Consider the following 72,089-nt stretch of genomic DNA (forward strand, 5'->3'; position numbering starts at 1 on the left):
TTTAATACTTTGCATGACGAGCTGGCTCCATTGTCAAATTAGCTATTAATGACATCTCTGCCACTGTAAAATTCTGGGCACGGCCAGATGTATGTAACACTACTGAATGATAATTCTCAAAGCTCTGGAGAACATGCTAATCCGCTGCATAATTCATCACCGCACAAAGAATACTTCTTCTGTCAGCTGATCAGTATTCATAAGATTTGGCATTCCATTTTGGCATTTTAGAGCTATTGAACTCCAGCAAAATTCACAATTCTTGTTTCTTTTTACATTCAGATTTAATCTGCCTTTTTGGTGTTAATAAAATGTGTTAGTCGAAGAGAGGTTAAAGGATGATTCTGCAGATTTAGCGTGATGTTAACGCCACTGCTCTCGCCGCTGGTTGTCGTTGCTGCTGACCATCAGTGAAGCATATTACTGGAATCTGTCAAGCCTTTTGTTTCACAAAATCAATGGTCATATATCACGTTCTAACTATGGCATAATTACCCAAACAATCAAGGAAAAGTGTAACATACATAGGCAGCAATGGTAGAAACCAGCATCTGCAGAGCAATAAAATACAGAACACACTTCACGGATCTAAGTACAAGCCTTTTTTTCTCCAAGCAAACTATAAAATGCAAGCCTAATATGCAGTTCCATTTAGCTTCATCTGCCCTTATGATAATGTAAGTGTGTGTTTATTGAAATTGCTATAGCGCAACACCTTGTTCACATCTTTTTTCGCATTGTTGGTTTAACAGAAATTGGATGTCATTTGCAGAAAATGAGCTCCTCCTTGTCACTTTGTGTTTCCGAAAAGCTTATGGACACTTGGGATTTTCGACCAAGAACATGCCGACAACATACTCAGTATTAGCAAAAAGTCACTGCTGTTTCACATAACTTTTACCCCCCCACTCTGCACAATAAAAGACCAAACCGAAACCCAGATTTTAAAGCAACACTATATAACTTTTTTCCCTTCGGTCCCCCTACAGGGCGGAAGCAGAATTGACCATTACATGACATTATGCAAGTTTGCCAGATCGGGTGGCGGATCTGTAGTTCAAATGAACTGGACAATGTAATGTAATGAACAATTCCACTTCCAACCTGTAGGGGGTCCGAAGCGGGAAAAGTTACATAGTGTTGCTTTAACCCTTCACGTTGAGTGTTAGAGATGGGTTTAATTATTTTATGGTTTATGTTTGAGACTCTTTTGTTGAAAGATTCTGAGGGGTTTGCTCCTTAGTGCTTAACCTTCTGAGGTCAATGAATGCATGGCGCGTCCATGGAAATGTTTATTCAATGTCTCATTTAAAATTTAAAGGTCCCATGACATGGTGCTCTTTGGATGCTTTTATATAGGCCTTAGTGGTCCCCTAATACTGTATCTGAAGTCTCTTTTATATAGGCCTTAGTGGTCCCCTAATACTGTATCTGAAGTCTCTTTTATATAGACCTTAGTGGTCCCCTAATACTGTATCTGAAGTCTCTTTTATATAGGCCTTAGTGGTCCCCTAATACTGTATCTGAAGTCTCTTTTATATAGGCCTTAGTGGTCCCCTAATACTGTATTTGAAGTCTCTTTCCCGAAAGTCAGCCGTGGTGCAGAATTACAGCCACTAGAGCCAGTCCCACAATGAGCTTTCCTTAGTATGTGCTATTTCTGTGTCTGTAGCTATTGAGGAGGAGAGAGGGGGGGGCAAGGTAGAGAGTGGGGATGTGGCCTTGACCAACTGCCACTTTGCTCGTTTGAAAGCCATGAAGTCTCTCTCTCATGGGTGGGCCAAATGCTCTGGGCGGGCAAAGCAGAGAAAGGGGAGGTAACCTTGCTCCTTATGACCTCATAAGGAGCAAGGTTACCTTGATTCCAGATCGGCCCATCTGAGCTTTCATTTTCTCAAAGGCAGAGCAGGATACCCAGGGCTCGGTTTACACCTATCACCATTTCTAGCCACTGGGGGACCATAGGCAGGCTGGGGGAACGCATAATAATGTTAAAAAAACTCATAATGTGAAATTTTCATGCCATGGGACCTTTAAGCAATAGTACAGCGCAGAAATGTGATTTACATATTTCCAGAATCAGCAGAACCTTTGCTTTTGTGTCCTTTTATTGGGTATTTAATGGAGGACTTAGGTGTCCGTTGGCTTTAGTAAACTCAATTCAAGCAATAAAACAATTGTTCATTTAAAGAATAAAAAAAAGGGAACTTCAACTTTTCAGCTTTAGGGCCAAATTATCTCTTTATACATTGAACTAGGACACATTAAGGCCTCACTATACAGAAAGCTGAGTTTGTTCTGAACATTTTGATGTGAAACACATGGGAATCAAGTCATATGCAAATACCCTTAAAAAGTGAATTTAAGGAGATATGTCAAAATCGAGAAAATGCCCTTAGACCTCAGAGGGTTAAGACGATGGCATTTAAAGAGAAAAACAACGAACAAAGCTGTGAACAAGGCGTAATGACGATGTCTGATACCTTCTGATAAAAAGATGCATGAAACTGCCTCGTCTGAGGAGGAGGTGCTGAGACACAGTGATGTTCGAGAATGAGCTCTTGCCCATCCGCCTACTTCCTGTCAAAAAGCTGACACTTCCTCCCAGCGATGTTGTTAGACTCAGCGGCACTAATTATAGCGCCAAGTCCAACCGAGGCTGCAGTATTCTGCCTCGACTGCAAAATTGTGCTTAGGAGTTTATGTCCCAGAAGTGTTAAGGCTTTTTAAATCTCAATACCAGACATTTCTAAGTACTATGAGTACTAATGAGCTATAGCAATAAGGTTTAACAACATGAATGATTCGATGTAAGAGCGGTATTAAAGGTTTATATATTCACAAATAAGCACAGTCAAGTCAATTTGAAAATAAGTAAAGAAATGGTAAAAAGAATTGGCCTGGTATTGGTGTTTTTTTTGCCCAACTCATACGATATGTTTTGAGTCAGAGAGAATAGTTTCGCAAAGCACCTAATTATGGTTGATCGAACACACAAGATGTCAATTCATGGACAGTAATTAGTCTGAATGTTAATGAAAGTATTTTTTGAGTTCTGATCTCTTTAAGACAGCTGCAGATATGTTGCTTTTATGCAACAACAAAAAATACAGAATTTAATCTTTCATTCACATTTTTTTGGAATTCTTTCTCTAAAAAAGGTGAATTCCCACTGTCCAACCCAACCATGTACTTTAATGCTCTGCGAACCTAACCTCCTAACAGAGGCTCCTTGTCTTTCCTGTCATTGGGAGCCAGTAAGGATGAGGGGTTAGCATTAGCGGTAGCTGCAGTTAATGGAGCCACAGGGTAGCCATGGCGAGCAGGATCGACGGCCCCAAGGTGGAGGCCAGGGAGGCGGCCAGGAGCCTGCCGTTGTTCACCAGCCTGAAGGAGATGACCTCCACTTTGAATCCGTCCTCGGTGGCTATGCAGCGGAAGACGCCTTCCTTCAGGGGCGTGTCAATAGCCGGCCCCAGGACGCAGAAGTCTCCGGAGAAGAGGCAGGGGTAGTTCTTGACACAGTTGTCTTTCACCCAGCGGTAGGTGGCGTGGAAGGAGCGCACGGGGCAGGGGAGAAAGATGGAGGTGTTGGACTGCACCAGCACTTCTCTGGGGGAAGTGCTACGCTGCTTTAATGCTGAGGGACAAAGAAATAAAGATTTTTTTCATACCAAAATGAATCCTTTCATTATGCAACTGTAAATTTTGACTGCACTTTTGATCGTCTGTTGTGTTATTCAGTGGGAAAAAGCATTAATCAGTATTGTTTTTTATACTTTAAAATAGAATGATAAAGAGTGAAGATGATTAAGCATTTTGTATGAAACTTTGTAGTTTTTGTATAATTCCTTTGCTCCAAGATATCAGTTCAAGATTAAAACACATTGCTTTTTTAAGTATTATTTTCTGGGGGAATAGATAGAACTTGCTTTTCTACTGTACAGCCAAGATATGTGGCATTAGTGACACAACTGGAAATGAATGCAATGTCAAAATCTGATCACTTGAGGAGATTGCCGTCTACAGAGGGGAGTAATTGTCATGATTAGTTGAGGTTATAACTATAATAATAGTTGAGGGTTTTGAGCTTTACAACAGGGCAAGCCATGATGTAATACAACAAATCCCTCCCTGCAGATTTCCAGACTCAATTATATGATAATCATAATTTACTGTAGCTGCCCAGAAAAGATCCTGTTTTGGTTTAATGAAGATACACAGAGAGTGGGAGAGAGCAGATAAGGGCTCACCAGCAGCTTCCCCACAAACCGAGGAGTTTGAACGGTCCAGATTCTGAATGAGTGTTCTGTTGGAAAATAATAGAGAGGACAAATTAGCAGCATTAAATAGTTCCACAAATGGCTTATGAGCCTTCACGTCAACCTACTGTTACTGTTATTAAAAAATGCTGAGACAAATCATTCAACAATGTCAGGGGAGAAATGAGTCAGAGGCTTATTACTGTACAGCACATGATTGATTTTCATATTTTCCCCAAAAAATTGGAAATGCACAAGATCCATTCAAGCCAAAGCAATTTACTAACCAAGAGAAACACATTATTAGCTCACCGTGCATTTTTGGTGATTGTCATGTTTTCCTTTGAACTGTAGTTTCTTGATAGTTAAAGCAAATTGCATGACAACCACGGCCAATGATTGTTAGGTTTTGGCATTAGCTCAGGCAGTAGTAATACAGTGTTTTTGAAATCTCTAATAAGACCCCTCTCCTCTCTTGTCTTCTCATGCAAAAACACAATGAAGTACAACAGTGACCGCTCAGTTTTTCAACGGCTCTAGTTATGGAAGTAATTTTCACCGTTCAATTGCTCCACTGAAATTTCAGAAAACGCTTATATGAAGAGTTTTAAGCCTGGAGCCAAGCCAACCAGCTACGGGATGAATCGTGACCATAAACCATTTGATTTGGCACAAAAGAACATTTTGAAAAAAAAAAAAAAAAGGCTAAGGTACAAGACTGTGTACACAAACAATCAGACTTCAGTGCCGCTCACTAGCAGTTCTGCTGTTACCATTTCCATGGTAACAGCATGCTCCACCAATCAGAGACGTCGGTGTTACACTTAGGATTGTGGGTAACATGGTATTTCTCCAAGACTTCGCAACATGTTTTTTTTTAAAACATGGTTGATTTCAAACAGACTTGTGGCTTCTACAGGAGCATAAACCATTGTTTCATGATCGTGTAGCTCACAGACAGTCTAACCTGGATGGTTTAGACATTATGGCTAATAATCAAAATCCTTATGGAGAAAATGAATGGGAATTTCACTTCTGGAACCACACTGTTAAGCCCTATAGGTCTGCACGATGACATCATATCCAATCATACCCTGTGGTGACGTTGTATCCAGGCGGGATTGGGATACACTTCCTCCTGGCCCTGTCCCAGCCACAGTACGGATCCCGGGAAAGTATGCACTCCCTGCACGTGTCGCCATAGCGACTGCAGTCAGCCAGTGGCAGCCGCTGGACCTCCATCGCTGTACCAACATACAGGTGTCCCTAAGGAGGAAAAGATGCAATAGACTGTCACCAGTATTACAGGAATAAAACAGCCAGTGTTGCCACTGCTAACATGACCTCTTTTCTGACAAAATAATTACTAGCTGTAGCAGAGCCTTTGAAAATAGCTTTCAAACCAACATGGGACACTAAAACCCTCAACTTAAACCCAAAAATGAGGAATTTCTATGCATGGAACATGGCTGGAGGATATTTCATATTTTATAAAGGCTCATATAACCCAACATTGAAGATTAAACAGCCTCATTCATCCAATAATATTAGTAATAAACAGACAATTCATTACACGATTCTTTCCTCTGTCTTTCTGTCAGATCCCTTTTTTTTCTCCCAATCCTTTTTTTATTTTTAAAATATCAATTTTCATGGGTTTACATCTCTGCAAATTGCCTTGAATGAAAATCCACCGTACAAAGTATAAATGATGCATAGTAGATTATGGTGGCCCGGAGCAACTATTTTACCATCTTACCCTTGATGAAAGCAATGAACTCTGAATAAACGTTAAAAATGTACATCACATTTCATTTAATTAATGGTTTAAGCACTGAAATACCACACACAGTGTACCATTATTCCTCATACCTTTTGGGAGTCGATGGCCATATTGAGAACGGGGCCCTCATTGTGAAACAGAGAGTACTGAGATATGATGAAGACCCCCTCGCTACTGTGAAGAACTTTGAGAACTTTGCCTTGGTCTGTAGAAATAAAGAAGAAGACATTGTAAATGGAGTGGAGGGATGGATCACAGGTCTGTAGTCTTCTAAGTCTTCTTTCTATGGTTTTGTTGCATTTGTTGTGATGTCCAAAGTATTTTATGAACACGTGGATTTTACTTGGACAGCTTCCACTCTTAAAGTAGGCTGAAGTGCCAAAGGCAAAATGGCAGACCAGAGTTATCGGGATCTTTTGAAAAAGCATTTGTGAAGTCGGAGCTGCTCTGAAAGGACAAATAGTGTAACTGTAACTGTTTAACCTCGAGCCAAAACCACAGTGCTGGCTACAGTAATATTATAGAGGAAGTCTGTATCTTGGGCGGCTGATGGTAGGGTGAAGTTAAGAAGTTGAGCTCTGTAGAACTCCTTGAAAACATTCAGCACTGGAAGTAAAGTAACTTTTAGACAGTGGGTACATTTTGGATTAATCACATCCAAACATCTATGCCAAGTTTCTTTCCTGACTGAAACGATGGAGTATTCAATGTCCGAGAGCTTTTATTCTTGCCTCCAGCTGGGATGTTTTCCACAGCAGCAGCAGATGAGTGATCTGACATACCAAACTGATTGAAAAAGTGATTTCTCACCGCTGTTGGAATTGTTGGCTTTCTGTGAATTACAGAGTGTGGTCTAGACCTTCTCTATCCATAAAGTATCCTGTTATGATTTGACACTATAATTAAATTTGAAATTAATTTATAAACTAAAGTGAATCATTTGGAACTGCTAATGTAAACTGAAGTCTGGATTGCAAACTAAGCAAAGCAGGCAACTAACCTGGGGCCCCAAAACTCCAGGGGCCTCGAAGGTCTCAGGCTTACTGCATGTCAACTGGTTTGTTCTAGTTTAATAAAAAATGTGCTTGGGAATACAGTATGCACCACTAGAGCGCAATATCAGCTGACATGATGTAGGCCTTAAGGTAGATTGGCCTAAATTGATTTATGTTTAATTAAATTACCACCCAGCAGACCTCAGGCCAGGTAGGTTTAGGGTTAGCACAGAAAAAAACTGTAGAAGCACAGAGTTTGGACAGGAAAGACTGCGACGGTTGTCAGCTGATTAACCTCACTTGTGCCCTAAGGCTATAAAAGCTGCCCATGTGTTCACTCTGTCTCTCTCTTCCTACTATTAATATCCGCCCTGCATCTCTTGCATGGACTCCCTCCTTGTTTGCATTCCCATAGCCAATTTGTAACGTAAAGTAGAAACAGGCCAAAATTTCTCACTAATTGGACATTGTGTGGAAAAACTGCTGTGGGCATGTGATACCTGCATCAATTCTATTCGGAAATCTGTTCTGTTTTTGTGGCTGACATACAGTAAAAGGGCAACCTGTTTCTCAAAGGTGTGTGATCAGAGGGTGGATACTCCATAATTACCAATAGGCGCACAAAACAATACATGCCGTGACGGCAGCCCATGAGCCATCTGGACATGACGAAGAGGAGGCAGCCAAGCCAGTGTTACCTATGGTTGCAATGGTGCTACGCTAAGCTAAACGCTAAAGAGGGAATGTTGCAGATTTTCAACCCTTGTGAAGCGAGTCATACGGCCGAGTTTAAACGCGTACATTCGGGTACTGGTGCCTTTTATCTGTATGTACGGCACTACACAGAAACTCTGCAAACTAAAGCAAGCTAAAGCTAGTTAGCTAGCTCTGGTTGACAAGATGCTAATGAACGCTGAACAAGACATTTTTAGGTGACCAAAATGTGCCAATTAACTTTGATGAAGTGAAAACATAGTGAGAGGGTCAAAGTTTAAGATGAAAACATGGACAGCACACAAAAACAAGTTCACGACTATTTTGATGTCCACAGTGCCTTGGTTAGTATTGCTAAGCCTCTGTCCTGATTGACAGGTTGGCCTGTAACCTCGCCCTAAAGCATCCCCTGCTTTATCGTCTATTTTAAAAGTAATGGGAGAAATTTACAAAATACACATCATGTTGTATTGAAGAAGGCTTGACACTAGTGATTGAGAGCATAAACTCATTATGAAAATGTTTACTGAGGTAATACTGGTAAATCAAGCGAGAAGTAGGGTCCTTTTCTCATAGACCTCTATAGAAACAGACTTCTTTTTGCAGCCAGTGGAGTCGCCCCCTGCTGGAAATTAGATAGAACGCAGGTTTAAGACACTTCCACATTGGCTTCACTTTTCAGACCGGGAAGCTCCATCCATTATCTTTTACATTCTATGCTTGCATGCAGCTCGATTTTGAAAATGGAGGAGTCATTACACGGCAGTGCTTCTGTCTCTCCCTTGTTCTCTGGTTTGTCTATCTCTCACTGTGTGTGTGTGTGTGTGTGTGTTTGTTGTGTGTGAGTCACATTCTGTCCTGCTGTTACTATGGCCCTTACCCTGCCAACCAACACACCTTACACTCAGCTCTCCCGGCTCACCACACACCTGTCTACAGTCAGCTCATCAAGCCACAGTGTATCAACCCCAGCTTTCCTTCCACTCATCGCCAGATTGTTGTTCTAGTCTCAGTGGTAGCTACGCTCATGCATCTACTTGTGAATTTGTTACCTCATTTAAAGCTTGTTTGTTTGCTTTGCTCCAGGAATCCTGTTTGCCAACTCAATCCCTCTGCTGCCATGCCGACCAGCCACTCTCCACTCCCCTCCCCTCCCCTCCCTCCTCTCCTTCCTCCCATTCTCCAGCCTTTCACTCACCTTCGTTATCTCCTGTTTTAGTAACTCCTGCAATGAACCTGTTAGTCTTTATCTGCTTCCTTGTGTGTGTGTTCTTTGTTTGGGTCCACTTGCCAACAACTCCTGACAATTACACTAGACAGAAAAGTGCAGCATCACTCTTGCAGACTGTTTACAGTCTCATGCTCTGAGAGTTTGGGGATATTTCATTAGACTGAAAGCCAGTGAAATTCTTCTACCCTTACGATTTTCATTCTCTAACTCATTGCTTCCAGCAGACTGCAACTTCCTCTCCAAATAATGACTTGACAGATTTAAAAACTCCCTGCAGAAAGACGTTCTAACATGTTTTGGGGTGGCAGTAGCTCAGTCTGTGGGGAGTTGGGTTGGTAACCGGAGGGTCGCTAGTTCGAGTCCCCAATTCGTGAGCATGTGTAATGTGTATTCTGACAACAGAGTGAAAACATGGTATTTTTATATATATTATTATTAATAAAGTGTAAATTGTTATTTTTAGTCTTTTGTCACGTCTAATATTATTCTACCTTCTCCACTGTGAAAATGCGATTACAGTGATACCTTTTTTTTATCTTACATGTTCATTTCTTGAATACTCCCTCCTTCCATGGTTCACTTTTGCATTTGTAATTAGGCAGGCTCTTGCTGTCACTAACACTTCTTTTGGCCTGAAACTGTCTACTGTCTTTTTTATAAACTTCAAATCTTTTTTTTTCTCTGTAGTCAAAGATAAATACTTCTCATGTTATCCATTTTATTGTCATATGATTCTTTAATCCTGCCTACAGCTATTTTCCACTCTTTTATCAAAACAGTGTTTTAGCACAAAGATAGCAGCAAGGCATACTGAGGGGGAAAAGGGTGACTGAGTGAGTGATTGATTGATTGATAGGTTTTATTTAAGGATATAGAAGACAGAAACAAAGAATCCAAGGGATAACATGTAAAGTGTAAACACGTATTTTCAACATGGTTCCTGATGTCATAGACAATGCTGAACCCATGTGGCAACTGCTGAGTTGTTTTTTGGTTTTATTTATCCAGGGAGAGTCTGCTGAGTGCACATTATTGTACAGTTAACACCTTCCCTAGTAAATTTTTCAACCTGAACTCACAGAATTCCGTGAAATGAACACGGCCCCTTAACTCAAAATCTGTGGCAGTTTTACGGAATCGCAAAAAATACCATGATGGGCCAACGGAAGAATTCCGTGAATTGAACACGGATCGCTGAAAATTCCGTGATGGGCCCACAGAAGAATTCCGTGAAATGAACATGGCCCAATCTGTCAGTGAGTTACTGAAGGAAAGCTTTTACTACTGCCTGTTCTTTTGTTCCATTTCCAACAGTCGCCAGTCTCAGTGACTAATTGAGAGCCAGAGAAAAACTGAAGTCTTTCAACCTCTCATACGTCCTTTGCGACTCTTTAGGGTCCTGACGCAACACACTCACAGTCAGCCGTCTTTGGGCTGTTGACGTCAGTGTAGATTTTGTCTTAGAACTGTTGGCCCCAGCTGGCACTTGTCAGCAGAGTCAACTAACTTGCAGCGAATCAGTGATTGCACCCATTTAGGTTTCTCTTGAGCTGTCACTTCTGATTTTTATTTTCTTGTTCTACAAGCCAAACACCACAGGCCGAGTCATCAGACATAATGGACACATTCTAAAATAGCATTTCTAATGTAGCAAACTCAATTCTGGCCAGCTCTGCGTGTTGTGCTGATTGAGGCAGACATACGCTTTGGAGATCTGTGGGGTTTTATTCTTTTGGAAAAGAAAAGCAAAGACTAGTATCCTTGCATTGCCAGACCTATCTCCACATCGCTATGGAGTAAGGTTTGGCAACACCACACAGGATAGAAGAAAAAAACTCTCTGGGTTATTTGAATTTCTTTAAACCAATCACAATCAGCTTGGGGCGGTGCTAAGCTCCGGACGCAGCGACGGTGGCGCTGCAAAATGGTCTCTTGCTGGATACATGGTTAAACGTAATGTCCTCTTACCAGTGTATCGCCAATTGGTACGAAACATCCCAGTTAGATACTAAATGCATTACAATCATTCAGCAACAAAACCAAACAGTCCTGCCTAATTGCACGCTTCACATTTTCGTAAAAACTTCGCAGCCATTTTCAGCGTGGAACAATAGCTTGCTAGTTGGAGGTTGTTCTTGTTTTTCCGTAGCGAAGAGGTTTTGACAAACGGATAGCAGCAGAGGTGGGGAATTTGGCGATGCGCTGGATGTCTGGCCTTTCAGGCTTATCCTGGCATTCTACTTTGATCCAGACTAGTCTTCTAGTGACCAACAACTCAGCAACTATAAAAAATAATTGATTTGTCTCAGCCTTGGACCAGGTCTTTTGATGCCCCAGACTCAACTACAATTGTAAATAAAATGCTGTCTCTACTTAGCTTAACTACTAACTTGTTTTTCCAGCTTTATCTATGGCTGTAAATATCAGCTTCTAACACACTTCTGACTAAGAGGGACTCCAATGAAACTAAGAAGACCCACGAGAAAATACTTAAAATACCAACCATTAACTGAGATATCAAACCCCAGAATGACTGGAGGAGGGCATTTATCAGAGAAAGGACATATCACCACAACTAATATGCTACAAAAAAAATCAATGTTGTTTATAGAAATCAGGTCATAATCATTTAAATAATCAAAGAACTACGTTTTTTTCAGTTTGACTTAAAATGAACAAAACCACTGCACCACGTTGAGCTATGCATGAAAGTGGTTTTGAATATCGTTTTTTGTTTTCAAGCTGACAGATAATAATTGGTAACTGGCTATTATACGCATACATTTTGCTGAATTGGTTACACTATGGCGATCAAAAGACAGAGAAAATAACTGTGTCACATCCTGCAGCGTTTTGTCAGCCTGCATTTTACAGGGGAAGTCCCACAAGACTAGTTAGAAAGGTTTCAAAACACAGAGTATACGGTATGCTATTTAGTTCATTAGGACTCAGCATGGCATGTTTCAGGCCAACATTTTAAAGTGAATTCCTCTAGCCTCCGAATATCATCATTCCTTTTGCCAGACAAAGCTGACTAGAATAAATAAGATCTGTGGGGAAATTAGATGAGTAATGTTCTCTACTTTTATAACAACCCCCATCAAGGTGCCCATGAGCATGGCAACCACAGTCTAGTCACTCTACTTGAGCGGCTGAAGAGTGTGTGCTTTGATCAGCTGAATATGTAGCAAAGACGATACAAATCTAGAGAATAATATGCGGAAATACACAGAGATGCATGAAAAACAAGAGGGTGGAGCTAAGTATGTGATTCAGGTCTTTCATGTGGAACTAATGGCTATTGTGTACTGTTGGTTGACCCTCTGGTGTACTTTGCGTTCTCACTACAAACAAACCCAGATTCCAACTCAGGCTGTTTGGTCAGCATCAGAGTTTGAATTACAGCATTCTCACTAGACTAAATGAACCGAACCAACTAAAAACATGCACCAGAGTTCATTTAAAGCGCACTAAATACATGAGGTGTGAATTCAGGATTTAACTGGTCTTCATCAGAGGAAGCCCTATTGAGGTTAGTCTGGATCAACGGAAGTACTTTTCCAGGATAAAGCCCCACAACAGGTGTGTAGCTCACGCGCCAGCCTTTGCTCCTCTGAAACAAGTTTCTTCCCCGAGACTATTTTGCAGAGCCACCGTCGCCGCATCGGAACTTAGCGCATGAAACAACCCAGAGCATTTTCTCCTATCCCAGAATGAATCTGTGGTGTAGTCAGACCTTTCTCCACAGCGCTGTGGAGATACAGTAGGTCTGGCAATGCTAGACTACATTGAAGGTGAATTCATCCCCTTTGAAGATATTTATCGTTTAAACACTATTTTTGCCCCCCAGGCTACCACACTAATATCAGCCATAGCTTTTCTTTGCACAGTGGGGTTTCTGTCTGTGAGCTCATCTTTGTGAAGGATATTGGATTTTCCATCACCAGGGAAGAATAATGTGTTACTCAAAATGATTGTGCTTCGGTTTCACTGTCACTGGTTGAGAGGTGGACCCTGGCTCGCCACTTCTCCTCTTCTGATTGGTTTAAACTGCTCTAATGCAACTATCCATCAAGAAGAGCTGTCTGTCTGCTCCACTCACTAAATATTGGATTATTTCAAGGAGGGAGCTTCTCTCCATCATTCGTAGAGACATGTTTGGAATTAATGACATGTTTGGAATTAATGATGCAGATTGATGAGCTTGACTTGTTAAATATTAAAGGTCCCAAGGCATGAAAACGCCACTTTATGAGGTTTTTTAACATTAATATGAGTTCCCCCAGCATGCCTATGGTCCCCCAGTGGCTAGAAATGGCGATAGGTATAAACCAAACCCTGGGTATCCTGCTCTGTCTTTGAGAAAATGAAAGCTCAGATGGGCCGATCTGGAATCTTCCCTTCATGACGTCATAAGGGGAAAGGTTACTTCCCCTTTCTCTGCTTTGCCCGCCCAGAAAGAGAGAGACATCATGGCTTGCAAACAAGCGAAGCATGACAGTTGGTCAAGGCCACGTCCCCACCCGCCACCTTGCCCCCCCTCTCTCCGCCTCAATAGCTTTTAAAGCTACAGACACAAAAAAGGCACATCCTAAGGAAAGCTCATTATATAAAAGCATCCAAAAAACAGCATGTCATAGGACCTTTAATAGCTGGAGCCCTGTACCTAGTGAAGGTGATGCACTATTTAACAGGTGAAAAAAGGAACGTGATCAAACTGGAATTCAAAAAAGATCAGGGGTGTCTAAGACTTGTATGTTTCTTTTCTTAAATCACAAGAGCAGAATATTCAGGAGTGATGGCCAACAAACAAGTCCTCATACCTAAACAACAGAATAAATAGCCTGCCAAAGACTTGTCACCAGCAACAGACGCACATTGTGAAATGGTCGCTGTTTTAAACCTGTGGTTAACGTTGTAAATGTATTCAAAACTACTTGGTTAAGTTTGGGATGAATTAAGTTTGTTACATTTGTAAGTTAAGTATGTTACGTAAGTTAACTACGTAAATTAGGTCTGTTCATTTTTAACGTTTGAATATTTGAACTCAACACCCAAACAAAAACACCCCTCATGTTTGTTTGATCAATCAATCACTCCAAACGTACTCCTTTGCTCCCGTCATAATTACTATGGCCAGGCGCCTGTGTAGCTCACCTGGTAGATACAGAGGCTCAGTCCTCGACGCAGTGACCTGCGTCCGTTTGCTGCATGTCACTCCCCCTTTCTCTCCCCTTTCATGTCTAAGCTGTCCTATCCAATTAAGGTGTAAAATGCCAAAAAAAATAAAACTTATTATAATTACTACGGCCACCAGAGGTCGCCGCCTAACAACAAACGTAAATATGGGTCGTAATAAGCTGCTTTTACAGACTACCTACACAGCTGTTTTTGGGGAGATATCTATGGCCAACACAGGTTCTTTCAGACGTCTGTTTTTGAAAATTGAAAAAATTAAAACATTCAGTGAGGGTGGAAGAGCAGATCTCCAGTACAACCTGTGGCCTCAGATACCAGTTTCGACTCATGCTGCTCTATTTTCTTTTTAGGCCACCACAGAGACCCGTGGCTGTTCATAGCTCTCCATCCTCTCCTTATTACTGACACAGTTTGTAAAGCCCACAGTGAGAGGCCAGCCTGTCTTCTTTCACACTCTTTCTTTATGTTGATTTTCATCAGCTGTATGTTACTATTAGAACCAACCCAGAACTGCCTGATGAATGACAAGCACATATCCACTGCAAAGAGCGAGAAATTGTGCTCAAAAGATGACACTTCATCATCTTTCGATAAACTAGGTGAGACGTTCATGCACGCATATGCATATGACTTGTGATGGTTGCCATAGTAATCTCCCTGACGCACAAGGCAATTTTTGGAGTAACTGCTATGGGCAACAGCAGCTCCTCAGCATTTCTGCTTTAACCAAATAGAAACAGTTGTGCAAGGGCCAAGTATCCTTTGAATAGATTATGAACACAATATTATATTTTGACCATGTCGATTTTCGACAAGAACTATGATTAGTTAGCTTGGGCTGCTTTTTAATTTCCCCACAAAAGTCTTATGCCAGTAGATATTGTTAAAAAATGAAGGATTAACAAGCAAGTTGAAAAAAGCTCAAGGCCGTGGGGAAGAATTCCTTGATGTGAAAATGGAATCTGACCCGACTGCATACAGATGGCCACCCACCAAGAGCCAGGTTCTGTCCGAGGTTTCTGCCTGCTAAAAAGGATGTTTTTCCTCGCCGCTGTCGCACAAAATGCTTGCTCTTGTAGGAATTGTTGGGTCTCTGTAAATAATAGTATGAATATGAACAGCATCTTATGGCCCTTATTTGACTCCTCGGCCCTCGGCTGAACCGGAAGTTGTTCTATCCCTCCTCGGTGAAGGCCGTCTCAGAGCTCTTGCCTCCTCGGTGGGAGGGACTAAGACATGAGGAAGGGAGGCAAGTGCTTGAGGAGGAAATTTAAGGGCTATGCGATGCACCGCTAGACCTACGCTATCTGTGAAGTTTGGTGAGATAACGTCTGTTATGATTTGATACTATGAATAAAATTGAAAATTAAATTAAAGCACAAAACAGAAAGAGGGCGCCATTTATTCATAACAAACAGCGGAAGCTTAGCGTACAGACATATACATGCACACACATACCTGTTCCGAGGTACAGGACGCTGTAGTGCTCATCATTGACCGCCAGGACGATGTCTGCCACAGCATGTGTGATTTGATCATCTGTGGGCAGGTCCAGTGGAGCCACACCGACAGGCCGGATCACATCCTCAATTTCTGGATGGTATCTGATCACCCCGAGGTTTTTGATGTCGTTGTGACCGCCTGCTGTTGAGTTTTTGCGGACACACTAAGAGGAGAATTGATGTTATCAATTCAGACCAGGCTGGGCTCTTGAATAAACAAAATGCCCCTGGACAAAAAAGTTTGAAATTGCTTTTCTTTTAACTCATGCCTTTCAAAAAGAGCACTTCAATCTTTTCACCTCTGAAATAAAAGGCTGACTCATGCAATTGCAGTTCTATCTCAATGCTGTTTTTCCCAGATTAGTGTGACAAAAAAATGAAAGGAAATAAAAGTCTTGTTCTTACCATCCCAGGGCGACTGCCAATGAATGGACTGCTGTAGCCCTTTAGTTTGGATGTGGAGAAAGCCTGGTCAATATCTTCAATGGAGTAGGCACAGATCACTGTTCTACCCCTGCACAAAGGCACAGAAAGGAGTAATTACATCCATAGTAAAAGCAAGGTGAGTGGTTATGAGGGCCATGCAAGAACACAGATAGAAATTCACAGCTGACACAGGAACCCTAAAACAGTAAATCTATAGTCTATAATCCCTGGCTTATTCTCGGCGAGTGGGCCCCTGAAAGCGAATGAATGTCTATTTGTCTATTTTGTCTATATGCCACCAGTTGAATAAGTCTAACTTTACTGACCAGTCAGATTAAAAAGAATGTATTTGTCTCCTTTTTAAAAGAAGACTCTGAACTGCAAATTAAATTAGTTTTAAGCTAACTCTGATGCAATATTCAAACTGCAACATTCATGTTCAGTTTTGGATATTGTCCCTTTACAAATGGATCAAAAAAAGAATGTGATTTGTCAGGGCAGAGGGCAATTAATGTCAGTCCTTCCTGCATTCCCATGGTTCTCTTTTTGTCTTTTCAGTGAAGCCACATGTAGCACCTTCACTACTCCAAATGTAAGAAAAATACAAAAATAAGAATCTGCCAAAATCAGTTACCATTGTATGAAACAATTACAGACATTTTTTTCAGCAACGTTTTGCAGACAATGATACCACGTGTTCTTGTATTATTAGATGTATGACAGCTGATTTCGCTAAAACAAGACTTACATACTTTGTGAACAATAATTTGGCATATTTTTATTCCCACGGAAAACTGTTCTAACAGTCACATGAAATGGAAACTGACACTGACATGGTACTTTCTCAAAATCCGATATAATGAGAAAGTTGAGTGTGTGTGGGTGTGTGTATTGTGTGTGTGTGTGTGTGTGTGTGTGTGTGTGTGTGTGTGTGTGTGTGTGTGTGTTAGTAGGTGCTGCTGTTATGTGGTGTGTACTGCTGTGTGGGTGGAGTGGAGTGTCAGATACTGTTATTCTTTAGCTTTTTTTGTTGTGTTATCAGTTTGTTATATGGTAAATATTTGCATGCTCTGAAAGACCAAACAGAGTTTCTGAATATAACTAAATGTTAAGTCAGATTACAAATTATGTTTGCAGTCTGCTCTGATTGATCAGCGTTTCCAGGTCTTCCGCATCTGCGCTCACTGCACCGTCATGGCAGCCGGGGAATGACTGTAACGGCACTGTAGCGGCACGTTGTACGTTTATATAGTATTGTTGTGACATCACAACTCTACAGAAATGCTGACGCTCGTTTAAAGGTTTGTTTTTTATATTTTTACAATATATATATAGCACCTCGACCTGCCTTATAATCAAAATTACTGTTTAAAATATGGGACCTTTTAATATATATTGTCCAAAGGCAAATGGTGTTTGTGTGTGACGTTAATGATAATGACAGCATGTGATGCTGGTCTTATTTCAGCATCAGGTTATATCTGCAGTCACATATAAAAGAAATAAAAATTACCCTTTTAGCTACCAAGCTACTTTTGCCACTGAATGTGCTCTAATGTCAACCAATTCTTCCGAATAATTCATATACAAATTAGATGCTTAAATGTTTTGGGGTAAATGTAAGGCTACCTGGACTTAATCAACATATTGACAAATTGTTCATGTACCATGTTCGCTGTACAACCCTTGTCAATAATTAGCCTGGTTTGAACAACCAAACAAACTGAGATAAAAGTATGAAGAACTTTATTACCCATGAATCATGGTAAGTCCCTTTAGGGAAAATGCCTAAGCCTCAAACAGAAACATATGAAACATATCGAGCTGGAATTGTGCTTCTCTGGACTGCACGCAGGCAGCTCGCACCATGGCTGTCCCTTTTAAATATTTCTTTGTTTCGATCTCTATTTCAAACCTGCCTCCAGACAGACTAGCCTCTGCAAACTATGATTATCCGTAACACCCTTCTCTGTGTTGTTTCACAGAGTATTTTAGCACAATTCCAGCTTCATGCAAAACAGCAAAGCTTAATTTTTTTCCCATAAGCCAATTAAACTGTGGAGGTAGTCAAAGTGTTTATATATTCCAGCTAACCATGCGTTGGAAAACAGGCCATACAGGACTCCAGCCCTCTTGTCCTGCGCTGTCAGCACCACTGCCTGCTTCATGTTGTTGTACTGCTGCTGAGTGTTTCCTGCGCCGCACATGACCCGGGCCTTCATGAAGGTGGTCCATGAGTCTGCCAGCAGGGCTTTGATGCCGCCTTCGTCCACCTGGAAATAATATAAAAGGACTGTCACAACAAAGCCATACTAGGGCAGCCAGGTTGCCAAATTGATTTTGAATTTTACTTTGTGTCCCCTGCCAGGATGTGACACTGACCCCTTACCACAGGATACCAGGAGCCCTTTTTCCCTCCCACATAGGAATACATTTTGGAATAGGTTGCTTGTTTTATGTCTGATCATTCAGTACACAGATGTGTGTAACTTAGCTCAATAAAATCCACCTACTTAAAGCTAAAGCTATCTAATTGACATGTCAATGTAGCCTGGAAATCCAGACCTAAATCCGAAAGATTAAGGGTCTGGCATTAAGTAATGAAAATGGCCCAACTCGAGGGGCGGCACCAAGCATGCATTTTGAAAATCTCACTGCATGCAATTGGATAACACTACGACCAATCACAACAATACACATGGTGACGTATCCAGAGCCCCATACGCATAGCTACCAGTGGAGCTAACTGGTAGATTAAACTGTCGTCATCTGTTTAGCTCGCCTCTGGCCCGCCTATATCAGATACACCGATGTGATTGGTGCAGCTCGGCTACAAGGGCATAGTTAATGAGCATCATTACTCAATGCCAGAGTGACTAGCTGAGCTAATTGAAATTGTGCTCTCGCGAGAACTCTGAATTTCCAGGGTAACGTCAATGCACAGAGAGGAAAATGAAGTTCTGGTTAGAGAGCAAAGATGTGTACTCTACATGACAACAACATGTTGGAATAAATCCGTTAATTAGCAGATGAAGAAACTCCAAATATCTAAGATAGATAATCATCACACAAAACTTTACTTTTCTGCTATTATCATTTATGTAATAGCTGATATTCATTTTCAAGCTTAAGTTCAAAAGGTGACTCATGCATCACACAGGGCAGCAGCTGTTTCCCATTTGACGGCTGATTGGGAAACACTTGCTTTGAGATCACTGATTGGAAAGTGTTAAGAAGTGCAACATGCTTTCAAGTTTCTACCCAGAGCAAACGCAACGCAGTTCTAAATTGTACTGAACTTTTCTAATTTACTGTACAGCATGTAAAACAGGAAAGGTGTTTAGAAAATGTAAAACACAAATTAACTCTAAACGACAGCACATCCTCTTGTGCTATCTTGCATTTTCACTGAGCACAGATTTGTTCCAACCTTAAAGCTCCTCAATCCTTTAGTTAATTTTATTAGCAATTCATTTAACACCAGTGTTTTTCTTTCAAAACACCGTATTCATGCAAAATCCCCAGGCCTCTAAATAATTGATCAAATTAAACGATTTGAGAAAAGCACTCTTTGATTGCCTGCATGGCTCACAACTCAGATATATACAATGTGACGAGAGATTGCAAGAGTGGAAAAAAAAGGTTGGGTGTATGGACCTGGATTCATCCTTATTTCCCTTAGTCTATATAGAGGACTACATTTCCCTTAAGCGTCTTCGTTACTCGTTACTTGCAAGAAATAATTTTGTAAAAAGGGACTTGAACTTCTACCAAAGTCGTTTTCTGGTAACATACTTGTACTTTTAAGTATTGCTTCCAAGTACTTTATACGAGACTGCTGTGGAGATAGGTCTGTCAATGCAAGAATACATTTCCCCAAACACAGACATAAAAGTGGTGCGTGGCCAGGTTAGCTCAGTTGGTAGAGCAGGCGCACATATATCAAGGTTTACTCCTCGAAGCAGCGGCTGTGGGTTTGACTCTGACCTGCGGCCCTTTGCAGCATGTCATTCCCCCTCTCTCTCCCCTTTCATGTCTTCATCTGTGCTGTGAAAATAAAAGTGGGATTTTTACCGTACAGATTCGGCCAATGCGTGCCCTGTAAGGCTCCTCGTCCACTCTGGCTGTCTTGTTGAGCTCACTGAAGAAGAAGTAGATCTCCTCCTTGTACTTCAGTGTAGATGGCATTATGGCTGCACCGGCAAACTGCGGATCTGGTGATGAGATTTAAACGTGTCCGTTTAGATATCGTCACTTTGTTTCCAATTTACCTTCAACACGTGTCATGGGTCAACCAATATCATCCCATATTGTCTTATTTCATGATTACATCACCTTTTTATGCTAGTGTAGTGTTGTAAAATAAATAGAACATTGTCAATGTTCTCAGAATTGATTCTGCTACACCCTGCTACACCCTGTAACACCCTGCAGTGCCCTGCTACGCCATGAACTACTACAACTACTATTTCTAGTCATAGTTCCATTATCTTTATTGTGACTATTATTGCCACTGTTCATCACACCCCCAACCGGCACCGTCAGACAACCGCCTACCAAGAGCCTGGGTCTGTCCGAAGTTTTTCCTCGCCACTGTCGCACTAAATGCTTGCTCTTGGGGGAATTATTGGAATTGTTGGGTCTTTGTAAATTATAGAGTGTGGTCTAGACCTGCTCTATCTGTAAAGTGTCTTGAGATAACTCTTGTTATGATTTGATACTATAAATAAAATTGAATATAAAATTGAATTGAATGGCTGCTTCCAGTAGATATGTTTCTGGTTCACTTTTTACGGCTGTACATAACGTGACCCAAACCACATACACAGTGACAGGGAATACACCCACATGTTATTTCTCCCATGGGAATGACAGCGGGGTGATTTACAGAGAGTTCCACCCACCATCTCCAAATTCATTAGTCTAAACCTGCACGGTTTCTGCGTGACTCCCCTCCTCCTACTCACTCAGCAGCCAAACGTTCTCCGTCTTCAGGAGTTTCTGGGATCCAAACGTACGGCGGATCGAGCCGGCGTGACCTGCCACCGACGACATAGCAGAATACAGACTCCCATCTGAAACAGAGGATAAACAGTGGGTAAAAAGAGAGGAAAAAAAGGTACAGAAGGAGAGGAAGAGAGACTGGAGTTACACAGAAGGGGGTTGACTGGAGCTGGAGTAGAGGAAGATACAGAGAGAGAACATTAAACACAGAGAGGGAGAGTGAAGACAGAAAAAAAAGGAGGCCCAGGAGTCCGAAGACAGAAAGACAAGGGAGAAGAGAAGGAAAAGGAAAGCAAGAGAAAAGAAGACATCAAGGCAGAATAGCTTAGTGCACTGATGAGCAGCCACCAATCACCATATTCTCTCAGAGCTCTGTCTCCATAGCGATTCAGAGGGAGAGCGTTTGAAACCGTAGGAGTAACATCTTAATTAAGACTGATCGCTATTAGAATGCTGTTCAACTCAAGCAAAGGGGTTCGGCTCGTTGCTTCAACAATCGATCTCTATCTGGAAGAGCGTCCTGCCGCGCACACTAACCTCTCACTAATATCTGAGTGTCTATACAAATTAATCCATCTGCATTATATGGTTTAACAAACAGGCAGTTTGATCATCCCTCATCGTGCTCTGTGATCACTGGAAGATGGTTTTAATTCCAAACATCTCTATTTAGTTAATGTCCATATCACACAATTAGGAGTTCCATTCCCTGTGGAGAGAAGTCCGATGTAGTTACGTTGTGAAACTGATGAATCACGCATCTAACTAATCACTTATCCAGTCCAGTTGAGCTGGATTTAGCTCTAGCTTTAGTACACGAGGTATCAGATTCAGATTACTCTACAACGGGTAAATCCAGACAGCTAGCTAGACTATCTGTCCAATCTGAGTTTTCTGTTGCACGACTAAAACAACTTTTAAACGTACACACGTTCCACCAAAACAAGTTCCTTCCCGAGGCTATTTTTCAGAGGCACCGTGTCTCTGTCCGGCGCTTGGCACCGCCCAAGACAATTGTGATTGGTTTAAAGAAATGCCAATAAACCAGAGCACGTTTTTCTCCCATCCCAGAATGCTGTGTGAACTAGCCAGACCCTCCTCCGCAGCGCTGTGGAGGAAGGTCTGGCAATGCGAAACTACAAGTGCACAGATCAATGGGTTGTGTTTAGTTGCCAGATTTAGATGTAGGAATAAAGGAATTTGCATTGACAAGTCAATTATTAATTATTTAGTTTTCGCCACATTCAGGTCACTTCTTCATGTCATACACCCTTTCCTGCCATGTGTCGAGGCAAACCAACTGTGGCTACTTTGAATGAGAGCTGTAATACCGATATTAATGATATAATAAAAATCTTGAAATGATTTCCATTGGCAACAACGATTAATCTGATGTATCAGACAGTCAGCAGTCTGTGGATGTTAAAATGTGGCCAGATATTGAGTTTGCTGAGATATACATATATATATATATATATATATATATATATATATATATATATATATATATATATATATATATACATATATATATACGTACCTCAACTGGGGAGTAATGGAAGAGTAAACTAAACCTGCAGGGCAAATACATACAGACATACCTACATATATATGGCTGGTCCTTTTTTAAAGAATGTGTCAGTCTGATAAAAATAACTCGGGCTTCACAGGATATTCTGGTTATGAGTATGACATGTTTTTTAGATTTTACACAGCTCTACCATCCTTCTTGTCTCTTTAGCGTCCAGGAGTCTGTCAAACTAGCGTCTGAATTCTATCTGAATCCGCTCCATTTTAGCAGTGTTTTACATGGGTTTTTTTCCCCTCATGAATGCACAACGGCAGATGGCTGACTCTTGTGTGCTTGGCACTCAGGGGGGTGTGATCCCCTGGTGATGTTAACACTCGACAAATTACATACTTGATATACTAAGGCACCGGAATGCAATGATTAAAAATTGTTTTTTGGGGTTGTTGGGGTTGTTGGGGGGGGTGAGGAGTAAGAAGAATAGGGGAGTTTTTCTATATGCGAATCATGGGTCTAAGGATAGATAGACGGTGTTACTTAACTACATATCTTTAAATGTTACAGTTATGGCGAAGAAATAAACACGTTTGCTGATTTCACATATATCACATTATATGAAACTAATGTATTTTCAGTAACGCTTTAAACATGGTTTGTCCAGTTCTCTTGAAAACCGACTTTCCCCATGAGAGATTAATAAAGTTCTTCATTTTCTTCTCTATGCAGCTAAATAGCAAGGCTCGGACACTGATAGATAAGGATCTTGATTCAACTGTGTAGTGAATTGCATCACTCACTCAATAGCCTTAACCTAAGTGAGGGCTCTTTCATTGTAATATTGATAAAAAGCTACTCACAGAGATGAAGGGTTTGTAATTTAGAAATAATTTCTTCTGAGTTTATTCTTTGAAGAATGATGTGATGTACAAAATAACAACACAAATAAAAGCTCCCCCAACATTGCCTCTAAACCCAGGAAAAAGAAACATATTTAATAACATAACATAACGTAATAATTATGTTTCTCATTGCACATATTAACCAGTTAGCATGGACCATTGTTTTAAGTAACAGGCAACACATTAGATCTTGTTACAGGAGAACCAAGACATTTTCTAACGCACCAATCTTGTAATGGATTGGCTCTTTAAAATATTGTGAGTTACTTTCTATACAAGCATCTACTCATTTTCATGTTATGAATATAGACTGATAGTAGGAGACAGATCACTCCTGGGAGCCCGGAAAGTGTCGCTCTGCTGCTCCCAACTCAAATGAGCAAAGTTAATACAAAGTGTTGAAGAAGGCTTTGTTCCAAAATAAGATATTAGAAAAAGTGACACCTTTGGGAAAAAAATAACAACTTCAGACTTCAGACCAGAAATGGTGACACTTATTCTTACAATATTAACTAAACCACTCTATTCTTTAACCAATTTCAATTACCTCATGCATTACTTACTCACTCCTTCTGTTTGGGCCTGGTCATACCAGCATTTTATGATGACAAACTCTGGCACCAAATTCAATTAATTGAAGTTGAATAATCACAATCGGATGCTTTCATTTTGTCAAAACAGAGACCTGAACACAGGGTGAAAAGAGGAGCTGCAGCAATGTGCAGTACAACAAAAATATGGTGTTTTTTGAAAATTGTGAAATGTAAACCTATTCTGGTACAACCTCAAAATACAATTATGAACCTGAAAATGAGCATAATATGGGCACTTTAACACACACTCCCAAAGTGAATGTAGGTGAAGCTCTGGCTGTCTGAGAGATCAAATCAAAAAAAGATTATTTATTTATTAAGTCTCGGTTTACTTAGTCTCGGTTTAGGTGGTCTTGACTACAACACTGCACTAAGTAATTATATCTATATATAAAACTATAGCTATATATGTTTTAGCAAGGTTTTATTCTGTTGTTTCCTAGTGAATCATGAACTCCTGCCAGCAGATATGTAATTTCCTTTTTGCGTTTGTTACCTGCAGGTAAGCTGATGGACTTTTGGGAAGGGTAGGGTGGTGAGATGTCAGAGGCTGATGCTATCTGCCCGTTGCCCTGGACGTCAGTCAGCACAGTCTCATTTACCTGCCAGGAGAGGAAGGAGACCTTTGAGCCTGGAGGAAGTCTGGTATTTAAACGCTGTTCATTACGGGCATGCATCATTATGCATTATACATCTAACAGCCTGCTATCACAAGACCCAATACTCAGAGTTATCTGTTTGTCACCACAGCTTACACCTTATTCTGTGGAGGTACATATTCATTACTGAGAGAAAACATCCTCCATGGCAATAAATAACTCCAGGCCTTCATTTAACCAGCACAAGAAATAAATGAGCAAATACATGAATGCTAATTTCAATCGATCTTGAGACTGATTAGACTAGAGGCTTAGCAGCCACAGCAGCAACTAATACAATGACGTTAGGACGTTTGCAGTGGCTGCAAAATAATATGCAGTATAACAGAATTCAAGGATTTTGTCTGAAGAAACGCTTACCAGCATCCAGCACCTGGGGCTTCCAGCATTAGTTCCACATATTATCATTGTGTCGTTTACTTTCTGAATGACGGTGATGAAATTATCACACTCCAACTGTGAAAGAAAGAGACAGTGAAAGAGAGGGACAAAGGCAGTAAATGAGGCAGAAGTAAGAGGGAAAGGGAGACAAATATGTGGATTGGAAGAGGATTTAAAAAGGCAGTTAACAGTGGAGAATGTGTGAAAAAGTGATTAGAGAGAGAGTGGCAGCACAAAGGGAGAGAGAAAACAAGAATAGACCAATGGATTGAGAAACATACTGTAAACAGATGAAGAGAGGAAGGTGGAATGGAGGGATAAAGAAACAAAGCAAAAGGACATAACACATCACAGATGAAGAGAGAAAAAGCGGATTGTTCAGAGAGAGAGAAATTTAAGAAAAATCGGAGGCGATCCATGCTCTCAACATTTTTGGCAGACAGCACACAAGAGGCTTAGCCCTGCAGTACAGCACTGCTATACTCCATGTTCATCACTTATTCATTAAGTGCAGAAAATGGACTGCTATCTCAAAGGCATTACTGGATGGAGGATAAAAAGGAATACTTAGTACAACCTCAAGGGGTAAATTCAGATTTTAGGTCGCAGCAGTGCTCATGTTGAGTGATGTTTGTTGTAGTCTGTCTTTAACAACTTTTGGATAAGGATAGCAAAAACTGGAAATGGAGGAAGTACACCACTAAGTCCAAAAAGCCGGGCTAGAGCTTGTGTAAGTGTGTGTAGGTGTGTGTAGGTGGATGTGTAGGCGAGTGGGTGGGCTGGGTAATTTGTGTGAGTGCAGACTTTTTACTTATGTTCTTGAAAGAAAAAAATGTAGTTTGGGCTTGTTTCCATGTAAGTGATTTTACGCAGCCCATGCACACTAAAATCTAGGACTGAGGTTGTAACATTGGAATTTATTTTAAATGATCTTAGGGTTAGAATAACAGACGATATTTGTTGTTGTGATGTCAACCTCAAACCAATGTCCTCTTCAGTACATTCATTTTTGATCAAACTAAAGCTGGTTACAGATTTTTGTGATGCGTAAGGTTTTGTTGCTTTACTGCCCTGCTTGCCAAGAAGCTCTGGACACTGCTAACAAACAATGCTCACTGGAGTACTAGCCTGAGCCTAGAAATCTTAGGAATTGCATCCATATTTAATGAATCACAGCTCATGATTAATGTCCACAGCCAACATTCAGTACCAGTGCAGGAAGTAGTGTGCCCTTTACTGTATGTAGCGAGACGGTAAGTAACGGCATTGGGTTGAGGTTGGAGTGGGTGCAGACATGTCATGTAACCTCAATCTTTCCCGAATGCTAACCAAGAGTTTTTGTTGCTTAACTGCAACTATACCCTAACCATGAGTGTGAAAAGCATTTGTTTAAAAGCACCAAAGTTTAAAAAAAGAAAAAAGGTCCAGTGTTTTTGAAGTCAAGTGAACTAAGTTTTGAGTACTTTTACTGAATTGACAAAGGTTTAGGGTCAACCCTAACCCTAGAGCCCTAGAGGACATTATACAACTGTTTTCACAAGCTGAGTAGTACTCCTTGGGACTACCAACACTGTAAGTGTAAGGGACTCGTAGGGTTAAAAAAGTACTTGTAAAGAACTTTCAGGGTTAAAGTAAGGTTGAAGATTAGCTTTAACTTAGGGTAACACTTCGTTCTTGTTATTCTCAACCCAATCTCCGAATCCATCGGCTTTCGGTCTGACGATGATTTAGACTCTGGGGAAGACTTCCTCTTCCGTGGACCGATCGTTGTTTACAGTCAAACATTTTGGCTAATCCCTACAAACAAATGCACATTGATAAATCCATAAAAGTCAGTACTACAGAAACACTATCGATACCAAAATCCTGTCCCGTTGCCTACAGATTCTGCATTTATATGCTGATATCTGTTTAGAGAGATTATGTTCAACCTGCACCAAATTTGCTGTCAGTGTATTTGCTCATTGGGCTCAGCTTTCGAAGACTGTGTGTGCTTTGGACAAACTGAAGCTGAGGCAGACTTGGAGATTCGATCAGTCAAATTATGTGTGCTACCTACTGTTAACTTCATCTGATTCCAGGGGTAATTGTTTTCCACAAACCTTGTGGCTGTCTATTACTGAAGGATGTCGCCTCCTTACCTTCATTCCCCCTGCCCAGCACCATTGGCTTTATTGGGGAAGATTTACTGAGGCACTCGGTACATTCTCATTTTCCACCATCTGCCACTGCCAGGCTCTCGGGAAGCTTAAGCTCTGTGCAGGGAGGACAGTCCCCTGTTTGTTTTGTGCAATAACTCAAGTAACACTTTGAGGTATACTCACAACCGTGATGGGTTTTAGCTCCCATTAGATATGGGAGGAAATTGAAATGGTAGTCTAAGTCTAAGCTGCCTTAAAAGAAAACACAATTTGTCTGTTAAAATTGGGATATCCCTCATTTGATAAACCTGACTGCAGATTACAGACCTGGCAGATATTGCTGGATTGGAAACTGAAGGGCTTCGAGTTGCTCAATGTAGCCTCTGATACAGCTACTCAAAAACAGATACGAAAATAATTGGCAGCTTTCAAAGCACTGATGTTACTAATAGATCAACAGTGCTTTTAAGCAAGGTGTCACTTCTTTTCTGTTTTCTGGCAGCACTCAAACTAAAGCAATCAGTCATTGAAATTCAAACACAAATTTCCCAACATGTCATTGCAAGGTAATAATGCTAACCCTAAGACAACTGTTACTGTATTTTAAGATGGTGTCCCATTCATTTCAAAAAGATTTGCTCACCACATGCATAATGCAGACATTTTGAAGGAGTCCATGTTTTTTAGGGCCACAGAACATGAGCATAACAGACATGCTCCAGCTGTTCTGGCATGAAAATAACTCAAAAAATAACTGATGAATCGTCAAGATTTTTTGAATATTATTTTCCCTAATGGCTAGAGTCATCTTGGCAGTGATTGTGATGTTTAGAAAAATGCATTCATCACTTTATATCCATTCTTTCTGTATCGATTGTATACAGTAAAAATGTCATTTTTGCCAAGTGGGAGGCCAGTGACCTGTAATATTCACTGTGGCCACTATGGCAAAATGTCCTCACAGCTATACCCTGGTCCTGTTTCTGTGGGCTTGCCCCTGATATACATCAAAACAGATGTGGACAGAAACAGCAGCATGGACAATGGAAACATTTAGGCACTTGGTTGTACATATTACTTAGAAGCGATCCCTTGCAGACATGACCCTTGGGGTAATACAGATGTTGAAAGTATAATTTACCCTTAATAACATTATGGCTATATATTATAATTTGGCTTTAAGGATATAGCAAGGTGAAAATAATTTCTTTTTAGCTATTGAGCAAATGCAGAATTTGACCCTAAGAATTAACGGTTGATGTAAAATGGTTGAAAAAAAATGGTCTTGGTCTTTAAAGTGCAACGGATAAATACCAAGTCTTTCGACATTTTCGTCCTTGGCACCTTTTGAAGTTCTTTATTTTCTGACAAGCAGCATAACACACAGCCTTTTATCCTTTCTAAGATTATTCCTGAGCCTCAAAGCATTTTACATTAAGTCGAACTCCCCACGGTCTTAGACTTATTTCAGGTTGAATATTGTATTAATCTCTTGGTATTCGCTAAATCTCATGAAATTATACATTTCAATTATCAACAGCTCACTCATCTGTGTTTGTTTGTTTGTTTTGAAATGAAGCTGTCTCCTGTGTATTTTATCTAATCTGTATAAATTACCATTATTTATGTATTTATTTGTCTTTATTGCATGTCTTTACTGTGTTTATTTGAATTATTTGATCTCTTGCGTCCAAGCAAAAATATTAACATGAACCTAAATAACTTAACTAAACATTGTAGCACTAACCTCACTGTAGTGCAACTGCAAATGATGATGATGCAGATGATGATGAGATACATGATGAGATTGATGATGACACACTGGTGGAGAAGGAGAGTGCTTTGCAGAAATCATGGAGTTGTTTCTACCTCGAGTGGCGCAGCCTTTGCCTTGCAGGTATCAATTGCAGTCTGGTCAGATGCCGCTGGGATCTGTGGGAGGAAGGGCTGTTTAGTTTGTGCAAAGTTCTTTCACACTGCCCTGCTTCAGCAAGAAAAGTGTGACCTTGCTGCAGCAGCTAAAACACAATCCTCACAGAAAACATTTACTTTCTTTGCTGACAGCACTCTGTGATGTTCACTGATTGAAATGTTTCTACTTTCATGCTCCGCTAAACATACATGCACTGGAAATAACTCCTGACAAAATGACACCTAAATGTGTGTGTAAGATAAAGCAAAATAGTCCTTCTATGCCAAATGTATCACCAAACATCTTTTCGTTTCCAACACAACACTCAGCCCACAATCATTCCGAAAAATAGGGCAGAGTCATATTTGGATAAAAACACATCCAGTGTACAGTCTCTTCAATTTGTCAGGGCTGACACTGCAGCCCAGACACTATGTAATCTTGAGCCTATTTTGACATTATTAGCTCAGTGAATGATGTTTTCTTTCCTCACACAGAGATATACAGTGTTGCTTCATTAATGTATGCATGACCCAACTTCCTCTGCCCTCGGCTGCTGATCTGGGTCAGCAGCAGGCCGGCCCTCTTATCTCTCTCTGGCCTCTCTGGCTCAGTGTTGCCCTCACAGCAGGTGGGCAACTCTGTTGTCATCCAGCAGAGTCTGGCAAACAGTATACCCTAAATCTGGATGCAGGGCGAAACAACTAGTCTGGGTCTCATCAAAGTTCCGAAATACACCTATCAACATCTCACTAATAAACGCATTGTCATACCATGTCATCATATCATACAAAAACATATGCACAACAATTTGTGTGTTATCCTACGAAATTACGGCAACCGGCGGCCGGTCACATGACAGTTAAGTTTAGCTGTCTTAACAGTTAAATTTAGCTGGGTAACTGTGAACGTGGTACAGTGCACTGTGAGGTGGTGCCCCTTTCAGCGATTGTTGCAGTTGAGTTTAGCCAGCAAATGGTGACTATGATGCGGCAACCACAGTTAAGTTTAGGCACCAAAATGACTAGTTAATATTAGAAAAAACATTGTGGTTTGGATAAAAACCCCGGTACCCTTAAGTAGTGAACGAGGAAGCACACCCGTTTCCCGACACTAACTCCCGTTTCCTGGGTGAAAGTCTTGTGTTTTCCCCTTAACTTCTCCCAGGACACACTCTGCTCCCCCCGCTTGAAAGCCCTGTGTTTTAGGACCCAACCATCCACCCCAACCTCCTCCCTGCGCAGACCTGATCGGCCTAATACAGCAGCAGTCCATGTGGTTCATACATTGATAAATACGTGGAATTACCAATGTACGAATGACTTTTCGTACAGATATGTACGAATGGTTCATGAGAACAGCCTGCACTGATTTGATTTGATCTGTTGAGCACATGTAAAAATAAAAACCACGACAACAATAATTCAGAGATGTCAATCAAGCGCACAGTCCTAAGAGTTTCAACCTTTAGGTCCCTGCTGCCTATTTTACCAACCAGCTAAAGTTGTATGTAGGAACAACACTTTCAACATTGGTTGGTTGCCAAAGTGGTTTTTGAAGGGGACTGACTTAAGCCTCTTTCCGACCAAGTAGTTACAGGAATGTAGTTATAGGAACAGTCCACTTCTAACCAGTTCTGCTAACTAATCTCCCCCAAAACTGTTTTTTCTAATTGCATTCACACTGGCCAAGTGGCCAAAGGAACTGACCTTTTGTTATTATAATCACAGCCATCTAACCACCACTATGCAGAAAAAGGGAAAAGTGAAGAGACCCTGCCCTGAAGTAGGAGCTGAAAGAGTTACAGGAACTGTGGCCAGAGGAATTTAATAATCCCCAAATTGGTCCAGTCGGAACAGGAGAAAAAAAGGGTTCTAGGAACGTTATGTTCTAGGAACTGCAAAAATCCCTCCGGTTGGAAAGCGGTTTTAAAGACAGTAGATAGCATTTGAACTGGTGGTTGGCAACTGATATTTTATAACTACTCTAGTTGGCAGCAGAGGGATTGGCTATTACAAAAGACTGTCTATAGCTGAGAGATCTATTAGGGTAAGACAGCAAAATTCAGCTAAAGGTAAAGTACCTGCAGGTTGCGGACCCCTCTGTTAGTGAACGTCAACACATAGATCATCGCCTGGCCGCCCACATACAGCATGTCGCTCCCTTCCTGGTGGTACATGCTGATGTAGTTCTCCGGTTTGTTGAAGTGGAACCTGGAGGTCTCTGTGGATCATAACAGAGTGTATTAGAGAGATGAGCTGGCAGACAAGAGCTTTGCTTGAGTACATTGTTGTTTTTATTGTTAAAATGAAAATATGCCAGATGGTGATGAAGTTAAATTCATATAAATGAACTGAACTCAAAAAAACTATAATCAACAAAGACAGAAACCATTTTCGAATTTGAATAACGTAGAATTACTTCTGCTGTTACAAATTAGTATACACCTAAGTAAATAATCAAGAAGGAGGAGAAGGAAGAAGAAGAATATATACTGTATTTTTTCCAATCCCAGTTAAAAAGTTATTTCCAAATGACAGGGAATCAATCAAATCAACAGCTAAAGCAAAGAAACAAGGTACTGTAATAAAAAACAAATTCATAAAGTAGAGATCAAAGACAATAACAGAAGGTCAATGCATGAAAGCAAAATTGAGTTTCAGGAAGTTATTTAAAAAGATGATCCATGATTTGGCCGGCCTAAGCTCCTCAGGCAGTTTCAACAAAAGTCTAGTAGCGCTAATGGCAAAGAGCCAAACCTCTGGATTTTAATCTATATTTAATCTGCCGCCAGCTCGAGGAGTCCTCGATATGAACTGGTTTGATGCACCAAAACACTAAATCCGACAATACCGCCCTTTTTGGTTTTAGATTAAACATGGAGCCTTTACAGAAACCTGGTTTGGGTGTTAGAGGAAAAGGTCATTTGGTGGAATCATAAATATCACTGAAGTAATCATGTGGGCAAATACCATCGCAGATGCTTGGATGAATTACTCTCAGGACACCTCCAGACGTCTCAAAAGGACAATTTGGCATTTCTGATTCACCCATCCAATCAGACTTACACTTACCTACGCTGCAACTGTGCCTGCATTTAAAAATAGATTGCAATCACTGCTACTATTTAAAAGATGTATATGAAGGAGTTACACAAAAAACTGCCACGTCTAATAATTAATGCTATGTAATTTAAAGATTGGTTTATAAAATATCAAAGTTTCTAGCCCTTTAATAAGGCTCTGTGCTCCAGGAGAACATTTCTCTATTTATTTTGTAAAGAGACATTTCAGAATAGTCCAGTCTGAAGAGCGTAAAAGCTAACTAACAAACCAGCCACCTGTTTAAGCTTCTGACAATAATAAACTTTTTTTACAATACTGTACTAAATCTGTCGCAGAAAATAAGCCTTTATTTTCCCTTTCATCTTCAACAAAATAATGGAAAAAAAAAATACATCATGAGTTCAAAACTTATTTCCAAACTAATGATGCATTTTGTCTGAATATATACAGATACACTAATAATGATGATGTACATGATACAGTCATGGTTACATGGCATTTTTATTGATTCACTTCTCATCTTTGAAACCAAAAAGACATCCAGCCCAACAGCAAAGCCAGGGTGAAGTGGTGGTGATCGCTGATACAGGTTGCTAACCAACCAAGTAAGTTACTATGGAAACAGTGGCCTCTCTGATTGTCGGGAATCTAATTGATGATGCTTGTACTTAGGAAGTAAATAATCAACAAGGGAGGCCAATGTGGCTGATGGTAGGTAAGAACAGACATTTCACTGTGACAGTCTTGAGAGGAACTCTGTAGCTGGCAAAGCACACCAACAGATTGTTGAATATATTTGCCTCCGTTGATTCAGTCTGGCTTCAACAACAGAAAAAAAGTCACAATCAAAAGCTGAATAAAAAACAGTGGCTGTTAAAGGGGAACTATACAGATTTTTTAGCTTAATTTACCTTAACTGAACAGCTATGATATGACTTTTTTTTCGGGTTGAATGGTTGTCGTCTCGCTCCCCCCTCCCGCCTGTGAGCGGAAAAACCACCCTTGCAACTGAGCCGGCAAAAAAGAAGCAGAAAGCTAGGAAAGCATTGTCGGAGGAACAGAGAAAGAGGAAACGGCAGACTGACCAAGCGAGGAGTCAGACACGAGTAAACATAGGAGCTGCCAAATATCTATTCTGAAGCTGTAGGGGGAGCTCTACAGAGAAACCTGCGAGCAAGAAGCGAGAAAACGGCGAAGAAATGGCCAAAACTGCATAGCGCCCCTTTAACATGTATACTACCCAACTAGCAGCTTATGTTAAAATTTCATTAGCGAGTTCTATTAAAAAATCTTTCACTGATCTAGAGGTGGCAGTAGGTCAGTTAAAGGCAGCAAAGGAGAAAACTGCGACTAAGTAAACATGGATGTCAATAATGGGGGTTAGGGTTAGGGGTTTCAACATTTTCAAAAAAGCAGCTTTGCACATGTTTTAGGAGGAAAGAATAGCAATTTTTTTTTTTACAAGTTTCAGTTACACCTCAAGGCACAAACAAAATAATCAAAAACACAATGCATTTAGGTGAGCAACATTGAAGGCCCCGACCAGACAGAGCGCAATGGTTTGCAGTTTCCTCTTTTATGTATTTCTTGCTAGGCAACCACCAAATCACCCATTCTCAGCAAACCGTTATTTAGCTGTGAAGTTACTGACGTCGGGGGTTCAGGGCCAGCCCGTCCTCACTCATAAAATGACCATATGGGTCGATTGTGCAAGCAGCTCATAACGACTGACAATTACGTTTCTTATTAAGCGGCGACCTTTTGTGGCTGTAGTAGTTATTGCGAGAGAACTGTCTTTTTGAAATGACCTGACTTTTACCTAGGATTTTCACAGACGTTACGTCCTCATTTCAGTAGTTTTAGGTGACTCATTTTAAGCCAATCCCTAATGTTTTAATAACCCTAAGTATTTTTGTTCCCTAAACTTAACTAGTTCTGTTTAAAACTGCCACGGTTACATTACATAAACGTTCACATGTCTACGGTCACATGATTAAACTGCCACCATGTGGCAGTACGTAAAACGGCCATATGTGTCATTTTGGGAGTCTTTGGATAATAATAATAATAATAATAATAATAATAATAATAATAATAATAATAATTTATACTTTATTAATCCTGCAAGGGAAATTACAATATTTTCACTCTGTTGTTATTATTATACACATTACACACAGGCCTGAATTACACACACATGCTCAGTACCTATACATGCACTAATGGAGAGATGTCAGAGTGAGGGAGCTGCCCATGGAAAGGCACCCCAAGCAGTTTATACCGATCTATAATGTAATTTAGATATGAGGATGTGTTGTCTGGGTGGCATGTTGTCTGGACTGTGAAAAAGCGCCAGGCGCTCAGCATCGCAAAAGCAGTGAGCTAACCCCATCCCCCACCCACCCATCATGATTGGACAAAGTGTTTGAATGCCAGAGATACTGTCCCGGTTCTTTAAACAACCACGAGCACACAGGAGCAACAGAAGGGGAAGTCGTTTCAACAGTAAAGGGTTGCACACATACAACTGAAATGTCACCTTCTGAATGAAGTTTGAGCTGCTGACTTTGTTCTCCCTATCTGTGAGCATGTGTTTCTTTTTTCTTTTAGTCCTCAGACATTTAATCATTGCTGCCGAGTAAAATCCTTGAATTTTTAAAAGGTCAGCGCTTCAGGAAACAAGAAAAACAGCCTTATTTTCAGCTTGTTTTTCAAAAACAAGGCTTCATTAAACTCAAGGGTTGCACAGTTTCCTTCCCCTCAGAGGAGTATGTAATCCTTGAAGTTAAAACATTTTCAAAGTCACGTTTAAAGAAACAAATTAATAAATGCACTAAGAAATGTGTTAATTAAAGAAGAGTTAAGGGCAGAAAAGTTTTCACTTGTACATCAATAATACATTCTGGTTATTGAAAAAAGTGAAATAGGTTTTGTTTAAGTTTTCCTTTTCTGGCATCGTATAACGCTGCTATTTTATTTACAATAGGGCATTGAGGTGCTCAAGCCTCCAACTGAGAGAGAAGATCAACACAAATGATTCCTGAACAAGATGCTCTGTTATTAAGAATGCAGCTGTGGATGTCCAATTAGCTTCAAGAGATTTGCTTTTTTCTCTTTCAGTCCTTCATTCACTTAGACTGGGTAAGCCCAGCCCAATCTGCCGGCGATCTGCAGCTCAGGCTGGAAACCTGTACGTTTATCTATCCTGCTTCCGTTACAATTTTGCGGGGACCAATCACAAACTGGCTTATCCACCTGGCACGCTATTGGCGGGTTTAACACGATGACGATAGAGGAGCGACGAAGCAGCTTCTTGTTTACAGCAGCTTCTTTGTCGCTGCTACGTCACCCGGATCGTTGGTCTGATTGGTTGAAGGACTATCCAATTGCGTACAGAGTCATTTGAACTATGCCTGTTGATCACGCCTCTTGTGCAGTAGAAAATACAGAGCAGACTCCCCAGATTAATGTTCAATCTTAAAAGATTGAGCTTGGTCTGGTGATAGCCAGACTATCATTCACTCTCTCTGGCTCTTTCTTTGCATTTGTCTCAATGTTGTCGTTGTCAATCCTCTTTCTCCCAATAAAATTGCGCTATTTATGAAATGTGCCAACCAAAGGTCAAAGTCACACTCATGCAGCTTTCATAGACGTTACCTTTGGATACAGACAGGCTGAAGTTGTGGCTAGTTGTGTTACATCTACAGTCTGATCCTAACACTTTGGTCCATACACTGCGCTTTGCACACCATTGTGTCTGCAGTGACCCATTTTTAGTGGGATGACTACTGCCAGCCAAAGAGGAGAAAAAACCCTATACCAAAGCACATTTTCCTAAAGCAAAATTCTGTTCCAAGATTGGAGAGCTGCAGACAGAGCGGTGGTAAGCTAATGCTATTAGCTAAAGTTATTGTGTTGCCCTGGCTTTGTTACACATAAAAGCATGGCAAGATAACGGCAACTTCTCCATCTTTCCATAATGTAGTCAAACACTTGTAATAATCTCAGCCTGTCAGTGGCCAAACAGCACTTTAAGTGCATTGATTGCCGCTATTGCCCCAGAGAATTACATTGTAGCTTGTTTTGCGGCTGCTGTTTACAGCATTCTCGCTCAATACTGGACCAATGGCAAAGATTTTTGTTCACATTAGTCACTTAAACACAAATGCATGGGAAAATAGGGTCCAGGTTGAAAAATGCCAAAATTACCCTTTAAGACTGTTAGCACTGTTGCCATTGTTAGCATTGTTAGCACCATTAATGTGGCTAGTCGCTGCCATTTCAGCCCAGCAGCCTCCATGTTTGCTTGTGACGTCAGAGGGTATGTGCAGGCAATCCCAGCCCAGAAATGTTGTATATAGCCTCTTTAATATTAATCAACACTAATTATTAACTGTGTTTCTATGGTATGTGCTTATTTCATATCCAGATTAGTTTTTTTCTTCTTCATATTGGCTACAGTATATCACTCGGTTTCCAGTACAACTGGCTAAAACTAATGCACTGTAATATGACAGACCTGCCATAAATCCTACCTTAATTAATGTTAAAATTTAAGTTTAGGTATTGATTCAACTTAATAGTAATTGTAGATGCTGTTTATGGTGTTGATGAACTGTGATGTGTATAATGAGGTGTCATATTTATAAAATAAATAAATGGATAGACTAATCTCTAAAACAGTTTAAACAAAAAACTGAAAATTGTAACTGTCATGAAGAAAGAATTAATTGTACTAATCTCTTAGTTGTTTGTTTAGGAGGATGCACTTGGGATTTCTAATGACGTCTTGTTCCTACTGAGGTTTATTGCACTTATTGTAATAGCTTTGGGCAGAAGTGTCTGCCAAATGAAAGCAATATAATGCATTCTCTAGCCCATGCAAAAACGTCAGCCCTCACAGCATGTAGGTTACCCTTAAACTAAACCAAATTTCAACCGAAATCTTAAAAGCAGGTTGTATCCCTGAAAAAAGTGCCTTGATATTGTCAGAAGTTTGCTCATATAGCATGTATATGCAAACTGAGGAGCCTGTTCCATCTGAGGACCTCGGAGCTGTCCGCGGTGCTGAAACCGCGCCAGCTCTAAAACAACCCCATCTTCTTGTGACGGTTTAGCACTTCAGGCTCAAACTGCGCCTTTGATGGATTTCCTCTGACAGTTGTCTACCTGTGTGAGCGTGTGCGCGCGTGTATGCCCCAAAGACAGGCATTTATAGCCAAGGTATAGCATACCCTGCAATTGCATTACAACGAGATTGATTGATATGACTTGCACGTCCGGGGCCGTCATCTTGTGCGTTTTGTACTGTTCATCCACGGGGAGGGGGAGGGATACAGATACAACTTGACACACAGCCCCCATCTCTACTGATTGCTGAATACATTAGAGGAGTGTGTGAGGTGTAAAAAGGCGTGAGTGGAATAGATAACTAGGAGTAGGCTTGGAATTTTCCATCCAATGCCGTCCCCTCCCTTTCTCCCTATCTCCATGTCTGGGTATTTGTAAATGTACATAATGTATTTAGGCGGCTGCTACCCTAAAGCAACCCTCTTTTTCCCGGAGCCGGACTCAGCTGCTGCAGTGTGAAGCAGCTGCCGTGTCCCGCATTGCAGCTCCGCAAGGACGCGGGAGCTACAGCGACTGTGTCACCCTCCAAAGAGAGTCATATTTCACAGTAACGATGCTTTTTTTGGCGGTGGCAGGCGGGTGTTTAAAGGGTACAGCTTTGCAGTGTGTTAAGGGCGAACAAGCGCCATGCTGCTCCAAAAGACAGGGGAGGGAGAGGATATGTTATTTTGCTCGGTGCGCCTGGAGGTGAAAACATGGAGGGACGGTCGCCAATTAGAGCCTAGGTCCCCCTAACTGATACAACCAGCAACGGTGCATTTAACAGACGAGTACACATGGAACTTTTAGTGCACTGAGATAAAGCAAACAGTTGATAAATAGACCAAAATAAAAGCCAAAAGTTGCACAAATCAGATCCAAATCATTCTAATGTCATTCCTAAATCCACCTTGAAATTGAATGGAAACCAATGGCCGAGTTGAATCACTCTCAATCCAAATTCTGTACATGATCTCTAGTTAACATTAAGATAATACAGCAAAATCAGTTTTCCTCCAGATGTTCATCCTGTTATAGCCTGTGTACACATGTTTGCTGGTGCCTGAATGTCGGAGCGTGTAATTGAGGCTACTACTCGGTCAGTGGGGGGAGGGTTTTAGGAGATGAATCCAAAGGTAGCCACTCAATATGGATTTATTGGTGCTGTTAGTGCATCTTTCGCAAATGACTAAACAACCTGGGTTAATGAGAAGAACTGGAACATAACTGGTTGAACTCTCGCACCGTTCATTCATTAACTCATCCGTCCATCTCTGTATCCATTCACCCATTCATTACCCATTACCATACACATAACAGATTAATAAAACATGCTTGGCGACCTAAATAATTGGCTGAATGCCTTGTGGTAAAACCAGACAACATCCAGAAAAGACAGCACTGCCTACCGTGCAGAACAAATTTCAGCCGAGGTGACTTTCCGGTGATAATCGTGGCAAAAAGCGACAGCAGGATGAAATAATTCATCTTTCTTGAAGCTGTACCGTGTGTAGCCGGTTTGTAAAATTATTCAACCGTACAAAGCGCTCCACAAAATCGCTTTTTTTCTTCCTTGCAACTGCCTTTATGGTCCCTCCTTTCGATCTGCTTCGTCCCAGATCTGTGCCACCGACTACTGGTGCCGGTCCTATCTTGTCCGTCTGCTTCGCCGGCAGTTCAGTTTGAAGAAGTCGGTGTATCAGGCTCCACCTCGGAAACAAAAGGCAGAGGGGGGAGTGAAGCCTTTCAGCACGGATGCAAGAATGAAAGGATTGCAAAAAAATTGCCTACAAACGCATCACTTTGGGTTTATAATTACAGGCGTAGGATTATTAGCGTCACACCTGTTGCTGATAGCGAGAGATGATTTACATTCACGAATCACAGATATTTAAAAAAAATCATGTCATTCATCTTGTTTTGATTCATTTTATTTTCATTTGACATCTTTTTTTACAATCATCACTAGGCTACATCATTTTCTCATCTAGGTTCCAGCTTTTTGTAAATATTTTATACATGTCATAGTTTTGAATGCTACTGATATCAGGCCAAACATGTAACAAAACCAATTATACTTCCTTGTGCATATGCAGAATGACTACCTTTCCTCATTTCAAATGAATTCTGATATGATATGTGAGTCTATATGATACGTTCTCAGGGCCATTTTGCATTTGTACACAAGCCCTCACACCAACAGCCAATAATGCCATTGCCCCAGCAACTGAATCAATATGTGTCAATAGTGCCTGGGTGCCTGAATGGGAATGAATCAGCAGTTTGGCTCTGCTGCGTTTGCATTTGTGAAATTGATTGACTCAAATTTGAAAAAAATGTAAGGACTCTAAATGGTAAATGACTGATAGTGAAAAAAACAGATAGAGATATCCCTGTCTTTCCTTGAATCTGTCTTTCCTTGAATCAGAAAGCACTATATGTTTCACACAGGTTGGTCCTTAGTAGAAACAAACCTGTTTGATGCACTTCAAATGCCTTAATCGTCTCTCAGTGTGGCCCTTTGAATCAACACCTTTGAGTTCAGTCAAGGATGTAACCCCTTACTTTTATGTAACTCTAAGGGGTTTCAAATTCAGTTGTTTTACTCATTACAGCACACTCATTACGTCACGCACATTTAATCCCAATCGTAGATGGTATTGAGGCTTTATTAAGGAGATTCTCTACCCTTGTCAATTGGGTGAATTTAAGCCTAGATGACTGGTACTTAAATTAGTGTTTACCAGCCAGGAAAGTGTTTTACCATGATAGATAAATACATGCATGTGGCTATCTTAACATGTGGAAGCTCAGCAAGACAGTTAATCTGTATTAGATTAGTCACAGCATTGACCTTCTTCCTTTTTTTTTATTAGCCTTGCTTACTGATTTAACATCAGTCTAACATGATCCCGTATGATGAAGAAACCATATGATGAAGAAACCTCTGTGTTTAAACTTCCAAGTCTGTTGCACATATGACCTCACTCAGCAGTCATTTTGTATTATGCAGTCAGTGCAATGCTGGAGTGGGAATATTTCAACCACTAGATGGAAGCGGAAGCAAGCTTTTCAATTTCAGTTTCATCACTCCAAGCTAATGATTTTGCCTCCTAAATAATTACAACAGCAGTCCTCTGTCTCCTTCCTAGCAAACTGCACTGATTAGCTGTCTCTGATAGAAGGTTCCATGGTGAAAATCCACTGCGGTGCGCTTTCCCTTTGAGGTTACAATTCCAGGAGAAAGGACAGAAGGATGACTTAATTGGGTAACACTTTACTTGAAGGTATCGACATAATCGTGACATGACACGCTCATAACTATGACATGACACTGTCATGAACGTGTCATAAATGTTATAAACAAGTCATAAACGTTTATGACTTCTGTCATTAAGTGTCATTCGGTTTTGGTCATGACAATTTGACATTGTTTGGGTTGTCTTGATTATGACAACTTAACATTAATCAAAGTGACATTACCAGAAGTTGTCTTGGTCATGACAAGTTGACATTAAATTAGTTTGGGATGTCTTTGTAATGACAACTTGACATTAACCAGGATGACATTACCAGAGGATGTCTTTGTCATGACAACTTGACATAATGTCATCCTGTTTAATGTCAAGTTATCTTAATAAGGACACTCCAAAGAAATTTAATGTCAAGTTGTCATGACAAATACATCCCAAACAAATTTAATGTCAACTTCTCATGACCAAGACAACTTCTGGTAATGTCACTTTGAGTAATGTCAAGTTCAATAATAAATCATAATCAAGACAACCCAAACAATGTCAACTTGTCAATACAAAAACCGAATGACACTTAATGACAGAAGTCATAAACGTTTATAACTTGGATATAACGTTTATGACACGTTCATGACAGTGTCATGTCATAGTTATGACAGTGTCACGTCACGATTATGTCAATACCTTCAAGTAAAGTGTTACCCCTAATTGACTAGTTTGCATTTTTGTTTTTGTTCATAATGGTTAAAGGCACAAGTCTTTTTTTAATTAACCTTTATTTATACAGATATTGAAATATCTTGAAAAGCCATTGGATGGATTGTCATGGAATTTAATTCAATTGAATTCAATAAACTTTTATCTATAGTATCAAATCATAACAAGATTTTTCTCAAGACAATTTACAGATAGAGTAAGTGTAGACCACACTCTATAATTTATAAAGACCCAACAATTCCAGTAATTCATAATTCATAATTTAGTAGATACCTTGATATTCCAAAGATAATTAAATCAGTTTTTAGTGATTCCCTGACATTTTTCTCTAGTGTTTTCACTTCAATTTCCAATTGTTACATCTAGCATATAGGGGATACCAGGACATAGTACAACAAATAATCATATTGACTATAACCTCACAGGATCAGCTGACAACAAAGTTAGGATTAATGACTGAACTGCTGTTTTATTTCCTTCATCAGTGGATTGGGCATGACCAAAAACAATAACCTAGGGCAGCTTTGGCTCAGGAGGTAGAGCCAGCCACCAGTTGGTGGATCAATACACATGTCAAAGTGTCCTTAGGGAAAACACAAAATCCAAGATTGCTAGGTAACTGATAATATTACATGTCTAAATGCCATTTATTGACAAGTAGTCTCACAGTATATAGACAGTCTACTAACCAGAAATGGACTAAATGCCCGAAAAACAATAACTTACCTGCCAAAATAACAATTAAATGCAAAAGAATCAAGAAAAAAAAAATCAAGAAAAAAACTAGCCAACAGCATCATGACTAGATAATACAAACAAATGGCTTCCCACCCCAAAATTGCTACCATTATAATATTAATACATTGTATTTTTTATGTAGATCAGAGCTACAGAGGATAAACCTTTTTGAGGAAGGTAACACCATGTGGTGCGCTGGTGCCATGCTCAGGGTTAAATTAACATTAATTTGCCCCACTAGTGGTAAACAGACATGGAGACTCGAGTTTGAGACTTGAACACACACAGTAACTTGAGACTCGACTTGAGACTCGTCCTCAAAAGACTTCAGACTCGACTTGGACTCGTAAAGCATCTTTTATTTTTTAGGAAACGTCTGATGAGCTAAATGTTATTTCCCTCCCTGCATAACCTCTAACCTACCTATGTAAGACGTATTACGTAATGTATCTGCTGGGCGCGGCCACACGTGAGAGAGGACAGCGGCAGCTGCTGTGCCATTCATCGGAAGCTTTGGCTTTCAAATCTTAATAGAACAAAAAGAGCCGTCAAATGCAAAACATGCAGGGTTCTGGCTCAACCACATCAGATTTTAAGCGGGCACCTTAAAAACACACCCTGATAGGTTAGCAAACATGTTTAGCTCAGCTAACCTTAGCTTGCTTCTTGCTTTAGCTACAACCTACAGGAGGCTAACTCCGACTGTCCTTCGCTAGATGTTATGAAAAGATGAATGAGCTTTTGTTTGTTTGCCAAACTTGTGGTATAGTCGATTTAAGTAATCATTTACGTCCTGCTGGCTGCCACCACATTCATTATTAATCTTGGACTCTAGCTCAAAGACTTGAGACTTGACTTGGACTCTAGCTCAAACTCTCTGGTGGTAGGTAAGAACAGCACAATAGTCTTTTCATTATTCTTCCGTGATCCAACATTTTAGTTTTCTGGTAATAAACATTACTGTCACTGATCATACGAGAAATTAAAATGGTATTTCTTGTGCAAACAGGATTGTCTGACTGTTTGAAGCCCCTCTAGAAGCCCCTACGGAAATTAGTTTTTGTTTTTGTTTTAATTAATATGTACAGTCGTGCAAACGTTTGTCACCGTAATTCATCTAGAAAGGTTTTTCCTCCTCTCTCTCATCTTTTCAAGGACCTGTTGTCACCGCTCCCCTCCTCGCTGAAGGGTTGTAGAGACTCCTTCGTCCAGTTCAGGTCAATTCCATCTGAGTCAGAACCAGGTAAAATGACGAGCTGAGACAGTGAGGGCTTCAGGCAGAAATATGTGAGAAATGTTCCAGACCACAATAATGATAAAGGTCTTAAAGGATGAATAGAGAACTACATCCAGTAGAGAGATTAATTTCCTATTCAAACAAATCAGTGCATGGAAATTTACATTTTAGGAAGAAAAGTAGATCATGTTCGTAGTTGCTAGGGAAAAACACAACTCATAAATAATATTTATTACAATGTATTTCTAAACAATAACCCAAGACCACAAGACCAAGACCTAAAAGAAAAATCTAGTCCTGCTTTTTACTTCTTATTCCATTTTCTCAGCTTTGCCACCCTTGCTGTTAGCTGCTTGTAATTGAGGTCATCTAGTCATTTAAGCCTATTCCCCTGACACTCTGGATGAGAGTGTCAGCCAAATGCCTACAACGTGAATGTAAAATGCATCTCGTTTTGTAAGGAATGGCTCCTGTTTTAGCCGTAAATCCAGAGGAGGAGTCTGACACTAACATAAAAGCAGATGCGAAGAGACCATAATGTTTACAGTGGTGTGTGCATGCCAGTCATGGGGGGAAGGGGGGGAGTGGCTTATAAACACCACTTTAATCTGCCCCTTTGGCTTTCTGTCCAATGGGAGCAAATAGTTGTATTAAAATAGATAATGTGACAGGCCAAGCTGGAGGATAGTACCCGCCAGACAGACCTATATACCAGATTGAGACATGCAGAGGTAATCCCAAAGGGTTTTAATCTCTGCTCATGCGTTTGACTATTAGTTTCCTTTCTTTCTTCTTCTTTTTTTGGATTATTCTAGATAACTGCATTAGACAGACAAAACGATTTACTGTCCAGTGAATCCACTTTGCAAGCACTGCAAGTCTTTAAACTGTACTTAGGTGAAGCGAGGGTAATTCATTGGTTAACGTTTGGTTTGTCACTTTCAAGTGCAGTATTCTGTTTTTAATGGGGAGGCCTCAGTGAAGGATATGCAGCAGGGGAGAGAGCAACTGTCAGTATACAGTATGTCTAAAGAGATTCATTCATATTTCAGCAGGGGTAAACGTGACTCTGAGAAAAAACAAGCCACAACGGTATTCCTCTGCACACATAATCCTTCGTCTTTCACAAGAAGACAAGTGTACTTGTGTGGATAACTGCCAGCTGTAGCTTTGTTGTCTTAATAAAGGGGCAACAAGGCCACTTTCTGTCTCTAACTGCAACACAGTGTCCTCATAATGGACTCACAGTGCAGAGATTAAGTGCTTTGGTTATACAAGAAAATCTTCTCTTGCCAATTTCCAAACAATTGAGTCATTTCAGAAGAAGACCCACTGAGGGATTGGTTTTGAGATGATTGGATCAGTTTTTTTTTACCCTTGTGATGACGTTCCAAAATATTTTACATAAAAAAAAACACAATTCAAGGCAATCCACACACACACGCAAGGCAGGTTTAAACATAAGCATTTAATATAGTACAAGATAGCATATAAAACAAATCTGTCAATGCTGAATATCTGCATCATTTGCCTCCTCTGCTCCTGGCATAATAAAGCATTGCTTTGTGCGTAGAGCATCTACACAGTTACACGTTTATACACAACAAGAGTGCAGTATTTGAGTGACACTAATCCCCAGAACTAGATAAAATGATAGAATAAACCCAGTGCACACAAACGGCCTTGACCTAAATATTTACAAGACAACAATGATCAGGTGAGCATTCTCTCTGTCGATGGTGAGAATGTAACTGAGGCACATATTTGTCAGTGTTTTGTGTGGGGGAAAAATAAAAAAGTGGTTCCTTGAATAGAAAAAGGAGAAATCATAGCATCTTCTGATGGAACAAAGAGTCATCTATTGTAATTACATGATAAAATATGTTACAAAAAAAAGACAGTGATCCAAATTGGACCTGTCAAACTTGTTTTAAGTATGACAATGAGAAAGGATACATTATCATTCCCTTTGCACTGTTAGCATCATCATATAAAGTAAGCCGTACCCATAACAGAAAGCACATCTCCAATGCAGCATAACAGAAGCATATTGCAAAGTTCCAAAATGTCCAAAGTTTAAGCATTTGAGGATCATAAATTATTTGGCTAGTCTATTCCATATAATATTTATTGCAAGTATCAAAAGATTTGTGGTCACATACACTTACAGTCATTGCTGAATTGGCAGTCTTTGACAAGTTTCTCTGTGGGTAAGCAGAAATAGCAACCGGAGGGTCAAAAGGGCAAATGTTTACTTGGCTTGTATTGGCAAGTGAAGACATAAAGCTGAACACACTTACACTTACTTATGTACAATATGGATGATTAAACAAGAACCTGATATGGTTTGACAATGCATAAACCAGTGTCAAACTCAAACCGTCCTCATGTGTTAATCCCAAAATCTATGAAAATTAAAACTATTGTATAATTACATGCTGCGTAAAAATTACACCCGTGCTAGGTAAGTGGTCATTTGCTTATTCAAAGAAAATGTTGAAAACAAATGCACAGCAACCATGAGAGAGCTCTGCTGACAATCTGTTACATCTTTAATTTCCAAGATCATGAGATATTCATTCATTAGCAAAGTGGGTGCTGAGATGTAACTTCCCACTCTAAAATTAGAAGAGGGCTAGCACAAGCCCAACAAACTGGCTCTGATTTGCCTTCAAAAGGGGCCTATGAATTTGGGTCTCTGTCGTTGAGTGTTCCAATAGGGAGGGTCCATAGTGCAGAATAACTCAGTCAATATGGAGGCCCCGTTCACCTCTTCCTTGGCTTTAAATAAGTTTCATGGTGAACCTGCCACCGTCACCTCCATCCCCTCCACCACCCATTGAAGACCTGGGAACAAAGTCAATAGTTGCTGTGTGCTTGATCTGACCTTTGCTCTGGCTCCAGAAGAACATGAAGACAAAGCAGATGGCCACTGAGCTAAGGAAAGACAGGAAGCCCATGGTGGTGGCGATGATCAGGGTCTTCGCGTCAAATGGGTATGGTTTGGCCATTTGAGCTGAGGAGTTGGCAGCTTGGGAGTCTGAAGGCTCTACCCAGCCTTCCTCTGAGAAGAAGGGGATGGTTCGGTTACGAGGGAGCCCCTTCACGTACAGACCGACAGTCAGGCTGTCATTGCCGGCTGCATTGCCCGCCAGGCACTGATATGTGCCACTGTCCTGAACTTGGGCAAAACGCACTTCTAGAGTACCATTGGGCAAAACTCTGATTCGTCCTGTTGGAGAAACCACATTCTTATGGGATGAGATCCAGGTGATAGATGGGAATGGATCCCCATCAGCCTTACAGGAGAAGATAACTGTCGTGCCCTCCTCTACTCTTGCCTCCTGCGGCCTGCGGTCCATTATACGGGCAGGGCGGCAGATAAAGAGCCTCGGGAGCTCCTTCTCTGAGAAGTCTCTGAATTCACGATGTCTCACTGCATCCGGAGACAAACAAGAGGGCTGATGTCCATCAAAGTTCAAGCGCAATCGACGACGGACCACCCAGAGAAGCCGGCAGTCACATGCTAGGGGATTCCCATCCAACCGCAAAACCTGAAGGTTCCCCACAGAGTGGAAGACGCTCTCCTCCAAAGTAGTGAGCTGATTGGAGGTCACATTGAGCATGCGGAAGTAGGCCAGTCCCCTAAAGGCCCCTGGCTCTATTCTTAGCAGGCTCCCCCCTGCTAGGTGTAACTCTTGGAGTCTCAGCAGGTCACCTAGCAGATTACCTTGGATAACAGTGATGGGGTTATAGGACAGGTCCAGGTAGCGAAGATACACCAGATGACGAAATGCTGAGTAAGGAACAGCACTTAGGTTGCAGCTGCTGATGACAAGTGAGGTCAGATTAAGACCAATCAGGCTGTTGCTAGCCACATTGTCCAATGCTGGCCAGTTTGCAATCAGGAGGCTACGAAGACGGTGTAGCCGTCGGAAAGCGTTGTTGGGGAGTGAAGAAATGGTGAGGCGTAGTATGCGAAGATGAGTCAGGCTCTGGAGTTGGGACAATGCCTCGGTAGGAACCGAGGTCAGGTTGCTGCGATCTAAATTGAGCTCCTGTAGATTCTGCAGACCAAAGAAAGCCCGCTGGGAGATGAAGACCAAGTCATTCTCTTCGGCTTCCAGCGTTTGCAGGTTCACCAATTCTTTGAAGGTGTAGTCCAGGAAGACCAGAATCTCATTCTGGCTCAAATCCAGACAGCGCAGACTGGATAGGCCAGAAAACACCCCAACTGGGATGATCTTGAGTCGATTATTCTTAATCCGAAGTGTCCTGAGATTCGGTAGGCCCTGGAAAGCCTCCACCTCAATCATGGAGATTATGTTATCACTGAGATCCAACTCTTGAAGTTGCAGGAGACCAGAGAACTGGCGGCGCCCAACAGTCTTAATCTTATTGTGGGATAAATCCAAACGCCTGGCATCACCAGAAAAGCCTTCTGGCACTGAGTTCAAATGTTTTCCAGAGCAGATCACTTCTTTCGCCTCAGGTCGACACACACAGCGTGGAGGACAGCTTCCTGCAGATACTCCCAGTCCAAACTGAAGCAGAATGCTCCAAGCCCCCCATCGGACGACTGACTCCACAAACATCTTACTCCCAGCCTGAGAAGAGACGCACACATAAAGACATTAGCTCTGATGTTTTTGGAAAATAACGCGGGAATGTTTATGTTTAATCTCATGTTTTTTCAAATAAATACAGTGTTAAAACTTTGAATTTCATTTATTTCCTCATTTAGTCTGAAATTGCGTCAAGACATACCGTTTCAGTCTCAGAGTGCAGATTCTCATAGCCAGTGGCAGTCAAGTTGGAATCAGATTTGAGTTAAGTCCTCTGTAGAGATGCAGTTCCATCAAAACATGCCCTTTAGAGTGGCCTGGACAGAACACAGAGAGAGAAAAACAAGACTTAACAAAATTAAAGAAACAATGATTTTAAAGCTTTTACATTTAACTTAGTGTCTAAACACAAAACAGCATCCAAAAACACTTGGTTTAGAGGGTGGATATAAACAGCCTGTGGTTTAAATTCATCTACCGCCACCACAGTGACTGAGGAAATGTGCCATCTGTCTATTGGTGTAGTGTTATGTCCATAAGCTTCAGCTTCTGGTAAAATAGAAATAAGAAAACCTTCCATCTGATCAGTTTGGTGCATCAACTTGTATTGATCTGCTAATGGAAAACCAGGACAAACCAGATGAATTAAAAACCAGCTACAAACACAACTTTCTGAGTAGGCAGCCCTACCCTGGTTTTATATTATTCATTTTGTGCCAGCTGGTCTCATGGAGAAGAGTGACTAGGGTACCAATGTTGATATCAAGTGAAGGAAAGACAAACTAATTCTAATTGTTTCTTGCATTTTGAGCTTGCTGTTTGTTGAATATTTATGGAAATGGATGCCATATTAAACTCTTCCACCCCAAGAGTCCTCAGGTGCCTGATGAAGACCAAGACAAAGCTGACAATGTTCCATAATTGATTTCTGGTGCTCCATCAGTACGTGTTATTTAACTTGTCATTTGATATGGCAGCGATCACAAAAAAAAGTACACATTGGGTACCAGAAAGTGTCCAGCGTGAAGCACATGATAAGCAGTTGATAAGACCAGCCTACATCTCTCTACCGCAAACAACAAAATCCTATACTTAACTGATTATCAAAGAATACATCTCATTTTATCCTCCTAAAGACTGGAAAAGTACCATAAACAGTGCTTAACGCCAGTGGAAGTTTCTACATATGATCTGCCTTAAAAAATATAATAAAGTATGAGTGCGTTCAGCCTCATGAGCGCCAGATGAGGCCTCAGCAGCATGAAAGCTTTGCCCCCTGGGCCAGGCATCTGGATTTAGGCATGCCAACAGGAGCCAGAGCCAGCAACAGGGCAAGGGTGATATAGATTTTCAGAATAAAATGAGATTATACACCAAAAAATCAACAGTACACCATTGAAAACAGTAAACAATGTAAACAAATTGGGGAAAAGATGGTATTTCTGTTTACCCTTAATATACAAGATCTATTGCATTTTTGTTTGTCCTTGGAAGATGGACCCATATTCTGTTGCTCTTCCTGAGGTTTTGTGCTCTTTAAGGATATATTTGTGTTAAACGTCTATTTGTAGAGTATGCTGTAAAAGCTGTAAATTTGAGATTTTGGGCCGATTACTTGACCTAGCTTGTGACACTCTATAAAGAAACAACCCCTTAAAGGTGCTCTAAGCGATGTTGCGTGATGTCACTTCTTGTTGACGTTCGAAGTATTGTCAAACAAAACGGAGGCTAGCTGTCTGTTCGGTGTGTTCCGTGCCGTCGTCCGTCAGAGGAGCTGTCGGCCTTTATTTTGGCCGACCCGACATGCTCAGTCGGAGACACTGAGCTCAGTCGGGACTCACCCAGAAATGGCGAGCGGATGAGCCTCTCAAAATCTGACGAAAATCTTTTAAACTGACCTTTGTCGATCTGAAATGAAGACAGATTCAGCAACTGTACGGCCGATTTCTCGCTTAAAATGTTTTAATACAATATGAGATCGTATTCTGAACAAGCCGCCATGACAGCAGAGCATACGCTCAAGTCGGCGTCGCCTCAGTGTGTTTTGAGTAATTTTTTTTGACCTCGGGGAACCGTCTGATCAGTCCGACTGCCTTTTCTGTCGATGGTCGGCCGTCTGGTTGGTGTGTAACAGCTCTTAGAGCACCTTTAAATTGGACCATATCTAGATTCCAAAATAATCCCATATATTTTAATTAATAACATTATGTTTTGCTTTGTTTCACGGTGAGAAACTAATGTCAAACATTTCCCAAAATGATGCCTAATCTGCTCTAATTACCAACGTTAATGGAAAGCATACTAAATAAAAGTTGGAGTCATGAAATTATTCATCTGAAGTTAGGAGCAGCCAGCTGAGAATATACTTAAATAATACAATAGAGGTTTGAATAATGGAGATCACAAAAAAAAAAAAATCACAATTCAGTTTAGAAGACATGGAAACAGAGTTGCCAAATTGAGAAAAATGTGCTCAAAACCAGATAAAATCCTAAGTCATGAACGATCGTAAAGAGACGGATCAAAACCGACTTTTCAAATCAACAATAATGTTATAGATGAAACGTAAAGAATAAAAGCAACCTGCACATTTTTGAAAAAAGTAGTCAAAAAAGAGCCCCACTAATGTAATCACTGCACGGTGAAATATTACATAATAACATTACTCTGCCAGTGTCTGGCCTTTCTAGTTGAATAACCAGCTGAGAAAGTATGTGATGTAAATTATGTATTCTGCTCTCAAACAACCACAGCTGAGACCTGCTACAGTACGCATAACAAAGTCAACTAACCTTAAAAAATCAACTCTAATTCTTTACACAGCACCTATAATGTCCCACAACTGCACAGAAAAACTCAAAGCCCAAAACATAAACTACATTCAAATAGAAGAGCAAAGTTGTTTCATAACAAACAGAAATATTATATTTTATACTTCAACAAATACAGCTAAGACAAATGCCAGACCGAGTCCAACCTGCAGCAGCTGCAGCTTCTCACTCTCCACCATCAGACAGTTTCCATAGTGTGGAGATCCCTCGCTGCAGCCTCTCCTCTGAGTGGCAGAGTTGTCGACAGTCCCAGAGCTGCACAGTCTTTGTCTCATCCCTGCTCCTCATGGAAACAGCTCTTATAGTGGCTGCCGCTGACTCACAACCCAACACTTGTGCTAGACTCCCAGGACTCCTGTTTGACCGATATATCAGAGTGCAGACGCGCCAGACACCGATACTGGCTGTTTGTTAAAGTTCAGCCAGTTACGATTGATCAGGGGGAGCTTTTCTTGGCCACAGCTGTAGTAAAACAATCTCCAAAAACCCCTATATTACAATTTTAGTTGTTTCTGTAAAACAAGTCTTAATTTAAAGGCCACATGTGACCTTTGAGGTTTTCCAACTTGATAAAGTGGAAGTGCCTAAAACATTTATTGTCCCATGGCAGTCTTAATGCTTTTTTAGACACATTTTCAACCTCTCTCTTCATTGGGTACAAACTTTCAAACATGAATTATTATTGGAATCAAACTTTGACTTTTAGCTTTCAAGAACTTGTATCAGTCTTCTTAGTTTCCTATCTGTGTTATACATGGGCGGGGATCGCAATTTAAATGTGTTGATCCCCAGCTGAGCCAACTTGTGAGAGACAAAGACTGGCAGGTGCGTGATATCTCAGGCGGCTGAGCTGTCTGTTGCTCAGCCCTTCCAGCCAATCAGGGCTCAGGATTGCTCCTCCTCTGCATCCCTACACACCATAAAAGCTACAGTCAAAGGCCTTGACCCCTGAGTCCCAGCCAGGACTGACTCCGTCCGTCAAATTAGAAAGTGAGGGAATAGATAGTATTTGTAATGTGGACGTGTATTTCTCACCCTGCGTGGAGCATGGTCATATAAGTGTCCTGTTACAGTGTTAATTATGCTAACTATTTTCTATTACACACAGTCACTTCTTGTTTCTATTATTGATGCACTTTCAAATTAGAGCAGACAACAGTCACTTCATTTTGAATTATGGAAATTACAATCTCTGTTCACAAGACTTCTTTTCATTTTGTTGTTCCCAAAGTCAGAACTGAACTAGGAAAGAAAGATTGGTAACACTTTACTTGAAGGTATCTACATAAGAGTGACATGACACTGTCATGACACATGAACTCTAACCCTAACTCTAATCCTAACCCTAACCATAACTTGTCATGACAAAAACCGAATGACATTTACTAAAAGAAGCATTATGTCATAAATGTTTATGACTTGTTTATAATGTTTATGACACGTTCATGACAGTGTCATGTCACTCTTATGTAGATACCTTCAAGTAAAGTGTAACCTACAGATTGATCTTAAGCTGCAAAACATTGTAAGTAAATGAGTTCAAAACTATGTTGAAATCTGTTGAGGCTCTCTGTGTGTGCAAATGTTTTTATCCGACTATTTTTGTTAGTCAAATCTATGTGCTTTTATGTTAATTGTTGACACTCCGCTTTGCTGCTATTTTTGGCCAGGTCTCCACTGTAGAAGAGAACTTTGGTCTCAAGGGGACGAACCTAAAGGCAGCTGTTGCTGCAAAGATAACTCAGAACACAGAACTGCTTCATGTCAAATGAAAAGGAATCTCTTTATAACCATGATGTTTTTAGGAATTACTTAGTTACACTTTATTTGAAGGTATCTACATAAGATTAACATGACGCTGTCAGGAACGTGTCATGAACATTATAAACAAGTCCTAAACGTTTATGACATAAAGCTTCTTTTAGTAAGTGTCATTCTGTTCTGTATGTCATGACAAGTTATGGTTAGAGTTAGTGTTAGGGTTCATGTGTCATGACAGTGTCATGTCACTCTTATGTAGATACCTTCAAGTAAAGTGTTACCATTTATTCAGAATACTCTTAGTTCTCGTAGTTTCCAACTTTAAATCATGCTTATAAACTTTGAATAACCCTGTAAATTACAGGCTGGAAATAAGTCCAACATTAGACAAAAATAAGCCCAGAACATCTAAGAAATTAAAAAAAGAGGTTTGGAGAAACAAAAAGTAACAAGCAGGCATTTAATTGCTATTAAATTATTAAAACATTGCACAACTGAAGTAACACTTTAGCTCTGTCACACTTGTTCCGGCTTTTTTCCCCTCTCCTGCCTGTCATTTCTTAGACGTTTGTTGACTATTTCTGTTTAATTCAGTCTAATAATTAACTGATAGTTGGCTAGCCGTCCCGGGAGCACTATTTAAGGGTTCCAGTGTTTTAACCCAAACCAAAATATTTTTTCTAATCTAACTAGTCGTTTTGGTACACTGTAAAACTTTCCACCGTACATTTACAGTAATATACTGGCAGCAGCTTCGCCAGTAAGCTACTGTTTATTTACAGTAAGCATACTGTTTTAGCATAAGTATAAGCATACATTTTACGGTATTTTACTGTAAATAGACATACAGTTTCATACTGTATTATTTGAATTTACAGTAATATACTGGCTGCAGTGTCCTTTATTTTCCCAAGATGCATTGGTATTAACAGTAAATACCTGTAATCTGTAACAATCGCAGATAGTGCTGTAATATTACTATTTTCTCCCAGAATTAATTGCCATTCACAGTATGATCTTGTATAACATTAAAACAGTAAAATACTGTGAAATTGCAATGTTGGGTGACATTACTTCTTGTTAACGTTCAAAGTATTGTCAAATAAAACTGAGGCTAGCTCGCCCCTCCCTCCTCCTCATCCCATCCCTTCCCCCTCCCTTCCGTGCTTCCGCGCACTAACCCCCCAACCCCCACCCCCAAATCCTTCTTGTCAGTTATTGGCTGGAACGCTGGAACACAGTTTGTTTTTGTTGCCGTTCTACAGAGACCGCGTTTTATTACAGTGTGTTCAGGGGACAGGCAGCTAGCGGATAGTGAGGAGATGTTTGTTGTATGTGACATCGCTTAGAGCACCTTTAACTAACCCTAAATCCTTACTGTCGCTGCCGCATGACACTCACCTTTTGTCGGCTAAACTCAACTCAACTCACTGAACGACCGTAACCTCACAGCGACCTTTACCCGGCTCACAGTAACTTTTTCAACACTACATTTAACTGTAAAGACCGCTAAACCTAACTGTCATGTGACTGGTTAACTTATGACTGACCATAGAATATCATACAAATTTATCATAGGAACCTTTGTATACTACATCACAATGTAAGTCTGAGACTAAATGGCATAAAATGACCAAAAACTGCATACTAATAACACACGAAATGACTTCAGAAATTGACGTGTTATTCATACACCATTTGGTGATCCTAGGCTGAGCTTTTAGAAAACAAATTCACCTCCCTGCTTTTTCTACATCTTGCATTATTTTCAGAGAAGTCCAATGGTCATTTCTGTTCAGTTCAGTTTAATAATAAGGTTATTTTGTTACTGAGGGAAGTCTGTCCATCTGGGTGGTTCTTGCATTTGCTTACACAGTCTGGCCCAACATGAAATGGCCAATTGATGTCCCTGTAACATTTTTGCATAACTTAATTAAAACATCCACTCTGCTGACGCCTAGCAGGAGCATGCTCTTATCAAACAAACCCTCACGATGCCAAAATGCATACAATCTGATGTAACTTCTCTTCTGACAATCCTTTGGCAGAGTCCAGCCGGCTTTTGGGTGAACTCCCACTGATGCTTAATTCTTTGAAATAATGCAACCCTGACTGCGCTCCGTTTGCCTTCATCGTCTGTCTGTCTGTCATCAGGAAAAACTCATCAAGTCTCTCCGCTTGGGCCCTTATCGCCTTACATCAATCTGTGGACAGTTGCCACCCTGTGTTCAAATTAAAACTTTCTTTACCGACTGCACACAGCTGCACATTTAGTCATCACGTGGATCTCCACACTATGTTTCCTCTATGGTTAGGATTATGAAAGGATTATATTAATCAAACTACTAATGAAAACAGAAAACAATCAAACATATTATTGTATTAAGAATCACTTCATTGGTGTTTTTTGGTGTGTGTGTGTGTGTGTGTGTGTGTGTGTGTGTGTGTGTGTGTGTGTGTGTGGTGACCAAGTGTTTCAATCAACATGCATAGCGGAGTTTGTTTGCTCATTATGATGCTCATAATAATCGCTCCATTCAACAGCTCAGCTCTGATGGAACATTGTTTTAGTGTCCATCACCTTCACCAAACTGCTAACATGATTCCTGCTCAGGATCGTAATCAACAGAGTGCATCAGTGAACAGCGACACATCATTATCTTGCCATAACAGGGCCAGCAGCAATGAACAGGCAATGATCCTCAATTGACTTGAACTCTTCTTCTCACCTACATTATGGCTTCATTAGCTCTCTCTTTCTCTCTCTGAGCTCAATGCTTTTATGTTTTACCTTATTTGCCGTTCCTCAACGCCCAATCTCTGCCTGTTACTTGGGAGCCTGCAGCAAAATGTTAAAAGCAAGATGTGACAGACAGCGTGATTTCAGGCGAAAAAACCTCCTTTGCAACAGGTGCATGAAACTGGAACATGACCTCACATGGGCCGCAGGGTGACAGTCTTTGTTTTGCTTCTGAGTTTAGAAGTCCTGAGCATGAAACCCTGTGCCAAGCAGCCCATCTGACAGGGAATGCACAGTCTGAGCCTGGCTGGGTTTTCTGACACTTGTCAAAGAGCTATTTTTAGCTCGTCACAGTGAGAAAGACAAGAGCTAGGCTCAAATCCCCAATTAAAGCGGCTGGAACAGAACAACAGTGCAGGGATCACAGAGCGTGTGCTTTTGTCTTTGCACTTTTGTGTGTTTTCTGTGTGAGTGTGTGTGCTCGAATTGTTAAAAGTTAGTTTGAGTCTGTGGTGGAGTGTGTCTGTGTGTGCGTTTTGTGTGTGTGTGTGTGTGTGTGTGTGTGTGTGTGTGTGTGTGTGTGTGTGTGTGTATATATGTGCGTTTCAATTTTTTTTGGGCTTCTGGCACCTGCTGCATTGTGACGGCCCTTGAGACCTCCTGCATACAAGCAGCAAAATATTAAAAGGTTTGCTGGCAGAACAGCTGTCGGGTGCATGTCAGGAAAACAAAAGTCCCCTGGTCTTTCCCCTTTGGGTTTGTCGGGGAGCTGCATTTATGTTAAATAAACAAATAAATGTCAGAAATGCAAGCGAAAGAACATAGGAAACTTTCCCCTCCCACTACAAGAGGAGTCTGTGACAGATACAAAAGTAGAAGTAAGAGTTTTGTTATTGAAATATGGTGGACATGAAAGAAAGAAAGAAAGCTAACACTAACTAGACCCCCTCTTTTTGAATGGAAAGTAACGTCTACTGGGAATAAGTGGGAATGTTCCACTCTTAATGGAATACAAACTAGGGCTGTCAAACGATTACATTTTCTTAATCGTGATCACGATTAATCGCATGTTTTATCACATGATTAAAATTCTATTATTTTGCATTTCAGAACAGTTTTTAAGTACATGTTAACAATGGAAAGTAATTCTTACCAGTGTATCTTGATTGGGAATCAAATGAATGCAAAGAAAGTTACTTTATGAACTTGATTTTAAGATTTGTATTTGTTTATTATATATTTAATCTAGTCACACATTTGAATCTAGTCAATATTAGGGTTGGGTATTGTTTGGTTTGGATACCGGTGCTAAAGCGGTACTTTTTAAACGGTACCAGTGCCTTAACGGTGCCTGAACCGATCACTTTTTAAGAAAATAAAAAAGAAGTCGCAACAATTGGCGACATTAAAGAATGGCTTGTTTATTGCTAAGGCCATATCGTCAAAATTAAATGTTTAATAATAATGTAATCACTATAACAATAACTTATTTCACTAGTAAATAGCTGTTGAATGACAAAAACAACCACCAGATGGGGAAAGGCGATTTAACAACAACTTTGAATGCACCACGAGGGTGTAAATTACCAGTTTCTTGAACGCACCATATGTGATTCTCCGACAACAGCAGATGCAGATTGTTACATCCCGGTGTTGAATCCTCTACAGTGAAATACAGACAAACTTTACACCGTTTAGCGTTAGCTGTCAGCATTGTAACCGTGTTTAATCCAGCTACTAGCTAGCAGTAGGCTAACGTTAGCTGCTGTCGAGTATAGTGTTAACTAGCGTCACGTGCAGCAGTGTTTCTGTTTCCTGTAACGTCTGTTTCAGAGCATCAGAGTGCCACAGAAGTGCAGACAAATCAGTGGCACCAGAATGAGGCACCGAAATCCGCGTCAGCAGGATGTGTTACGAGGAAGTACGGCAAAATAGTAGCCTGTTAGGCATGACGCAAAGCCGAGTGAAGTGAAAATAAATTAATAAATGGCGGCATGCGATTAATACAATTAAAAAAAATTAACGCATTATGCTCGGCCCTTAATCGCATCACGATTAACGCGTTAATGCTGACAGCCCTAATACAAACTAAACAGCACGATGGGTTCTCCTGAAATGTGGAAAGTTGTAAATGCACACATGGCTTTGCATTTGGTTGACCAGTGCAGTGCCCGTTCAAAACTATTTGGAACGGGGGTATGGCTACTTGCAGATTAGATAGTAGTATTTGTAATGTGGACGTGTATTTCTCACCCTGCGTGGAGCATGGTCATATAAGTGTCCTGTTACAGTGTTAATTATGCTAACTATTTTCTATTACACACAGTCACTTCTTGTTTCTATTATTGATGCACTTTCAAATTAGAGCAGTCACTACAATTTGAATTATGGAAATTACAATCTCCGTTCACAAGACTTTTTTTCATTTTGTTGTTCTGAACTAGGAAAGAAAGATTGGTAACACTTTACTTGAAGGTATCTACATAAGAGTGACATGACACGGTTATGAACACATGACCCTGTCATGACACAGTCAAGACACCTGAACCCTAACTCTAACTCTAACCTTAACCATAACTTGTCATGACAAAAACCGAATGACACTTACTAAAAGAAGCGTTATGTCATAAACGTTTATGACTTGTTTATAATGTTTATGACACGTTCATGACAGTGTCATGTCACTCTTATGTAGATACCTTCAAGTTAAGTGTAACCCTATAAGTTAACCCTAACCCTAAGCTGCAGACAGACCCACTCGGACTAACATTAACCCTAACCCAATGAGCCTGTTGGGTGCTTTTCTCACTCTGTATGACTCTCACTCTGGATGACTTTATCACCTCTCACAATAATTGATAAACTCCAAAATTATTGTTTTCTGTCGTTATTCGTCGTCTTTCTACTACAACTGTTTGCTACGTGCACTCTTCTCTCTTCCTACTTTCTCCTCACCGGTACATGGCGACAGCCGCAGCCTGTGATACTGATCCTACCGTAATGTTACATATGAGCGGAAAACTCTCATTCTCTGCTTTCAGTTACGGAAGGTTTTACGATAGCACCAACAGTCTAGGAGTTACGGTAATTTGAAGCCCGCCTGCAAATGTGTGACCCAGCCAGTAACTCTTGTCTGCTATTGGACAGTACTATCTCCCTGTACTGAGCAGCTACCGTAATGCCCAGTATATGAGCTCAATGCTCCCGTTGTCTGCTTTTAGGAACCGTCAGCTAAAGTTGCAACTCCTTGCCCCCGCTGCTGTACTGCACATGGACACACAAACCCACAGAGGTTCCTTGATTTATAGATAGATAACTGAGGATGTGGACTTGTTTGAGAAGGGAAATGAATGCCGCATATCAAAGTTTGCAGGACATACAGTGTGACATTCTCCAGTTAACAGCTCTCAGCTGTCAATCAATCATTGCCATTGGGAAGTGTGAGTCTTGAGGATTAGACAGTTTGCACAAATGTGTCCAAAACAGATGTAGGCCTATAGTCTTTTTAAAAAAAAAGGAAAAATATGCACAATAGCTGCAGAATCAATTAGAGTTTATATTTCTTTACAGTTCTTTTCAGTCTTTAATATCTGATCTGCAGGTTGAACGATAATCAACCTAACAGAGGCTATAATTAGCGTAGTTTACTGTATTAGTCTCAGACTGTATTGCTACTATTATTGCAATAATCAACAATGAACAAAAGCTGCTTTGAAAACCAAACAAGACATTTTGGTCTCAAAAACAGATGTTAGGAAAAACATTCATTTTTCATTGTTTTAACATAGTCACATCCTTGGAATTAAGTGATACAATATGGTATACCAAGATCATATTGGCCAAGATGACAGGTGAACCCCTGTCGTTACCTCATAATCCAGTTTGTGGTGGAGGAACGTAATCTTCACATAATTCATTTTTACATTACATCATATTTGCGCTCATTGCAAAACATTTTACACACTGTGTGGAGGTCAAGAAAGCCATTTCTAATTTGATTGTTTTTTTTAATGGGCTGTGAGGAAAATGCAGACCCATGAATACTAATGTCACTGGGTGTGTTTGCCTTGGTAGCATGTGGGGGGAGAGATAAAGAAAAGTGTGTGTCGGTGTGGCTGCGAGCTTGTGTCTGTGACAAATAGGATTATATTAATTGTTTGCCTCTGTGCCTACACATCGAAACACATTCATTTCATCTGAATGCTATGAATTTTACTCGTAGTGTATTTTGAAATGGTAAAGTTTTTACTCAAGAACAAACTGACATGAGATCTGTCACGACAGTGTCCACATTTAGAAATGACCTGACAACAGGTCTATTTTCTCTGGCTTGTGACACTGTGTGTCTGTGTATATATGTGTTCCTGTGTGTGTGTGGGGGGGGTAGATGCTGGCAATTGTGTTTGGAGTGTGTTTTTTTTTCCCTCTATTCTTTGGTTGCTTTAACCTGTTGCTAGATGCATTTTAATGTCACTCACATTGACCTGCAATGAAAGTGTTATATAAATAAAACAGCCATGCCTTGTTTTCTTTAATTGTCTGCTTTTTTAGCTTGTCATGCAATAAGGGCAACCCAGATATATTTACAAGAAATGGGTCAAATAAAAAAAAGCGAGGGCAAAGCTGATAGTTTGCATGTGAAAAAAGTAAACATGTTTGAAAGAGAAAGAGAGACAGACACATTATAAGTATGGGTGTGTTTGAGCATTTACGTGTGGTGGAAATGGGTCACAGTGACAGATCCACTCACATCGGTCTTGTTCCAGACTGGGTGTTGGGTAAAGCACTCTGCTGTAATTCCTCATTCTGACGAGGAGAGAGTTAAGACTCTGTGAGACGTCACGCAAAGTGCGGCGTCTGCAATATTAATAATAGCACAATTAAATGAGGGAAGGGAATTAGTCTCAAGGCAGCGCCTATGTGATGTGACAAATTAGGTCGTCTCAGCTAACAGAGATGATGCGTCGGATTCATCGACGCACATCATTAGAGTGGACCTGACTGATGGGACACAGAGGACTCTTAACCTGGAACAGGTCAACCACTGATCAAACTACATCAGGGCAACATACAAACTGACTGTACGTAGACTTCAACTGCGATCAAGTCCTCATAAAATGTGGAGCAGCAGACTGTTGGTGTATGCTGTCAGATATCAAACATGTGCCTCATGTTTGTGTTATAAAAGGACTCACTGAAAAAAGTGAGATTCCTTCAGTGCAGTGGGAGAGGAAGTACTTGGATCAGAGTGTATAAGATGTAGGCCTACACTAGTAGAAAATGGCAAATTTTCTCACACAGCAAAAGTACTTGAAGCAGAAGGGTAGAGTTATTTTTTAGATCATTGAAAGAAATAAAGAAGAACGCAATGTGGTGAAAAAGATGGGGAACAAGGCGGGAAAGTAACACTGACGAGAAATAGGGGGAAAGCAAAGGAGAAAAAAAAGGCAAGAAGGTAAAAAAAAGGGAGTAAAAGGAGGCAATGAGGAGATAAAAACAAAACGGCAAACAGTGAGTGGGAAAGCAGAAAAAAGACTATGTAATGTAGGACAAGTATCATAAATGGTAATAGTTACTCAAGTAAAACTTGAGTAAATTGTACTGAGTTACTTTGCACATTCATCCCAGAACCTCTGACACGAAAACACTGTCTCCAAATCCACTTTTTCTACCAGTTACTGAAGGTTATGTCAAGAAAGCTACACGTTTCATGGCTCTACAAGTTCTCAATTCTGCAGGTTGAGAGGTAATTGTAAAAATGTTTTGCTATTTCACAGAAAAGCGATCATCTCCATAATCTTCCCTCATAGTGTGCAGGTGGAGCTTTTCCTCTTTGGCACACTTACCGGCCTGCATGCTAATCTGACGGTGCCGATTCACAATCCCACCTGGTTTCCAACTGAGTCTGAGCCAGCCAGAGTGGCCTGAGGATGAATAAAGGGGGACAGTCATATTTTCATAAGTGCTGCACATGTGTGGGAGGAGATTGAAGGCGTCCTGTAATAGCCGCTGACATGCCCATTACTGCTCAAGTATCTTTGAGCAACTGCTACTTCCAAAGGTGTTTTTTTTTTGGTTCACAACACATGCCACACTGCTATTACTTCCCACAGAAAACAGGGAAAACTGTATAGAGGTACAGATTTATAGATTTATTTTAGTTCTGCATCCTCCTCTCGCATTCCTTGTATTTGCACTGTCATCTAAGCTGTCCTAAATTGCAATTTGTTATGTGACTACAAAGTAACAAATATCCAGAAGTGATTCATCAAAGGCACAAATCCCAGGCACTTTAACCCCTTTTAGGACTTTTACACCCTGATGGTGACACATTAACATTCCCCACCAATTGATGTTCCCCACCACTCAGGAGAGCTGAGGAGACATCTTGGATTAAATATATTCAACGATAAAATAGCTAAGCTAGTTGCCTTTCATATCTTGGATGACTGAGACTCTTCACTAACAAATACTTTGCAAGGCTGTTCTCAAGGCTGTTACGACCTTGTCTTTTAAGTAGCCGTTTGTTGATACATCAGTTCATTGTCTCTTGAGTAGTGAGCTAATAGGGAAGTATTGACATTTGAAACAATCCCCGTCATGATTAAAAGGACTGTTAGAGACAGAACAAGAATCGTGTTGAAGTCTAAAGCTTTGCACACCTGACTATCCACCCTGACCTCATCTTCAAGTCAAGTCAAATCTAGTCTCGTATTGCCAGACCTTCCTCCACAGCGCTGTGGTGGAGGGTCTGGCGAGTCCACACAGAATTCTAGGATGGGAGAAAAACGTGCTCTGGAGTATTGGCATTTCTTTAAACCAATCACAATCGCCTTGGGCGGTACTAAGCGCCGCACGGAGCAACGGTACCTCTGCAAAATAGCCTCGGGAAGGAACTTGTTTTGGTGGAACGCGTGTACGTTCAAAAGTTGTTTTTAGTCGTGCAACAGAAAACTCAGATTGGACAGATAGTCTAGCTAGCTGTCTGGATTTACCCTGCAGAGATCTGAGGAGCAGTTAATCATAGTCCTCATGAATCCACAGGAGTTTAAAATGCCAACACAAAGAAAGCGGAAGGTAACGGACATCCTGCCGAAATGAAAGACATCCGGCGAAATTTCCAGCAGTACCTGAACAATCCCGGAAGCGGAACGTCGTAGATATAGACTAAGTCAAATCTAAATCGAAGGAATGGCGCATACAACACCGTCTACCCTTAGACCCTTGATTGGGAGGATCAAAAACTAACCAAACCCTTAAAAAGACTTTGTGGTAGTATAACAACATCACACTATTTCTGCCTTCGCTACGAAAAGAGGATCAGTGTATGACTGCCAGAGGTCCCTTGTCAAGAACGCTTGAACAGCGATTGTTTCAAGCATTGGAATGAACTACCAATGCTGTCATTGTTTCTGGTGATAATAGTCTTGGAGTTTTGAGAGAGGGCGTGATGCATGTGGAGGGAAATGCTACAGTCCAGGCACTTCACCTATTGGTGCTATAAGTAAAATCCTTTGAACTGATCATTTGACAGCTTTTACTTTTTCTCTTTTATTCTGCTTGCATAACTGTGATATCATCATATGAATTTCTTTTAGTTATTCTTTTAATAATGTATGATTGTTCCCCTGTGAAGGACTGGCCATACCCTCCAGGGACCCTGCCTATTGCATACTAAATAGGCTCCAGCCCCCACGACCTTGGCTAAATGGGTACAGAAAATGGACACATGGGATCATTATTGAACATACAGCCAGTTAATGGTGGCTTTTACATTTTATGTTCTCCTCTGCTGGACATGAATTGATGTTTCCAGTAGCAGCAAGAGCAGTTTGTCTGTAATGAATAGAGAAAGAAAGAAGGTAGGTAGGTTGTGCTTGAGAAGCAAGCATTCATACTTTGTGTCGCCCAACTATATCCAAAGTGTTTCTACCTGTTTTGAATGGCTACACTGGTGGAGCAAAAAGCCTCAATCATATAACCTCTTCCTGGCTGCATCAAACTACCTCCCTGATCTCTCTCGCTTTGTAGTCTTTACGCCAATTAATTGTACAAATGAGGATAAGGGTGCACCTCTGTACAGTCTGTACTCAAAGGCATTAATGGTGTTGCACTCGATTGTTCACACAAACAGTGACGTAGCTGTGTGACAAAAGAGAGCTTGGGACAGCAGATCATACCTTTCCTTATTTTCACACCTGGTCACTGCTTGAATAATTGTCAGATTGTTGGTTTCAGAAAGTTATTAGCATTGATGGATGGATCCTCTCTAATTCCAACACTGGAAAGGTGTGAGGAAGGGTTTCAGATGCTGTTCAATGATACTGCCTTGACCCCCCTGACTCAACGGATGACTGCTTAACAGACGGAGGCACTAACAAGAGCACCACCTAAAAGAAATCGATCCTCATCTGCTTAATAGCTTAGGATGAAGGAAAACAACATTACATGCACACTAAATGACAGACATGTAATCTATGGGAAAAGTAGAGCAAAAACGTCCCTAAGATTTTCTATGGTAAGCATAAATTACATGCATACATGTTCCCCCAGCCCCTTCAGACCTTCATTACCAACCTGTCCACCAGATGCCCCAGAGTTTCCTGCTCCTTGCCAATCATTCATTACCCATTCCTTCCCTGTCATACCTGTCCCTTGTTATGTCATTAAGCGGCAATCTATATACCGGCCCCTTTCCAACTCTAATTTGTCAGATCTTTTATGTTGCTTCCTTGCCATAGCTTTCCAACCATTCCAATCTGTCAGTATATACCTTGTTCACGGCAGACATGTTGACATGTCATTGTAGGAAAAGCACAGGTGTATTCAGAACCATTAATGATGGCTGCATTCCACTTAGGAGAGGTCCTGGTATTGAGCATGCTGACTCACTGAAATAGCTTACTGGGACACTTGATGGAATTGAGCCATCGTTAAAGGTATCAATTTCAGCTGTGCTATTCCTACTATGACAAGTCAAAATGTCTGCTGTGAAAAAGGTCCATTGTGTCCCTGTTCGCTCAAATTGCCTTCTTAAATTTGTTGGTCTTTTTGAACTGCCAACAAGTTGCCAATTCTGTTTATTACCCTTTGATTCTGGTAAAGTTCCTTTAGTTCAACCTGCTCTGTGTAGATAGCTTTAAAAATGTCTGTGAGGCAAGAAGCCCATGCAATGAAAACAGAATAATAGAACTGGATCTTGGAAATGAAAACATGGCATGAAAGAAAACATGCAGCACAAAAGAAACCCTCAAATATAAAGATGTTTTTTTCATGGTCAAACAACACAATGCTGCTGGTCACATAACGCCCAGGCCAGTCCTCTTTGTTTTCGTGCCCTGACTACATTTCTCCAATGGCAGTAGTCTATGTCTGATCTTTCTATTCATCTTCAAAAAGACTTCAAATGTCTGCGTGGCCTAAATAGTGCTTTTGTGCAGGGTGGGTTCAAAAATGCTGTGCACCACAGATTCGTCCCTGGATAGATAAATGTTAGCATGTACAACCCCCCTCAAAGCAGATCTGGTTGAGTCTCAGATGAAAAGACAAACCAACCCAACTCAGGAATCCCTTTATGTGGAATCAATAACCCCAAACCTAAAAAAAAAAATATAAAAAAAATATATATCCTACAGTAACATAACAAAATCTAAATAAATGCAGATCTCTAAACGAACAATGCAGGGTGGCTGACGGTCAGCACTGAGTGACACAATTTACAGGAAAAACAACTCAATATTTTGGGATATTTCCAAAAGAGAAGGAAGGGTAAGAAGTTAAAAATTGCCTGTTGATTTATAATATGGAGTCCATTTCTCTTCATCATGACTGTAAGTGCTGTTTTGTTTTATTTTACAAACCTCACGTTGCAAAACATAACGTTACGGTAAGGTGTGAACTAAAAACGGCTCGTTCATTTTACTATAGATAAAAACATAATTTCCTGAAGTCAGAGAGAAGAGAGAGAGAGAGAGAAAGCAATTTCAATAATTAGTAATAAGGTGCCAGAGTGCATAAAAAAGTATAAAAATAGAAATTGAAACAAATTCCAGGGGGAGGATCCCTCCCTGATGCCCCCTACAGAGGTTCGGGCTAAGCCCCTAATGTCCTCAAATCCTAGAACCGCCCCTGTGAAGACATTTATCCTTTGCAAAAACAAGAGAAGTAGTGCACATCACTGTGGTGTTAATCTCATTGCCGTTAAGACTGAAAATGTGGTGGGTTGAGATGTGTGGATACATTGTTCCAGGCTTAGATACATCTTTTCTCAGACAGCTCACCAACATCTTTGGCTAAGCCTGGTATTAAGGTGCTGCTGTTGGAAGGAAGTCAAAGCTGCAGTGAAACATTCTGTCACCCACTTTTCTCATTTCTCTAAATGGGACAATGACTGTGCAAGCAGTATATGGCTTTTTGAAGATATTTCTTAAACATTTTCAAGTTACAGTCTTTGGTAGCCAATACTTTTGTTAATCTGGAATGTACGGTGGTCGACAGGGGCCAACGCCCTGCAATTTAAGAAAACACACACAAATAGACCAAACACAAACAAATTAAGAAAACCACTTCATTAATTTGACAACACATGCGCAGCATTCAGCAAACGCACTGCAAATGCACACAACACAACCAAATACATAAACGCGCTGCAAATATGAAACGATGCAAAAAGAAAAGCACGCAAACCCAGAAAACAAATGCAACAAAAAAACGCTGCATCCAGATTACACAACGGAAGTTCTCCAGACCTCTAGAGGGAGCAGCTAGTTGAACAGCTGGATTTTCGACCCCACGGGGAGAGAGAGAGAGAGAGACTGTAAATATTAAGTCTATGTTTGAGATATGTTTTCTCTCGTTTGGTGGGTGTGTCTCGGCTCAGGTCACAGGTGATACTCAATCAGCAGAGACGTCTCGTGGTAATAAAACATTTAAAACTGCATCTGCGTTTAACGTTGATGTTTGTTTAAGCCTTATTACATGAGAGGGTTTAATTTCGAGGTCCGAAAGGCGCATTACTGAAGTATAGGCCTCCTCAAGTGTAATATTGTGATTATACAACAACGGTTACCAACAAAATAAGTGATCAATCTGTATTCATATTGTGGAGCAATTGGCTCTTGAAATACAAAAAACAGACAGCATTTATAGTCCCTCCCTGTTTAGTAAACCAGCCAATTTACCGAGGGATTTATCAATCTGAATAAATCACGCCCGCACATATAAACACAAAACTGCTTTGCTAACTCCAACGTGTTGTAAGTAAGACATCTGATGAAAAAGTTATTGTATTCATTAGCATGATTGCCGTACTGTTTAGTTCACAAACATCCAAAACACCAAAGTACAAAGACATAGCGGACCAGACGCGAGCTTTTATTTTGAAAAGCCGAAGCTCGGGGATGGCACCAGCCGGGAGGGCATGAGACGGGAGCATAGACTGTATATTATTAATATATTATGTTATTAATAATAATATGAATGTAATATACAGTCTATGGAGTTCTCCAGGCTGCAGCCATACCCGACTCTAATAAAAAGGCAGAGCGCTCTCTCCCCGTGGGGTCGTAAATCCAGCTGTTCACCAGCTGCTCCCTCTAGAGGTCTGGAGAACTTCCGTTGTGAATTATTCAAAAAGCATAAAGTGTGTTCACGGCTTTTCAAGGCAGATTGACCCATCAATTAAATAATAAGACGAGACAAGGCTGGTTTATGTGTTCAGTGAGATACTTGTACTTCACTTGAATCACTTGAAATCTTTTGTGTTTTTTATGCAAATTAATGTAGTAACTTACTGTTTGTTTATAAAGATTTCCACCTGAAACTAGCGTATTTTCTTTCTTATTTAAGGGATGAATTGGTTTAAAGAAATGCCAATAAACCAGAGCATATTTTTCTCCCATCCCGGAATGCTGTGTGGACTAGCCAGTAGGTGTGTTTATTTCAACATAAACATGTCTTTTAAAAAATCGACCTATACCGACACATTACAAAATATACTAATGTTAATAAACTAATGTTCTACTGTGAAATTGACGATAACCTTAGAGCCACCTGCTGGTGTGGAGAGTTATTTCCTTGCACCCATGCGTATAATGTATGTGGTACTTGGGCGTCAGCTGTAGTCTCTGCGGTGTGTTCCAGGGCAAATTTTTTGGCCAAGACAAAGGCGACGTGGGGCGACGTGGGGCGACGCCACAGTCCGCCTTTGTCACCACTAGTTCTTGACCATCAGCTTGGTATGTCATGGCCTTAAACTGACCCACAATTTTATGTTACCACTCCTCAAACATTAATTCTGTTTTCTACTGTCAGAGGAAGCAGTTCTGCACAGTTTACAAATACCGGGGTACTAGTAGTTAGCAGTCGTTGTAGTCGTTGTAGTCGTTGATGCCATTAATTGTGGTTTTTGTAGAAAACTAAGAAGCTCCCAAATAAGAGAAAAAGACTACAAAGACCAACGACTTACAACTACAAAATGTGTGGAACTGAAATATTGATCTCTCGCTGCAGGACATTTACAAAACCTTTTAGTACTTCTGGCATCAAACAGTAAAGCTATTCAATACATTCAACTAAGTGAAACCATGACCAAAGCTTTCCACACTATATCCCAAATCATTTGACCTGTCTTAACCCTCAAACCTGATCCAAAAACATGTTATACGTCTCGAGTCTGTCACAGAAAAAAAAAGCCCACTTAAATTCATAAATGTCTTCTGAGCTCATTGATAATGTTTGGTAACTTACACGGCAGGGAGGACATTTTGGATGCAAAAAAAATCAGGTGTCATAGTAACGTTTCAAAAAGTATGAAACATGTAGCTTTTTGTAGAATATAACACAAACCACACTTAAAATACTTGTCATATACTTCTTTGCCTGAAGCTGAAATCAATTTAAGTGTGGAGCAGCTGCCCAATATAACAGTCCAGATAAATCATCCCCTAACATGGAGACTGACATACTTCCTGTGCATAAAAGGCCCTCTGATTAAATTGCCCATTTGGCAGAATCCCAAGTGTCAAATCCTTGGTTCTCTCTTGATGGTGATCTGCTCCTCCCAGAGCCACACTGCAACTGATGTTATGTGTGTCCTTATTACGACAGGAGGAGAGGACAGAGAGTTTGCCGCTGAGTTCACCTCTGCGCCCTCGCTGAAATGCTGATCCTGGCTTATATCAGACTGCCGGTGAGACAATAATCAAATCAAACAGGAGGAGCCAAGTTTGGAAACGATACGGTTTTTCGGGTGATAAATAGAGGTTTGATGAGAGTCACTGTGAGAGTGAAGCATCTGGATTTTAAAAATAAAATCAGGGGGAAAATGAGGCTGCAGTTACTGATGTCTGTAATCCCGCTGAAACGCATTAAAACACAGTCTGCTGTGGCCCCTTTTTTAGGTTTATGGACCAAACTATCCTGAGGATTACTGTTCACATGGTCGGATTGTAACTCCACAAAAAACAACAACAAAAAGACAACAGATTTACAAAGCAACCAGGCTGAATAGTAAAGTTCTATTTTTTAGTTTCTATAAAGGTTTCAAGAGATGTAATGAAAACATAGGGAATAAAAATATGAATACAGGTCAGTATTTAAAATCACCATTGTTCCTGACACAATACAAGTTACTAATATTTTATCAGTTAAAAGCAATTTTATACTATATCTCATACACCAAGTTCAGGTCCGGAGCATCGGACGATGTTTGCCTCTCTCTGCTCTCTCTCTTCTGTCTCTTTTTGGCAGGTGGGAACATCCTCAACATTTGTTGTGTTGTGTCAGAATGATGAAGACAGTTGGAAAACTGGATTTAGGCTCTACAGGATGATTATTTTCTTTGGCAACTATCATGCTTTTCCCAAGTGATGTACAGATTTTTAGGCATTTCTTTTTTCAAATATCTTGAACCCCGAATGCATACAATGTCTGAAGTCCCCAAGCATAAACATCAATATAGATCGAATAAACCCTTATTGTCGACAAAACCACCACAACAATAAATAAAAAAATAAAAAAACTTTCCTTTAGAAATGACATTAGGCCACAGAAAGCAGTGGCGCATTTAAAGCAAAATGTGAGGATTAGTATTGTGATTCAATAATAACAAATATGAGGATTAAGTCAGTACTGAGTCGTTGTTATTCTCATAGAAACACATCAAACACATTATAGGAATGCTATTCAGTTAGTTATAGAAATGATGCAGGAATAGAGCTACAACAACAACAACAAGTAGGCCTAGGCTAAAAATGATGAAAACCTGAAAAGTAGTTTTCGGTTGTTGTTTTTTTTAGAAAGAAGTTTCGAACTGTAGCCTACAGAAATGGTGAATAACGGAAAAACTCACCAGCTGAAGCTTTCAGTGAAGGAAACATCGCAACGAAGCTTCCACCTCTTCAACGCTCATCGTCCGTCTCCAACAGAAAAACGTGTTCATCTCTGTTCAGGACACTTTGCCTTTTTTCTTCCTCCTCTTCCTCTTCTTCTGTCTACATTCAGCCAGAGTTTTCCAACATCTGTCGCATAGGAATCGCGCAATTCACTTCGACCTCCTTCTTCATTAATTTTCTCCTACGCCTGCCGAACACCTCGGGGAGTTTTCGTATAATTGCGCTACTTAAAATAATTTAGGTCGACTCTGCCTGTCTGTGTCTGTCTGCCTGCCTGCTTGTGTGCCTGTGATGCTGACCGCGGCTCTGCTGATGCTGCGCCCTCCGCATCTCCATCCCTCCGCTCAGCTGGAGCAAACATCCCACAGATTTAAGGCTGGATCTGCGCCATGTGTCGCTGCCGTAATGACTTAAATCCCCATGTAACTAGTAGTGTAACGAAGAATGGTTCCATTACACTTTTAACAAGAATCAAGTCGTCTCCTTTGTTAGCAGAACTATATATATATATATATATATATATATATATATATATATATATATATATATATATATATATATATATAAAGGGATAACGTTCATCATCCTGTTTTTTACAAGGGATTTGGTAGTAAAGTAGGTCAATGTATGTAGGCTATGACCACTTTTACTGAATAATAACTTAAGTCTTGACAATCATGAGCTGTATAAGAACATTTAATCAAAGATTTAGCAGTTTGAATGTTTTTTCATTCAATATTTTCAATTTATAAATGATACAACAAGACTTTTTAGACTCTGCTGTACTTCCCTGGCAACTAAACTACTTTGCAAAGTAGCCTATAAGGGTTTGCATGCATAATACAATATGGCTTTAGGATTAGTTCATGAGATTGAATAAAGACACCTAGCTGACAGAACAGGCAGCAGTTTGACTGTAAACCTGAAAACTTGACAGCTTTGGAGAGCCCTTTGCATGTTGATGAAGACACAACAACCCAGAAGAACATGTGACATTCCTGTTATCCACCTATTTTTTTTTCTCCTTTTTTCTGGCAAAGAACAGTACAGAATTGTTCCAGTTTAGTTTACCGGTTTCCAAGATTGTAGAGCATCTGTAGCCTAAAATCCTTTACTGTAAAGTAACAAACACTAAAGCTTTCTGCGCGGTTATTTATAGCTATAGTGTGATGTGATATGAATTATTTGTCAGGTGTGTTATCATTATGTGTGTCAGGTGTGGACCCCAGGGCCATCAGTTAATGGGGATCCTTTAAATTAACAAATAAACAGTCTTATTAAAATACTGTGGAGACACAAATCCCTCATTGGAACTGCAGGAGAAACATTTCTTTGTAACAATATGGATCAATGAAGTATTCCTAAAATGTCCCCAAAATCAATCAATGAATGTCCTCCAAACCCAACCCAGTCTCACGGCAGTTTGTAAAATGGTCACGTTATTTAATCTATTGATTTGTGTACACGGACACGTTTGTGTCGTTTTTTCGTCGTGGTCAGCACGTTATTTAAACTAATGTATTTCAATGGGAAGCATCTTTCGTGATCACAGGACGACTACGGTAGCGAGTAGTATGAAAAGCAACACAGGACTTTCACCCCGGAGACCGGGAATCGTGTCCCGCATGGCGTTTTATCGCCCCATTGTTCGTTTCCTAAACACAACCGTCGCGTTGTTGTCGCGCGTCCCCCAGAAACCGCGGATCGTGTCCGGGCGTGTGACGTGTCCTTTCCCCGTTCTTCTTTTCCTAAACCCAACCTCCGTATAGATGCTTCCCATTACGTGCTGACCACCACGGAAAAATCGACATAAACGTGTCCACGTACACAAATCAATAGACTAAAAATAACGTGACCATTTCACGAACTGCCGTGAGACCATGTTGCCAAACCATACAATGATATCGGTCGTTTATTCCTACCCTCTAATACGACCCGCAGGAGCGTTTCATAAATAAGCGCCCCGAGCGGTGGCAGCATATATGACCTTATATCTAAACCAGTGAAGGTAACGGTCACGGTTTAAAACACGTAGTTAACGTTGTGAAACGGTCACAGTTTGGTTACATTTAGGCACCAACACTAAGGAAGAAAAGATCATGGTTTGGGGTCAAATCAGATGCTACTTTGCTCTGGTTATGCCTGCTTTGATTCCGTCATAACTGGTATGGCCACTAGAGGGCTATAAACTATAAACGTAAAAATAGGTCATAATTGGTATTTGAAAAACTGACTTATGTGGCCGTTTTGGGGGGAGGACAGTCTCAAAAAATGCTTGGGAACACAAAACAACACACAAATTAAGAATGGTTGTGTTTACAGTTGATACTTAGTATTTTTCATTGCTAAAACTTTGATATATTTACTCGTGTACACTTGGGGATTATATCCCCAAATGTCTTTGAGCTGGGAAGTAATTTTAGGGAATAGGCTGAATTATTTTCCCCTTC

The 72,089-nt window shown here is 40.5% G+C and overlaps 2 protein-coding genes across 3 annotated transcripts; both read right to left on the bottom strand.

The window, feature by feature from the left end:
- Nucleotides 1-3,293: 3,293 nt before the first annotated feature.
- LOC144519165 (semaphorin-7A) lies at nt 3,294-39,018 on the bottom strand. Its single transcript, XM_078252118.1, has 14 exons — nt 38,813-39,018; nt 31,313-31,452; nt 29,187-29,249; nt 25,156-25,251; nt 24,633-24,738; nt 21,080-21,187; nt 20,187-20,326; nt 18,207-18,385; nt 16,092-16,200; nt 15,643-15,850; nt 6,135-6,250; nt 5,356-5,528; nt 4,254-4,309; nt 3,294-3,640 (listed from the first exon to the last, which is right to left on the bottom strand). The coding sequence occupies exons 1-14, from the start codon at nt 38,889-38,891 to the stop codon at nt 3,294-3,296; spliced, it is 1,920 nt and encodes a 639-aa protein (XP_078108244.1). The 5' UTR covers nt 38,892-39,018.
- A 5,780-nt stretch (nt 39,019-44,798) lies between these two features.
- Nucleotides 44,799-55,491, bottom strand: lingo4b (leucine rich repeat and Ig domain containing 4b). Of its 2 annotated transcripts, none has more exons than XM_078252117.1 (3): nt 55,298-55,491; nt 48,117-48,231; nt 44,799-47,956 (listed from the first exon to the last, which is right to left on the bottom strand). In XM_078252117.1, the coding sequence occupies exon 3, from the start codon at nt 47,942-47,944 to the stop codon at nt 46,133-46,135; it is 1,812 nt and encodes a 603-aa protein (XP_078108243.1). In that variant the 5' UTR covers nt 47,945-47,956; nt 48,117-48,231; nt 55,298-55,491; the 3' UTR covers nt 44,799-46,132. The 2 variants fall into 2 exon arrangements, with proteins under 2 accessions (XP_078108243.1, XP_078108242.1); XM_078252116.1 differs by lacking the exon at nt 55,298-55,491 and adding an exon at nt 50,892-51,043.
- Between the last annotated feature and the right edge of the window lie 16,598 nt (nt 55,492-72,089).

Source organism: Sander vitreus, chromosome 6 (assembly GCF_031162955.1).
Source record: "Sander vitreus isolate 19-12246 chromosome 6, sanVit1, whole genome shotgun sequence".
Taxonomy (NCBI): Eukaryota; Metazoa; Chordata; class Actinopteri; order Perciformes; family Percidae; genus Sander; species Sander vitreus.

What these genes read in the sequence shown, in the direction of transcription:
- LOC144519165 (XM_078252118.1), bottom strand. Translation starts at nt 38,891, where the DNA reads ATGAATTATTTCATCCTGCTGTCGCTTTTTGCCACGATTATCACCGGA. An exon ending in GTCCATCAGCTTACCTGCAG is followed by an intron (nt 21,188 to 24,632) that starts GTAACAAACGCA and finishes CCTCTGTTTCAG; the next exon opens with ATGGGAGTCTGTATTCTGCT. An exon ending in GGTTTGTGGGGAAGCTGCTG is followed by an intron (nt 3,641 to 4,253) that starts GTGAGCCCTTAT and finishes TTTGTCCCTCAG; the next exon opens with CATTAAAGCAGCGTAGCACT.
- lingo4b (XM_078252117.1), bottom strand. Translation starts at nt 47,944, where the DNA reads ATGTTTGTGGAGTCAGTCGTCCGATGGGGGGCTTGGAGCATTCTGCTT.